This window comes from Lethenteron reissneri, chromosome 35 (genome assembly GCF_015708825.2).
Source record: "Lethenteron reissneri isolate LAM-NWPU_2019-01 chromosome 35, ASM1570882v1, whole genome shotgun sequence".
NCBI classification, from domain to species: Eukaryota; Metazoa; Chordata; class Hyperoartia; order Petromyzontiformes; family Petromyzontidae; genus Lethenteron; species Lethenteron reissneri.
In genome coordinates, this window is record NC_083813.1 from 4,246,260 (window position 1) to 4,318,348 (window position 72,089).

The 72,089-nt window shown below is 45.2% G+C and overlaps 1 protein-coding gene across 2 annotated transcripts; it reads left to right on the forward strand.

The window, feature by feature from the left end:
- Window positions 1–330: 330 nt before the first annotated feature.
- Window positions 331–58,893, forward strand: CA8 (carbonic anhydrase 8). Of its 2 annotated transcripts, XR_009756112.1 has the most exons (10): window positions 331–490; window positions 1,053–1,128; window positions 12,463–12,654; window positions 17,618–17,742; window positions 18,564–18,659; window positions 23,487–23,549; window positions 33,653–33,701; window positions 48,952–49,064; window positions 56,515–56,715; window positions 57,963–58,893. XR_009756112.1 is itself a non-coding variant. In XM_061565598.1 (9 exons), the coding sequence occupies exons 2-9, from the start codon at window positions 1,062–1,064 to the stop codon at window positions 56,647–56,649; spliced, it is 840 nt and encodes a 279-aa protein (XP_061421582.1). In that variant the 5' UTR covers window positions 331–490; window positions 1,053–1,061; the 3' UTR covers window positions 56,650–56,716. The 2 variants fall into 2 exon arrangements, 1 of the variants encoding a protein (XP_061421582.1); XM_061565598.1 differs by lacking the exon at window positions 57,963–58,893 and having other exon boundaries at window positions 56,515–56,716.
- Window positions 58,894–72,089: the final 13,196 nt, after the last annotated feature.

Consider the following 72,089-nt stretch of genomic DNA (forward strand, 5'->3'; position numbering starts at 1 on the left):
GCCGATTCGTCCGGTGCGAAAGAAGTTCAACATACATTCATAGATTTACACACACACACTTCCTCCCACCACACACAACTCCCTCCATTCCACCCAGAACAAAGTGCGACGGGTGGTTTGGCCGGCAAACACGCGCAGCCGCCTTTGTCTCCCCAGTGGCGACGTTGACTACACACCGCACACCAGGTACTCATTCGAGGCTGAGTCGACCTAGGGGAGAGCCCAGGACCGGTTCGGATAATCGTCACCGGTGCTGTAGGGGACCCCCCCCCTCAAGCCGCGTGCTTGCAACTGGCTGGCCAAGGCACCCCCCCTCCTCCTCCTCCACACCCCCAGCGGCTGGCTAAGGCACCCAGCACACACTTCCTTGAACTCTGCTTCATGTTCGTAGACCTCGGATCGGCGGCAGAGGGGTGGAAGCCGCTGCCGGACGGAGCACATGAAGCCCGTAGGATACATCTTCAGCAGCAGCAGCAGCAGCCTCTTGTCTGTAAGGAAGGAAGGCTGCTACTCTTACTATCCGACTGCCTGATTATTCACTATGAACAGAGGAACTCTCTCTCTCTCTTCAGTGTCGTTCTATACGTATCCTGCACCTTCACATACATTTTCTAGCTTACATTCATTCATACACAAGTATGGACATATATATACGCGCCCACAAAGTTTTTTGTTTCATTCATAGATGCCATAGATTTACACTCTGCATTACGTCCATGTGCAGAGGGCGCAACTTATTTGCTGCGCGCAACACGGACGCGTGCACGCGCGCAACTTCACGCAGCGCAAAGTCACAGGCGCTGCAATTAGACGACGTCTTCGTAACACGCGCACACATGGAACCACTGTCACACACTCACACGCGCACATTTTAATTCATGCAAAGACACAACAAGGACCGTCACGTACTTTAACACACGCGCACGCGCGCGTACGCACGCGCGCGTCTCGATGCAATCAACGCCTTTGGGAATGCCAGCAAATGTGAAAGCGACGCAACGCATTTCTGGCGTTGTTGTGGGGGTTTGTTTTGTCCCCTGTGGCGCGAACAGTGATGAGCCATGGACGGAGCGGTCCTCCACAAGCAGAGGAGCGAGGTGTCCGAGCTGACATGGGGCTACGACGAAGGTAACAAAGACAAAGGGTCACCGCCATAGATATAGCCTCTAGACGACTGTCGGGGCAAGTGCCGTTTGCGAGTAGCGGCAGCACCGATGCAGGAGGGCACGCCGGCACGGGCAACATCGAGAGGGTTGCGGTGGCCAAAAGGCACAGCGGCATACGGACGCATTTGTCTCAAGCAATGCTGAGATGTTTGCACACGCCACCAGGTACTTATTTGAGGCTGAGTCGACCTAGGGGAGGCCCGCGACCAGTTTTCATATAATCGTCACTGGTGTTGTTGACCGCGAGCGGGAATCGAACTTACGCTCCTCGGTGCGATGTGTGAACATCACCACTAAGGAGACAAAGGCCGTGCCATGATTCATGGGGTGCTACACGCTAAAAGCACTTGCCCCAACAGTCTGTTAAGGCTATCAGGGATGTGGAGTGGGAATCTTTGTCTCACGCGCACCTGCCTAGTGCCTAGCACTACACAAGTTTGTGATTTCACTTCTGTGTCTCCACCACCACCACCAGTAACACTTAACTCGGTCCAGGAAATTACCGCTGTGGGGAGCGGTGGCGCAGCGGTTAGCGCATTGTGCTTCTGCCTTACGGCTGACAAACTTCGGTGGCGAGGGAAATCTGAACCGGTTCCAGGGGCCACCATTCCACTAACCAACCCCGCACTGATCATCGTGGTGAAGTATGGTCGAACAAGCACTGTGACGACGCTGCGTTATTTTTTGGAAAAATCCTGAATTCTGACAATTACAGGAGCGTATCGCAATTCGGCTTTTAATCTCACGTGTGGCTGGTGAATGAGTGAAAGATGTGCGAGTTTTTTTGCAATACTGCTCAGCTGCAATTTACAAAGTGTCTAAGTGTGACTTTCATTTCAAAACGCTGTACAAGAAGACAGGCATGTTGCATTGTTCGATTAAGGAGGGCAAGAACAAATGGATTTATCGACTGACAAAAATAAATAAAAAAAAGAGAAACAGAATCAGAATATGCTTTTAATACTGGAGGAATCCGATGAGCTACAGAGCTCTTATTCACAAACATTCCTTGCGGAAAAGGAGAAACGCCGACTTGAACAGGGGATTGGCATCAGCAGCGTGGACAAATACACAGAGAGAGTTCCGGACGCTAGGAACAACAGCGGAGAAGGAGTGACCTCCCCATAAGTGGAGGTTGACTTGGGGGTGGGGGCAGGGCTCTGATAGGGGACCTAGGTTTCATATTCTTAGGTTTTTTCGGTAAAGGCACGTAGGTAAAAAATTCAAATTAATAAAAGTAAAATAAAAATAAAAATCACGACGTTTCGGAGGCAACACAAGCATCCGTCTTCAGGTGGATAGCTGTATCAAGTGATGCAGCAGTCGTGCTGTGAATGTTCCACCTGAAGACGGAAGCTTGTGTTGCCTCCGAAACGTCGTGATTTTTATTTTACTTTTATTAAGTTAAAATTTTTACCTACGTGACTTTACCGAAAAAACCTAAGAATATGAATCCTTGCAGTCACGAAAGCTTCAAATTTAGAATTAGGGACCTAGGTTGTTGGAGCAGAGACCACGTGATGATGGAGAGTAGAGGGAGATGAGAGGTGAGAGGTATGGGCTTGTCCATGGAGACGAGGAGGGTGCCCTCGTAACACGTGGATGTTATCTTGTGTTAAATACCTGCGTCGTACGTTTTGTGTCTAGTTGCGTGTGTACATTGTGTGCGTGAGCTGCCCTGTACGAATGTCACAAGGCTGGGTTGTTATGCGCTTCTTTGGCCACAGCTTTGGGTTGTATGCAACAGTTGAACAAACAAGAGGGGAGCCGAATGTGAAATAAAGCAACAGAAATCACCTCCTGTCCGCAAACACTGAACAGATTGTGAATGTTGGTACAGTGTTTTCAGAATACTTGCTCTGTGGCTTTTAATAGAAACCATGCATTTGTGTTTAACCTTACCTCAGGTTGTGCATAATTGCTACGTAGCAGTTTGCAATCAGAACAACTGTTGTTTAGGTCATCATGTTGTCAATACACCACGAATGAAATAAGTGCATGTAGCCAATAAACCTTTTGGGGGTTTTTTCACGTTTTATATGACACATATTGAATTGTACGCTTTATGCCGCCAGCTCTATTTGTTGTTTGAAACAAATATTTTTTCAATGGTTGTGAAACGTTATTAGAGGGGGGGGGGGGGGGTGAAAAAAATATCAAGTTTATTGCTGTTTACACCTATACTGCAGTATTGAATTTAATCTGTCACATTCAAGCCAGACTGGGGAAGGTTACTGGGTGTCTCTAACTGAGTTTTGCTCACGCGCATGAACTCGCACAATTACATAAATATTGACCTCAAATGAATTGCCCGTCTTGGAAACACCCAGACAACTCACGCCGCCACAGACAGCCACTGGGGCATGAAGCTGATTGGCCACAGCGGTGAAGATGCGAGCCCCTGTTTTTGGACGAGGGACATTGTCCCCTGTTTTGTGGCCATCCATAGTATTTGTATCACGGTTGAATGATGCGTATCCGTTTCGCTGGGGGAGGGGGGCGTCTGTGGTATGGGCGGGTACGTGAAAAGGTCAGATATGTGAAAATCTATAGGAAACGACTGTTCTGCCGTCATGCACGAATAGCCTACAAAGGTAAAATTAAAGAGAAATGCTTGACAAGTGAGCAGCCGTACGCAACACGAAGAACAAACATTACTGAGTGTGTGAAAAGGCTGGATTCGTGAACATCTGCAGACAATGACAGTTACACCCTGCACAAACACTGCACTGTGTGCGGCCAGTTAATTGGCTGATATGTGACAGTCAGATATGCGGGCGTTGTGCTGTATTACCTTTGTCAGGCGTGCAGAGTCCACGGAGATACCAAGCAGTAGGGTTGCAACAACTCTCCCTCCTCGCAGTTAAATAATTTCCGCAATTCAGGGTCGCAAGCTGATTAAATTCCCTTTTTTTTTTAATCATCGTGGTGAATGTAGCCACAATGATAGCCGGGCGGTGGTGACACGCGCACTGTGGAGGCGAGGGTTGGTGGTTGTGAAACTCCCTTTCCGTGTGTTTGACAGGGAAATGTGTGGTACAGCAAAGTGCGGGCTAATATCATCTGTCTTCTAATGTAGTCTGTCTGCTGTGAATGGGATAAAGCGATGTCCCCTCGTACGCGCGGGGATTCCTTTGAGAGCTCCGGCTTCCTCGAACACGTATGAACACTCATTAATTGGCTTTGAGACATTTAATACGTACAGCTCAAGTGTTTTTCGGATGGTGCAGCGTTGTGAGATGCAACTTGCACGAATGGGTTTCTGCGTTGGCGAGGTGTTAACTCCATCGCCTGGTATGCAGGAGGACGCGGGTTCGATCCCGACCCTGAAGTCTGTATATTTGGAGTTTGCATGTCTTTCTCCCCGCGGTCGTGTGGATTTTCTCCGGGTCCTCAAGTTTTCCCCCTCCATATTTTGAATCGACGCGTGGTTAGAGGATTTGGCTGCCATAAATTTCCACGTGATAAGCCACTTCGTTGAACTATCCTTCGTGGCCAGGCCACTTCTGAAAAAGATTTGCAAAACTCAGTGGGCCTTAACTAGTAACATTTTTTTAATAGTATATAATTTTTTTACAAGTAAATATGTTCGTTGCCACAGCCTCAAGTGGCTCAAGGAGTCAAGTAAATCCTTTACACAGGAGGGTGGTATGAACTTATGAACCTCGGTGCAATGTGTGAACATCACCACAAAGGAAACAAAGGCCGTGATATTTATAGGCCGTAACGAGTTTATTCAACCAACTAGGAACCCAGCATTCTCGATTGCCAATTGTTTATGCAGGTAGAGCATGGTGGGTGCTTAAAACAAATCACAAAATGAAGCATTGTGCCAGTTATTGAATGGTTGATGCTTCGATAACACTGAACAGAAGGGACATTTGTGAAGGCACGTCGAAAGCGTACGGGGACATGACAGTGTGTACCAGAAGTGGAATGACGAGAGTTACGTGCTTGCTTTATGTGTGACAATGTCTCAGCTCACCGCTGAAAAATGTTCTAGAGGTCGCTAAATCAATAAATATCACTGTGAGAGTGAAATTCACATAGCGATGGTCACCTGTTTCCCAAAATCGAAGGAGCACCTGAGCTCAAGGAAGCTGTGTAGGGGATACATGAATGGGCTAGAAGAATTATATTTTTAAAATAATTAAAAAAGCTTCAAAAACGATATGAAATAAGCATTGTTAAAGAGGGTGACCTGTATGACAAACCTTAATGGTGTGTGTATGTGCTTTGTGTACACGTTTGGCTCAGAACCTGTTTATATAACGTATACGTATCGAGAAACATTGATTTTTACAGACATGATTCAACGCCCGCATCTGGAACATAAGGACCACATTAATCTATGAATTTATTTCATCGTTACATCCCTGCCATGCAACTGTTGTAAGGTATGATGCCTTTGGTGCGATGAATAGGATCTGAAGGAAGGAAATTATTATATTATGTCAGTATGTGAGACTGTAAAACACAATTCCTTGTGCCTGCAGGTAAGTTAGCTTCTGATCCTGCACAAGTGACCAAATGTTGACAAACGTGGTCCCATTGGTACCAGAATGACTGTTGAAAGGTTAGAGGACAACGCAATTGGTTAAATTTCGATTTAAAGCTTTCGTGACTGCAGGGATTCATCTTGGTTCTTTCGGTAAAGTCACGTAGAAGGAAAATAATAAAATAATACAAATAAAACATAATAAAATAATTCTCACGACGTTTCGGCCACAACGCAAGCAGCCGTCTTCAGGTGGAAAACAGGTCTGAAGACGGCTGCTTGTGTTGTGGCCGAAACGTCGTGAGAATTATTTTATTATGTTTTATTTTTATTATTTTATTATTAGACAGAGACTCTGTCTACTTGACAGACCTGTTCTCCACCTGAAGACGGCTGCTTGCGTTATTTTCCTTCTACGTGACTTTACCGAAAGAACCAAGAAAACGCAATTGGTTGTTTCACCTTAGACCTTGTATAACATAATATAACAGCGTTGGGATAGCTGATTCTAAGCAACTTCAAAGAATACAGAAAAGTCCTTTGCACACCCTCTCATCAAAATGTTAAGTCAGTCAGAAACATGGCATGTCATAATTTAAGCTGTTTTTGTACTTGGTTTCCACAATAGCTGACTTTCCCATCATGGGACAGGCCGCTTGCTGGTGTATGCAGTCTGATGCGGTGGTTACTTAACTATGATCCAGAACGTTCGAGGCGAGGGTTGTTTGGTTTACCACGAACATTTGTTCCCAAGGCAATGCGAGGTGGTAAAACAGCAAGTGGGATTTTGAACCCATTTTTGTGCACACGTGAGTGTTATCGCCTCGTACAGGTGAGGTTTCTCCAGATACTCCGGTTTCCTTTCACGTAAAAACCCCCTTCAGTTCATTTTAAATGATAAAAAAAAAGATTTACACTCTCTGGCATAAATATAGGTGTTAAAATGTTCACATACTCAATAGACAGCTCTTAGAAGGCGTCGAGTCTGCATGAGCTACCCATGCTTGGGGTAAAACGTGCAAACAAGTTTGCTTTGATAATGTTAGCACTGTCCTTGAAACTGATTGGACAAAACCAGAGACAGCCTCTCCTGTGGTTTTGTTTCCCCAGCGTTGTAGGCCAAAGGCCGCCAAGTGGCGAACGGGACAAGGACGATGCAAACACCAAAGGATTCATAGCTCGGGCCACAAGCAGTTATGGGTCCCACAGATACTCCAGATAATAGTTTTCGAAACATGTCAATACAGGACCCTCTTTATGAAGAGTCCTGAAAGTGTTCTTGGTTCTTTCGGTAAAGTCACGTAGAAGGGAAATAATGAAATGTTTTATTTGTATAATGTTTTTTTTAAGTTTTATATCGTTTTTTTACTACTTTATTATTTCCCTTCTACGTGACTTTACCGAAAGAACCAAGAATATGAATCCCTGCAGTCACGAAAGCTTTAAATCTAAAAAAAAAGTCCTAAAAGTCTTGATATTCAGTGTTGCTTTCCTGGAAAATGAATAATATTTCTCCGATTAATAATTTGGTTGTTGCGTTTTAAATATTTTTGGGTCCGGAATATGTAAACACACAATGTCATATTCTATTCTGAACGATCAAGGTATTTACTATGCATGTAACGATTATAATTTTCCGTTCCACGGCGATTCAATTAAGTCACAATTCAGTTGCAATTAAATTTAAGAATAGATTTTTTGTATCATTGTGGTGAATGGTAGCACCTCTATTAGATATAGTGGTGATTGTAAACCTCTATCAAAATCAAAAGAACATTATTCTTGTCTACTCAGTGTTAAGCAGATATTGTTTACTTACCAATCAATAGTGATTAATCGATTCACCGTGTCGCCCCCTACTATTTAACATATTCTTCGATGCGGATAGCACACTTTTAACACCGTGATTCCATCTACGCAAATCAATCGGGTGCAGATGCAGTGAGAATTGGGTCAGTCACCTTCTGCGAGTTGTCATACAGCCACCGAACGCTGCGATTCACAGCCCGGCGTTGCCTCGCCTCGCCAAAAATGAACCTGATGTGACTCGTGCACATAAACTGCGCCGCGGTGACCACAATCAATTGACCATAACTTGACCGAAGCAACACTCCCACAACATGTAGCCAGTAGCCACGTGTCTCTAAATGTTTCTGCCAGCAAAACCACCGCTGCTTTGCGGCCAATTTGTTCAGAATTTACCGCTGTGCCTGTAAAAACACTGGAGGTAGTTGGGACAAGCCACACAAAGAGGAGTGTGGCACAACTTGCTGGGTAGGAAAGGGAGTTGCGTTAACTAGAAGTGCTGTCGCGTTAAATTAACGGGCACGCTGTGTACCCTGTATCTTTCTGAGTCTCAGACGAATGTCGCTTTCCGGCGATTGTGTTGACAAATCGTGGGAGAGTTCTCATTTTTAATTAAAACGCCCTTCCCCCTCTTCCCCGTATTTAGCGTCAAGCTGAGTTATGCTTTCTGCTAATTGTTCACTCACTTCCTCTCATTCCCATCGCAAACTGTTGAGTGCATCCGGTTAGTTGAAGCGTGGCTTTGTAGCGAAGGAATACGCATGGTGGCCCAATTAATTATTTTAAACGTAGTACTGTGCCCAGTAGACTCAATGGAGCTGCATAATAAAGTATATACCTGGTATACGTAAGTCAAAGTAATACAAATGAGCATCGAGATAGTCTTCATCTCCTGTATACAGCCGTCAGCGAGCGCTGGAAATTCCTAATTCCTATGACGAGGGCAATATTTTCTCCAATGGGCAACGTCTGTTGATTTGCCAGCAAAGTGGTTTATATTTGATTAACCCTCGTGGGATGACGAGCTGAGTCATGTATGTACGTCCGTCCGTTGATCTTGTTTCACACCGTACATAGCCAACCGTGCCAATCAGAAGTGCGGGACCGCAATCAGGATTTGAGTCGACCCACAATCAGGATTTGGTCTCGCAACCTTTTGATTTTGAGCCACTTGCTCTACCGCCGAGCCACTTGGCCGGATTGGATATATTTAATAATAATACATTCAACTCCTTCGATTTCCGAAGAGTTGTCCTGCTACCATATCTTCATTTATTAAAAACACGTACACAAGAGAATAACATTAAACGCAATAGAAAATTGGCCATTGTTTTGGCTAAATGGGAACTTATTTTCATCGTGAATTGTGGGTAATAATGTAACAAAAAGCACGATATTTTTTAACATTTCAATATTAATTAAAATAATGCTTTAATCTGCAGGACTTCTGGACTAATATTTTTCAGCTGTGCCCTGCTGAATGCATATCAGCTTAATGCTGTGTAATGTATACCATTGCAATCATAGCCTTATAATTTTATGAAACGTGAATTATCACACTGCAATTGGTAGGACGGCCCAGCAGTTTGGTGCACTTACCACTGAAGAGACTGTGGGTTACGTCGTTCGATTCTGACTGTGTCTGCGAGATAATTCTCCGGCTTCCAGTGTTATCGGAATTCGTGATCTCAGACATCGTTGAAGATGCGATTATGTGGTGGCATCATTTGACACATGTAGACCACTTTGACAATCTCATGCTGAAGTACTGTACGAACAATACCACATAATACAGCAATTACAAAGTTCTTCAGTCATCCTCGCAACAGCGGCTTTTGGCTAACCATTGAACAAAGACGGTAACTGCATTGCACACTTTCAGATGCGCTTCTGCGGTTGTCTGCAATGCTCTTCCGAGCGTATGAAGCCACGATTGAAAACTTATTTCCTTAGAACTGCTTTTTGTGTTCAGTTTGTTGTCCTTCCCCCGCACCTCTGATTAGCACGGTTGGCTACGTACGGTGCGAAAGAAGTTCAACACACATACATTGTAATAATAATATGATTGTCAGCCGTTCTAAATAGACTAATGATTGAAGGCTGCCCCACACCTTGTTGGCCATGGGTTTATTTTTTTTTTACCATACTTCACCACCCTGGTCATTGTGGGTTGGTAAATGGGTGGAGGGCAGGACCAGTCCTGATATCACTTGCCACTGTTGTTAGTTGTGGCCTGCAATCGAACTCAGATCGTCAGGTTCATAGATCAGTACGCTAATCACTTTTTACCACTGCTCCCTACCTCTCTCTATATATGCATCTTAAAGTAAAATTAGAATTTGCCGAGAAATACTTAATGATAAAACTACTACAACACAATAGCAAGCCGATAAATGATGAATGATTTATCAACAAGGCTTCCAGCATTGTAATTATGCAAGTCTCTGTTGTGACAGTCTTTGTAAAAGAGGAACTCTTTGAGGAGGCTTGGACATCATCTTCTCAAGCTCCGGCTCGTGACACAAAGAAAACAATTTGGAGAGGAACATCTCTCCCTGTAATAGCGATGGCGCAATTTCCATCACAGGCTCAGGGCCACCAATGGAAATGAAAACCAAATGGCTGGTTATAGATTTGGAGAAAGCATATGACCGTGTTCCCCACAATATCTTGTGGGAGGTATTGCGGGAGTATGATCTACCGGTGCCGCTTTTGTGTGCTATCCGGTCCCTCTGTTCCCAGAGTAAGAGCTGTGTCTGTATTGTTGGTGTTAAATCAAAGTCGTTCACTGTGCGTGTTGGACTCTGCCAAGGGTGCGTCTTGTCGCCACTCCTGTTTGTGATTTTCACAGACAGGATATCAAGGCGCAGCTGAGGTATGGAGAGTATAGAGTAAGGGGGCATGGAAGTGGCATCGCTGCTTTTTGCAGACAACATTGTCCTCTTTGCTTCGTCAGTCTGTGATCTCCAGCGTGCACTTGAGCAATTTGATGCCGAGTGTGAAGCGGCTGGGATGAGGATCAGCACCTCAACATCTGAAGTCATGGTTCACTCACGGGAGATGGTGAATTGTGCTCTACAGGTGAGGAGGGAACAGCTGCCCTTAGTGGAGGAGTTTGAGTACCTCGGGGTCTCTTTCGCGAGCGATGGCAAGTGGGAGCGGGAGATCGGCCGGCGGATCGGTGCGGCATCCGTGCTGTGCCGTCCCGTAGTAGTGAAGCGGGAGCTGAGTTCTCGAACAAAGCTCTCGGTTTACAGGTCGATCTACATTCCCACCCTCACCTATGGTCATGAGATTTTGGAAATGAACGAAAGGATGAGATCGCGGGTACAAGGGGCCGAAATGAGGTTTCTCCCGCGGGGTTGCCGGTTTCACTCTCCGTGACCGGGTGAGGAGCTCGGCAATCTGGGAGAGCCTCAGAGTCGAGCCGCTGCTCATCCGGACCGAGAGGAGCCAGTTGAGGTGGTCCAGGCACTTGGTAAGGATGTCCCCCCGATAGATTCTCCCTGGAACTCTACCGGGCAGCGCGTCCCACTGGGCGAAGATCTAGAGTCTGTTGCCTGGGAAAGGGAGGCCTGGACTGCCCTATTCAACATGCTGCCGCCGCGACCCTCAACGAATGTCGGGTTATAGTGAAGATAGATATTTGTGCCCTGGGGGTTGAGTGGTGGGCACATTTGTTAGCGATCAGAACCGGGCCTACGTCGCCCGTAACTAACCAGCACAGTGATGTGATGCATGGTCAAAACAACATGGTGTTGGGGAAGTCTTCTTCCATTGGTCATTGAAAATGGATGGATTAATAAATGTTGTTACGTATATATACCTCAACTGTGTGTACCAGGCTGTCTTAACAAACGTTTGCCGCAAGCTACGTGAATGAAAAACATATATAGTCGTGCTTTGTTTCCCCCAATTGCACTAAACTTGTGACGTCGGCTTCAGATGATGAGATGAAGAAAATAACATTTGAAAATTGTGTGGTGGCTAACTGTGCAGAACAGCCCCGAATGATGCCACCCAACTACTGTACTTCGAAAGTCCCTTCAGTAGACTTGTTTACCCATACGTGCAGGACACTTTTATATGCCCTGTACATCACATTTCAACAAAATAAGAACATTCTATTTGTCAGAGATGACATGAGCTGAATTAATTAAAAAGTCAAATGTAATATGATACCATTGATCTGCCACCATTGGTGACAAGGCTGAGACCATTCACTCCACTTGAGATCCCGGTTTAGTCACAGGTGGCTGCCCTCATTAAAACTCAAGATCTCGGTGCCTGCCGGCTTGACTGCTCTCACCCCTGCACCACGTGGCCACTTATAAATACATCCTTTAAAAGTCGGCGAGGAATGCCATGATTGCACAATAGTGACATCCGCCGCGATGCCACTCCCGTGTATTCTAATACATTAATGCAGCATTGGCTGGTGCAGCCAACCTCCCCACACCTGGGGCCAACGTGCCCACGACCCATTCTGAGGATGTGCTCAGCGACTGTTGCGTGTTGTCGACGCGTGGCCCCCTGACCGGACTTAGACGGTGGTCCGAGGGCCCTTTCTCCTGCACTCTGCAGATGGAGCGGCTGTCGTCTGACTCGGCAATTGCGAGCGTGTGATAATAACAACAAATTATAGTAAACGCAGCGTTGTGATTAGAGTGCTGTAATGGTATGCTTGATCGTATCCTTTTTTTTTTTCTTATTAGAGAACCTTTCCGGTTGTGTTGCACAGCATGGAATACACAGCCCTAGCTGCTGTTTATCTCTAAGATAAAAAAAAAAACATTTGTTTTTGGTTACCTATTTCAAAATGACTGCAGGTTTACTATTTGTAAAACAAAATTTTTGTGGTGTTATTGCTCCTGCTGGCATGAAATTTAAAGCAAATGAAACGTAACTCGTGTTATCGTTAAAACAGCACTGCGGTTTGGCGATCACAATCCCACCGTTGACTGTGCCTGACGCTCGGCTTTCTGTCGGAAGGAATGGAGTGGGGCCCGCTCTTCCCGGACGCGAATGGCGAGAACCAGTCGCCCATCAACATCAACTCCCGCGAGGCTACCTTTGACCCGAGCCTCCTGACCGCCCCGCTCTGCCTCTCCTACCTGACGTGTCGCGAGTGCGAGGTGCTCAACGATGGACACTCCCTGCACATCCACATCCGCTCCAAGTCCGGTAAGGCGAGGGGGGCTGGCCCCCACAGGGTAACCATAATGCACGAATAACATTTGCAATAGACAAAGGGTTAACACGTCTCTTGAATTAAGCAAGGTTTAACAAGTGGTAAAAGAGTAAATAAATATAATCGTGAATTTTGGCCATGATACCAGCAGAGATCATCGCTCGCTCTTTCCTTCAACGGATGTCTCCGGATTTTTCGTGTTCGTGCGGAATCACAGAAGATGGCACGGTCAATCTAAAAACGGCCAGGCGGCCTGGTAGCCATTGCGACCGCCTCTTATGAAGAATTCACGTGGTCAGTAGTGCGGCAACTTTGTAGTCTTTATCACGGTTGCTCAGCACCAGCCTCACAGGGCCAAAACAGCTGCACAACTAATTAGCATGGTTGGCTACGTACGGTGCGAAAGAAGACTTGGTAAAGAAGACGATGGGAGGGATTTCCAAATTGGATCGGTGTGAGGAAAGGAGCAGCGATAGAGAGATGTATTTTGACCTCCAGTGTGGTGAGTGAGTGGATGAGTGAGTGAGATGTTGAGACCTGCAGTGTGGTGAGTGAGTGTATGAGTGAGTGAGTGAGATGTTGAGACCTGCAGTGTGGTGAGTGAGTGGATGAGTCAGTGAGATGTTGAGACCTGCAGTGTGGTGGGTGAGTGAGTGAGTGAGTTTGTTGAGAACTGTAATTTGGTGAGTGAGTGGGTGAGTGAGTGAGTTTAGTGAGTTTTTGAGACCTGCAGTATGGTGAGTGAGTGTGTGAGTGAGTGGGTTTCCAGAGACCTGCGGTGTGGTGGTTGAACACAGTGTGGAGAAGGCGAAATGGTCAGCTTGATAGGCCGAGCTCCTTGGCATGGGCGGAGTCATCAATTAGTAAACCCAAAGCAGGGATTGGTAAAATCGTGCTGTCATCTGCCAAAGTTGATGTGTTTGGTCGGTAATCTTTATTTTCAGCCATATCGCACATAATGCGTCATGATCTCATCAGATCAGAAGTCAGAATCTCTATTTATCATGGAAAAATCTGATGAGCTATGAAGCTTTGTTTCACCGATGTCCAGTAGGGGCAGGTCAAAAAGTTACAACAACAAACAATACAAAACACGACAGGAGTGCAAAGTACAGGAAAGGTAAGCAAATAACTAAAAAGAAATACGTAAAATAGATGAGTTAAAATTCCACAACTACATCAATTCCAAAGCTTCGGTCAGGCAGCAAAACAACAGCACGAACAGTCCCAGATCACTCCAAGACAACGCACAGTCCCTCAATAAAATTGCACATTAACCCCCGTTCCGAGACGTGTGCAAGTTTAAGAGAGATATAGCGCCGTTGTTTTTAAAGACATTGTACTCATCGCAGAGAACTGAAGTGACACGACCGCACTCTATGATAGCTGGCGCCAAACTGTGCCACACGCCCTCCCGCATGGCCTTGTGGGAGCTTCGGTACGTCTTCCGATTTGAAGGCGTACCAATAAAGTTAATTTATTTCAGTTCTTTTTCCAAATTGGACGAAAAACGTCATCGGAATGGAATCGGAAGAAAAACAATGATGTACACATACGTCATCGGAATGGGAAGGGGTTAGGATATCAGAACCTGGGGGGGAATGTTGCATGTGCTGACAGCCTGGCTGCCTTCCCGCTTGTGTCTGGTTTCTCGGGCCTTTGAGCTGCGTTCTGTCTTCGAGAGCGATTGAATACCGTTTGCTTTTAAAGTTGAAATTAGCATTATTATAAGCTTCGAAATGAAAGCACGTAAAAAAAAAACTATTCACAGAGGTGAAAACATTTCCACTAAACGAATAAATATGATATACAGGCTAGATGAGGCAGAACACTGATAAACAGCATTTTGCACTCATTTATTTCAATCAGTGAATCATTGTACAAGAACAATTAAGTGGGAACACACATATAACGTGACCCAAAATTGTACCAAGTTCATGACGTTCAGGATGTGTAATGGACTTAATAAGAGACTGTTGGGTATGCCAATGTAGTGGTCCTGTTGGTGGCCCTGAGCCAGTGGTTGAAATATTCAGGCATCCCACATGCATCGTGAATCTCTCAAGGAAAGCTTCACTGAGCCTCAATACCCTGTGAGATATCCTTGGCCAATTTAACGTCGAAGAAGATTGTGTTGCGTGTTGGTGTAAACCAGAGTAGCCAGAGAAAACGTCACTCAGTGAGGTGATAACACGCAAGGGTCCACATATATGGATTCTCTAAAACAATTTTATGTAACTGTACTCACTTCTGGCCGCCTCGCATCCCATTGGCTTTGGAAATGTGATCCACAACCCCTTGCCTAGAATGTGCTGGATTGTAGGTGAGTGCCCACTACGTGACATTCAGAAAGTATTTTTTTTCCACTGGAACATCCGAGCCGTGCCATGGCCATGGCGAGCCAAGCCGGCAGTGCAGGTCAGACATCACGGGGTTTATGTCTACGACAGAAGCCGAGCCATGCTGCTGACGTCACACTCAATGATTGAGATGTGTGTAGATGACGCAGTGATGTGCATGCACATACTCACGCAACACTTCATCAGCGTGTCAAGTCTCCGACTTGCTGAATGTAATTGTATTGATCTCCTGTTTGTGGGATGACGTCACACACAATGCATGCGTTTTATTAGCTCTGCCACTCGTCCGGTTTTGGTCCCGAGCAGGATTTAGACACGTTGTGGGCTGTACTGTAAGGGCCCCACACTGACACGGCTCAGATGTGCCAGTGGAAATGGGCTATATGTGGCTCCCTTCTCAAATAAGCAGTGGGGTAGCCCCAATGCGAGTTGGTAACCATTGAGCCTGGGTTGGAAATTCCACATTATTTTATGGGAACCACTCGACTGGAAATCTGTGAAAAAGAGCTTCATAGCTCATCGAATGCCTCCAGTCTTAACACATTCCTGCGGAGGGAGCTGGTAGGAAACGTCGGGTTGCTCGGTCAATGGCCAGGGTCAACGGCGGCGTGGTGTGTTCCGCAAATATGGCCGACTGTGAGGGCGGGCACAAGCCGGCGTGAGTAGGTTAAACGTTGAGTTTTATAAGGGCACCACGGGGTGACCAGCCCCTCCCCACCCAGCCCCACCCTCCCCTCCCCACCCAGCCCCACCCTCTCCACCCAGCCCCTCCCTACCCTCCCCACCCAGCCCCTCCCCACCCTCCCCTCTGCACCCAGCCACACCCCTCCCATTTTTGGATGCATGACGGACGGACACAATAATCCCCTGTGGGCTGGTGTAACCAGGAGGTTCCTACCAGTATAAAGATTCTGATTCAAAGGTTGACGACTGTTAGTTTATCATCAAAGTGGTATCAATTTGATGTACCTGGTGGGGATAATGTACTGATTCAAGCCTCAAACGGGATTTGAACTTACTGCTTTTACACAAGCGGCACTCAGCCATATTCACAATCTTAGAATGTTGCAATTAACACCCGTTCGGTTTTGCAGTCAACAAATCTCAGACGTTGCCTGTGTACAGGTGCAACGATTCACCCACCGCCCCAACTCCTGGTGCCGAAATGAAATGCCACAAGATTGGGTCGCGATGACATTTTTTTCTAACATTACCGTGAATGGTTTGAGCCTCTAAATAGCCACAGTGATCACACAAACTGATTGCGTACAACATGCACAAATGTAAAAACATTGATTCTTACAATTGTGATTCAATACGTGTGGCACGAGATGAAGAATCTGTATTCATCTGTGTATGGAGGCATCGTTAAACCCCAATTGACTATGCCAAATTGGTATCCCTGTATATTTTATGAGATAAGCCAATGGCACAATGTTCCATATCAGCCCGTGTTGGATCAAGTGTTGGGTACATTCTAATAAATGCTTTTGCTTAAACGAAGGACCCGATTTAGCACATGTTATCAATTCATGGTCGAATATATTACCCCAAAAAAGTGCAATAAATAAAAGTGCATTTCAGCATTTAGAAATGACCTCAAAGCTCACGTAAGCGCTTCTTTCCATTCAGGAAACCTGCTAAATTATTTAGCCAGCAGCCTTGCTGCTTCCCGTATTTACAGGCGACTACAGACTTTGCTTTGGCAGACTGTCGTAGAATTAATTTACCATGACATGTCTCCTTTAATGCTGGGTGGCCTGCTGGTCAGTGCAGTCACCCCGAGGTCCAGGGTTCTCTGGTTCGACTCTAACCTTGGCCGGCTGATAATAATGAATGCCTTCTTAAAACGCTATTAAATTGACTCTGCTGTCTGCTGTGATCTTGCACGCATGCGAAAGATCCGGAGACATCCGTTGGAGGAAGGAGCGAGCGATGGTCTCTGCTGGTGTCATGGCCAAACCGTGATAGTTACTCAATTATTTTTACCCTTTTACCAATCGTACAACCTTGCTCAATTCAAGAAACGTGTTAAATCCTTGTCCATTGCAAACATTAATGGTGCGGTTTGTTGATGGCCGATTGGCATTTTGGGCCTTTGCTCGGCAACCGCGACTTAAAGACGAACAAAACTCAACTGTGAGATTTCCCATTCATTAATCCTTGTCGAGGCCAAATGCCTGCGCGCTGACCTAACGTGAGATTCGTCTGTACAAAAACTCTCAAAAAGTTCAGAAGATTTTGATGACAATGATGAATGAAAAATGGTCGTTTAATTACTTAAGTGAGTCTCAAATTTTTTTTTTAAGTCTTACCAGTCAGGGTATATTTATCTTATTTTATTTACATCGAGTGTTGCTAGAAAACCCCCATGCACGCAAGGCAACTGGACACACATTACACACAGATTTGTCAGCAACCCACTTTCTGATACAGGTATCCACAGACCACCTCGTGTGCTGCTGGCAGCTTGGATGTCGCGAACACACTCGGTTAAGTCTGCGAGATCCACCTTCAAGGTGCTCGAGTACAGGCTTGGTGACGACGGCGATGGTGACACTGATGTCCGTTCTCCCCCCCCCCCACCTTGTGTTAGTGACGACAGGGGGACCCTTTCCCATTGGCCAGGAGTTTGAACTGTCCCACGTTTGCTTCCACTGGGGTAAAGAAGACCAGCGAGGCTCCGAGCACACCGTGAACTTCAAAGCCTTCCCCATGGAGGTGAGAAGGCCGTTGTTGTTGTTACATTTTCAAGCCCAGTCTTTTGCAAAACACTCATTGTCAAGCCACACACAGATGATCGAATGTTATATTCAATGCATTCGACAATATCAGTCCAGAAGGGCCATTACTATAGTTGATGAACTTACATTTGTATCATTGTTGTTATTATTATCATCATTATCATATATTGGTAATCAAAGAGGCCATCTCTTGATTATTATTATTATTTATTGTGTACATGGCGCACTGCACTATAAACTCCTGCAACCTGAGATCAGTTCCTGGTCATGGCATGAAAGCAGTGGTGATATCTCAAACATCGTAATCTTTATATTTATTTATACTGGAGGAATCCGATGAGCTATAAAGCTCATTTTCACAAATCTGAACTGGTCCTGAGCACTTCCTTTACAATGAACATAGTTGTGAGAGTATCTAAATGATATTCTTGGTTCTTTCGGTAAAGTCACGTAGAAGGGAAATAATAAAATAATAAAAATAAAACATAATAAAATAAAATTCTCACGACGTTTAGGCCACAACGTACGCAGCCAAAAACGTCGTGAGAATTTTATTTTATTATGTTTCATTTTTATTATTTTATTATGTTTTATTTTTATTATTTTATGACGTTGTATTTTTATTATTTTATTATTTCCCTTCTACGTGACTTTACCGAAAGAACCAAGAATATGAATCCCCGCAGTCACGAAGCTTTAAATCTAAATCTAAATGATAATTGTTCGAGTATTACTACTACTCGCATACAATCACCGTGATGAGTTTTGGAACATTCTCGTGGCTCTTCTGCTTTTCAGTGCCACCTTATTCACTGGAATGCCACTTTGTACAAAAACATAGAGGACGCAATGGGCAAAGAAAATGGGATTGCAATCATCGCTTTGTTTGTCCAGGTAAGATTGCACTGCTCCTAACACCACTCTCATTTAAAGCCCTTTTGTCGCTCAGCGCTCAAACAGGGCGACCGTTTAACAAAACTTTGCCCTGTAATCGATCCGTCTTAGAGGGAGAATCAGCATCTCTGCGTGCACGCATAGTGTAGTACAAAGAAAGTTCACACCAAGTGCACGTGTCGTGTACACATAGATGTATATCGTTAAATGTTGGACAGTAGACAAATATTGAGGCAGCATTGCACTTTGTCACAATATCATGACTGTCCTCACACTTCAACTCGAATCAGTGTCTCTGTGCTCGCATCGTGTGCGGTGGAGCTCATCTCCATGGTAACACTGCACCACAGTACTGAACATTCCACACTCGGAGAGTGTCAGACAATATTTCAAAGACGAGCATTTGCCTTTAAAGGGTAAGTGCTCTATAATCGAGGGGACTGATTGGTTTAGTTTGCTGGTGGGTCAACTGGTTACGCTGCGGGGAGCGGTGGGGCGGTGGTTAGCGCACTGCGTTACGAAGTCGACGAACAGAGTTCGATCCTCACTCACTGCCAACATCAGTGATGAATGTCTGTGCCTGTTCTAGGCCTCCCTTAGGTTGACTCACCCTTCAATGAGTACCCGATTCAGCAGTTGCACCCGATTCAAGAGCCGAATGGCTCACAGGGCTATACCTAATAAATGAACTTTGAACCTGGAATGGTGTGTAAACATCAGTATGGGATGAAAAGGTGGCAGGGTGTGGTGGTGCCCCCCCCCACACCCGTGCTCCACGTTGACATTCATTGAGGCTATATGGGGGATCTTTGTCTTTGCATGTTGTAAAAGCAAAAAAAGTTCGCGACAGCAAATTAGTCATGTTCTTAGGTTTTTTCGGTAAAGTCACGTAGGTAAAAAATAAAATTAATAAAAGTAAAATAAAAATAAAAATATATTTTCTTATTTTTATTTTTTTTAATTTACTTTTATAAATTTTAATTTTTTACCTACGTGACTTTACCGAAAAAACCTAAGAATATGAATCCTTGCAGTCACGAAAGCTTCAAATCTAAAATTAGTCATGGTAAAGGATAAAGGCACATCAGTGTTTCTATCCCAGTCCATCCTCAATAATTCGTCTAAGGTACACGTGTTACTTCCAATTGTGGCTCTCCAACAGATATCTCCATTGTTAAGTGCACTTGTGCATTACGTGACTATTGTTTTGCGAATATATTTACATTCAAGCATAAACTTTGCAGTCCTGTTTATTAAATTATCCAATCAGGTTCCATAATCGGTTTCGGAATATTTTCATCCAGCAGTGGAGAGATCATGGTGGACGATGACAATTGATGATGAGAGATTTGAAACGCGCAGTAATTTTTTTTCTTCCCATCTTGAGTTCATCAATTCATTCAAATCAGAATGCTCTATTGAAGTGCATACTGTATGTGATTTAAAATCATATTCTGGCGTTCCCAGCCAGGCCAGCACTGAAGAGGGAGACCGCATTTAATAGACTCGGCTGAATTATTGAGCAGGCAACGCTTGTGTGTTGGATTGGTAATAAGCCTGTTAAAAATTCACTTTGACACTTGCTACAATCATCCTGAAATGACAGGTCAGAATTTAATAGAAAAATGAAAACACCCTTCAGAATAATACATCTCACGGTAGTATGAATACATGCTTTGAAATGGTGACCATAAAACCATTTTTTTTAATGAACTCTAATTTTTCATTCCCAGTTCCACTTTTCAGTTTTCTAACACAGCCGCCTCATTCATGTCTGTTTGTGAAATTCAATGCTGGGCTTGCTTGTTTGGAGAATATAACCAAAGCATTATATTACAGCCTGTTTGGGTTTTTTTTGCTGTACAGTGCCCCCATTCACACCGGGTGCCGTACAGCTGAAGCAAGTCGCTATAGCACGGCCAGTATCTGGTCTCTGGTGGCGCAGCTCCAAAACAAAATGTACAATCCACATTTAAACCTTGCCGCGACTGAGATACAGCACCGTTAAGCACGGAAGCAAAACGTACAAAAACGATTACGGAGCAAACTACTTTTACGTAAAAAAAGAAGTCTTTAGTGATTTGCCTTCTGAGGCAGTGTTCGACATCCTGTTTAGGATACTGAGCCAGTGGTGGGAATGAAACAGTAATAATAATGCTATTTATAAAGCATCTTTCATCAAGAATCTCAAATCACTGTACAAGACACAGTAGACACTCAGCACGACAATAACTCGTGGAACGAAAAACTAAGAACTGACAAAATATTAAAAAAATACTAAACTCCATTTTCTGAATTGAAAAAAAGTTTAAACACATTCCTGCGGAGGGAGCTGGTAGTAACGTTGGGTTGCTCGGTCAATGGCCAGGGTCAACGGCGGCGTGGTGTATTCCGCAAATATGCCCGACTGTGAGGGCGGGCACAAGCCGGCGTGAGTAAGTTAAACGTTGAGTTTTATAAGGGCACCACGGGGTGACCAGCCCCTCCCCACCCAGCCCCACCCCACCCTCCCCACCCAGCCCCTCCCCACCCTCCCCACCCAGCCCCTCCCCACCAGCCCCTCCCCACCCTCCCCTCCCCACCCAGCCCCACACTCCCCACCCAGCCCCTCCTTGCACGACGGACGGACACAATAATCCCCTGTGGGCTGGTGTAACCAGGAGGTTCCTACCAGTATAAACGGAAGTGTATCGATAAGGTTTAAAATGAGCGTTAAAAATGTCCACAGACTTTAGAGATTGTGATGTCTCATGGGACAGAGTTCCAGAGTATGGCGGCCAACACGCTTGCAGGGGCGAGTTTTACGCGAGATACCCGCAGCTGACGTCCCCACAATGTGATACTCATTTTATCGACCCCGAAAAATAGCAGGATGAATACGATAAAATCGCAAAGGCAAATTGCAAATGTATGAAATAAAAAAAACATTATTGAGCAAGTAGCCTTATAATGCATGCAGTGTCCCTTCACTGAAAACGTAGCCCTGCGAATACGTGTGTGTGCAGGCATTAGGTGAATAGATTTCTCTATTTGTGCTTGGCTCTGAAAGTGTGCTATCAATAAGCTCTCTGTGTCCTGTGCACTGAGTGCCTCGTGTGCTTTGTACTCGATATTGTATCATCTGGTATGAATTTAATTTCACAGTTATTGACATGCCCGTGCTGTTTGGCATGCGCGTGACGTTGCTGATGTTTACGGGCGATTGTTTTTCGACAGTGGACTCGTTCACCTCGTGTTTAATTGGCGTGCGATGAGAGGCTTTCGTCTGCAAATTGGAAGTGAAAAGTCAAGCCGCCAATCGTCCCTTACAAGTAGATACAAAATAAACACACCAGCGGACGGTGGCCAGGATTTGAACATTTTCAATGATGACGGATCACAATGATGACATCATTTATAATGATTACATTATTTATAATGAAAATATCGTATTACATCAATTCACATTACATGTTGCATTATCAATAGATAAATATGGGCTTTGAATAAGCTTAACATTTCCACAATGGGCTCAGGGCCACCAACGGAGCTGACCACTGCCCTCTTGATGATTGGAGTAAGGGATTCAGTAACATGATGTACTTTCCATTGATGCAGTCTTAATGTAGCTGCATCCACTTAATGTGACTTTGTACATAAAATCATTATATTGTTTCATTGACTTAAGGACACCACGTTAAGTCGAATTACTTATTCTGTCGGGAATTTGCACATCTTGCCACGGTGGCGAGATGTTAACTATCTCGCCTGGTATGCAGGAGGTCATAGGTTCAATCCCGACCCTGACGCTTATATATTTGGAGTTTGCACGTTCTCCCTGTGGTCACGTAGATTTTTCTCTGGCTTGTCCGGTTTTTCCCTAAACATTTAGAAACATGCGTGTAGATTATTTGGGTGCTAGAAATTTCCACATGATAAGCCACTTCGTTAAGCTATCATTTGTGGCCAGGTCGCTTCTGGAACAGAGCTATATAGCCCAGTGGGCCTTACCTGGTAAAATGAAAAGTTTACACCATTGGAACCTCATTTGCCAGTAAAAAATATGATCATTGGTTTTTTACCCTTCTATCTGGCAACAAAACGGACACCTTTTTTACAAGGAGTCATGTTTGCATAGACCACAATACCTGCAGCCATAATGCAAGCAAAAAACATAACTCTGATAATATATGCACTGTCATTGAAGTTGATTGGTCCACACCCGAGACAGCTTTCCTTAGAGCCTAGTCTCACATGGGTTGGACCAGATGACGTGCCTTTTGGCATCATTTGGACCAGATGACGCGCCTTTTGGCGTCATCTGGTCCAAACCATGTGAGACTAGGCTCTAAGGAAAGCTGTCTCGGGTGTGGACCAATCAACTTCAATGACAGTGCATATATTATCAGAGTTATGTTTTTTGCTTGCATTATGGCTGCAGGTATTGTGGTCTATGCAAACATGACTCCTTGTAAAAAAGGTGTCAGTTTTGTTGCCAGATAGAAGGGTAAAAAAACAATTATCATGAAAAGTTTAGTTCAGTTAAGTGCCTTAAAAAATAGTTTCCTTTGTGTTTGACTTGTATTTGTCAGTGTTTAAGTTATTATAACACATGCAACCATTAGTACTTGATAAATATCATCTCCGATTAGGACGATTGGCTACATATGGTGCGAAAGTTCAACATACATACATACTTAGTGGCAGCAAGGATAACATTTTTTGAGTCGAGATGAGAGTCAGATTGGAGGTGATACTCCGTACGTTGTTTTTTTTACCATACTGTTATTCTAAAGACAATTTGCTGATGGGAGTACAATGAATGCCTGCTATTGATATGCTTTACAGATAGGTCGAGAGCACCTGGGACTCAAAGGGTTGACCGACATTCTTCAGGAAATCCAATACAAGGTAGGTTGGCTGCCACAACAAGTGTCCATTTACACGGATGGGGAATCATGTGTACACGACGGATGGCCCCAAGCGTGAAAGCATATTCAGCAAATGACTTTACCGAAAAAAACAAAGAGTACGAGTCGCCATTAACCACGCGACTGGTGTACAAGTCCCGTTAATCAACAATCCTGCCAGCCACCCACAGGCCCAACTAAGTCATCAAATGCTGGTGGACACACGTGCATAGATGTACTGCACAGCACATAAGGACTTTCACAAAACCACACTTTACTCCCTTGTTGCACGAGGAAATCATTAAAGGAGTAGTCCATTCCTAATGTGCCACACATTGCTGACATAAAATGCAATATGTGTACGTATGTGTGTCCTGGGTCACCATATATTCTTAATTTATACAAAAATACACATGTAGCCTCTTTGAGAGAATGATATCATTAAATAGTTGCCATGGTGATATGGAAATGTCATGCGCTATTTAAGTACCATATTCACATTTCACATATGCACTTTTGATCTTTATATTGTATGCGCGCACACAGACTTTAAATTGGTGACAGAGCCTTCAAATATAATACGTGGCTATTTGTGAAATTAAAATGAGATTGACGTCAGATATTATATTTTCTTTCTTTTCTGCAGTGAACACTGGTTAGTGTAGTTCCATGACATCAGTCCTCTTTGGTGCTCAATTGCATGACAAATGTTAACAAAGGCCCATTTTTACTATCAACTGCAACTTAGATTTAGAAAATACAGGGATTATAATTATGCTGAGTCTTCTCTTCAGAGTCTGTAGTCTTATCACACGTGTATGTTTTTAAATAGCTTACATGAAAAATTTCTTACGGATGAGGAACAATCAAAAAGTACTGAGAAGAATAAATTGACAATTTTAGGCTCATAATGACTTCCATATGAATCAACTATATTCATATCATAGCATACGTTGAAATGTACAATAAGGTACAAAGATTCAGCAAATAAAGATTTAACAACAAGCATTACAAATATATACATTTCACAATTGGGTCAAACCGTCCCCTCTTCTCTTAAGCAGTTACATACTTTTACAGCAGTTAAAGTCCTTCGAACTTTAGAGATCTGGGTTGGCAGGGAAACTGGCGTTTCCGCTGTTACTGATGGCAATTGACTTTGATCTAATTTCTTTCTTTCTTTCTGTTACTTCTATTTAAACGTCTCTGACTTTATCTCACGAATGTTATCTTTCATTTATGGATTTATGTTTGCCGTTAGCTCAATTACCTCACCTTTTGTAAGACCTTCCCTTTCGCCCCCCACCATAGGCCCACCTTTTGTCAGCTCTCGGGGGTCTGTGGGTGTGTGTGCATGAATGTGTGGGGTGTGGTGGTGGGTGTACACCCAGAACCCCATTCAAACCTATAGTGGCCTGGTCTCAGCTAGCTGATGAAAGTTGCAAGCGAGAAAGCCATCATTGCTTGCAGCTGGGGTTGGCATCGCCTCCCACTCCTCCTGATGTCGAGGGGAAATGGGCTGCCTTTGGTACACGTTCCAGACCTCCCCAGAGACACTGGCTGGCAGAGGAGGTGTTCAGGCTGGCTGAGAAAAAGCGACAGGCCCACTCTCATCGTCTACAGCATCCCACATTAGAGAATGAGGAGGCCTACTGCAGCCTTCGCTTGAATTTCGGAGAGCCGTGAGGCGCTGCAAGGATGGGTGGTGGTCGCGGGTTGCTGAGGAGATGGAATCTGCCTCAGTGGCCTGCGATCACAAATCACTCTTTAATTCCATAAAAAAGTAACTTGGAGTGCCACACCTATCACCATTATTAGAGAAAAGAACGGTGATCCAATCCCCAACTCCCAGGAAGAGGTTTGCAGATTTGCTGAGAATTTCTGTGAGGTCTTGGGGGAGAGGAAATCCCTCAGTCTGGAAAACATCATGGGGCAAAGTGGGGATGACCCTGCTGAGGCTGCGGTGCCTCAAATATTGGAAGAAGTAGTCACCTCCTCTGAGTGGCTGGCTGAGGTGCCATCTGTTGAGGAAGTATTGAAGGCAATCTAGAGTCTGAGACCAGGAAAGGCACCAGGCAGAGATGATCTCCCAAGTGAAATGTCTAGACCACTCAATGTGTTCCGCAGGATTAGAAGGATACCCTGGTGGTCCCCCTCTTTAAGAAGGTGGACTGCACAGACTGTAACAACTACAGGGGCATCTCACTCCTCATTGTGCCGGGAAAGGTCCTGGAAAGGATTATTCAACATTGCCTTGCCAGGCATTCTGAGGACAGGCTTGCAGAGCCCCAATGTGGTTTCAGGAAAGGGTGGTCCTGCGCAGATGCCATATTTTGTGTCCGTCTGCTACAGCAGAAGTGTAGGGAATTCCAACAAAACCTACATCTCTGCTTTATTGATCTGGTCAATGCCTATGATACCATCAGTAGACCTGGGCTCTGGGTTGTTCTTCATGCTTTCGGAGTTCCTGACTCTTTGCTCATGATCATTAAGGACCTTCGTGATGGTGAGCGAGCCCGGGTAAATCCAATGTGGCCGGGAGTCGGAGCCATTCCCTGTTCACCGTGGGGTGCAACAGGGATGTCCTCTGGCTCCCACATTATTTAATATATATTTAGACCACATGGTTCATGAAGCCTTCGATGGCTGTACTGGAGGAATTTCCATCGGTACAGAAACAATAAGAGGCTGATCAGTGCCCAGGTGCGGTCAAGGGATGGCTCCCTATTGGTCAACCATGTTATGTATGCTTATGATCTGGTTATTGCTGCTCAATCAGAGGAGGAGTTGGAGGCACTGCTGCTGAACCTGGGACCTTACCATCAGCCCCACAAAAACGAAGTACCTGCCTGGGTATTTTGCACCATCAGACACTCTCACCACACAACTACCAATTGGAGATAGGGCAGTTGTAGAGAGAGTGTAGAGTCTCCCATACCTGAGCAGTGTGCTCATGACCGGCTCTGGTTTGACAGCAGAGGTCTCACTCCGAATCAGTTGAGCGGCATTATTTTTTCATTGGTTGCATAACGCTGTATAGAAGCTACCTGGTCTGTGGCTCCACACAAAGCTTCAGGTCTCCTTAGCCTCGGGCATGCCCTCCCTTCTCTACTCTTGCAAAACGTGGACCCCCCTAATGGAACATCTTCACTGGTTAGAAACATTTAGGCTGGCCTGCCTACGATCCATTCTGGGTTTAACCAGGCTGGATTGTGTGAGGAGTTCACAAACCCTTGAAAGATCTGGACAACGTCCCATCGGTGAGCTCCTCCGGCAGGCCCGGCTGCATTGGCTGGGTCATCTAACCTGTATGCCCAGCACTGCATGCCTAAACAGCTTTTGTTCGGCCAGATAACGGGGGCTAAATGGGCGCGGCACGGGCTGGAGAAGAGATGGAGTGATGTGGTACAAGAGAATTTGGAGCTGAGTGGACTCGCCAATGACTGGTACCAGCAGTGTCAAGATCGACCTCTGTGGTGGAGGCTCGTGAAGGACGTTACTGGGCAGTTGGAGGCAGTCGTCCTCCAACAACAACGGAGGGCAGAAGAGCGATGCTCACAACAACGAGCAGAGTGCCGGGCGGCTAAAACATAGCAAGTTGGCAAAGTAGGGAGCACAGGTGGTGCATTGGCCAGTCATCTCACTCAGTCGACCCATGACACCTGGGTCTACCCCGTGACCTCCCGCAGGCGGGCGTTCGACACTTCACGTGGCCTCAACGTGCACATAGCTTGGCACGGGCGCCATGGTGATGTCGCCACCACTTAGTGGCGAATGGCGGTTGTTGTTGTTGGGAAGCGGTAGTGTGGTGGCTAATGTGCTGCACTATGAACCCGGCGACCCGAGATTGATTCTCGCTCACGGCCAACACCAGTGACGATTATTTGAACCGGTTCTGGGCCTCCCCTAGGTTGACTCAGCCTCAAATGATTACCAGGTGTGGTGTGTAAACATCGCCACTAGGGAGACAAAGGCAGTCGGGCGTGGTGCTGACCACCCACCCCCTCGTGTACCGTTCTGGCCTTCATAGGTGCTCGCTACCAGCACTTGCCCCAACAATCTGTTGAGGCTATACAGGGTATCTTTGTACGAATGTGTGCGGAGCGCTAGTGTAGCGGTTAGTGCTGTGCTGCGATATGAACCCAGCAAACCGAGTTAGATTCCCGCTCAAGGCCACCACCAGTGACAGGTTATCTGAACCGGTCTTGGGCGTCCTCTAGATTCACTCAGTCACAAATAAGTACCTAGTGCAATGTGTAAACATCGCCACTAGGGAGACAAAGGCGGCCGGGCGTGGTGCTGGCCACCCATCCCCTCGTGTGCCATGTCAGACTTCATAGGTTCTCGCTAACAGCACTTGCCCTAACAGTCTGTTAAGCCTTTAAGGGGTGGGGGGGGACTTTGTATTTATCTTTGTTGTGTATGAATGTGTTTATGTTTCTACATAGTCGCATGCACAGATGTGTAAGTCGAAATACGAGGACTGCGCTTTTCTGAATTAGAATATTTATATGGGAGGAATCCCGATGGGCTATACAGCTCTTTTTTTTACAGATGTCCAGTTTGGGCGGGTCAAAAAGTATAGGGAGGGTAAGCAAATCTACAATTTTTATTTAATTTATCTTACCAGGTAAGGCCCACTGAGCTATTAGCTTCTTTTTCAAAAGCGACCTGGCCACAAATAATAGCTCAACGAAGCGGCTTATCATGTGGACATTTGAAGCAGCCAAATCATTTTAATAATATTAACACCAACGTTCCACTGCTCCTGTGCCCAATCTGTATCACTTTCCCCTCTCTATCTACCTTCCTCAATTCATAATCAACGTTTTTGGTTTAGATCGCATTATTTTTAAATGTGTCGTCATCCTCCACCACCCGACACGGCCAATCAGCAAAAAAAGCGTCACGTTGACAAAAGACACATAATTCACTACTTTAGCCCACCGGTGTGTTGAAGCGTGAAACCACATCACGTTGAATATGAATAATATTGGTCGCGAAAGCCTACGTATTAAACTACCTTTCTCAAGGCGGGACCCACACATTTGACTAGAAGTATCCTTGATGTCGTCTGTGAATGTGCTGCGACCATTCGTGACATTGTACAATGATGGATTTTCTGATATAACAGGCAATCGCAGCGGCTTTTGGCTAACCATCAAACAAAGACGGTCACTGCAATTCGCGCTTTCGGGTGCGCTTATGCGGCTATCTGGAACGCTCTTTCTTGCGATATTAGGAAGCCACTGGAGCTATGCACATTTAAATCTTGATTGAAAACTAATTTCTTTAGAACTGCTTTTAGTGTTTAGTTTGTTGGTCTTCCCCCGCGCCTCCAATTATCACGGTTGGCTACGTATGGAGTGACAGAAGTTCAACATAATACAATGCATTTCTAATAAAGGGAGTGGTGGCGCAGTGGTTACCACCGCACTATGTGTGTTTGAGTGATATGAATGGACTATGTCGGATAAAGGAGGGTTTACGATATCCATTTTTAAACGACCTAACCCCCCAAAAAACCTAATTGTGAATCATAATATTGGTCAAGAAAGCCTACGCATAAAGTTACTATATTTATTAAGAAAACTAAAGGAGGATACACGTATACAGTATACATGAATGTGCATTCAATTTTCACATTGTCTACCAGTGTGTGGTATTTGCATGGGGTCATTTCAAAGTGTAATGTGGAAGTGAGATTAGCCTGGGATGCAGTACAGTGACATTGGTTAAAAAGCAAACTTACTTAGCTATGTATCAGGCCCTGTGCAATAGTCTAATAAAGGTAGTATATAAAAATTAGGCTCGCTTAATCTCTTGGTGCCCAAAGAAAAAGCTAAATTGGAAACAGGGATAAAAACCGAACTAATGAATCCTGGCGAGATTAGTTGTGACTTATGAGCTACTTAGTGGAGCTTTGTTTTTGAACACTGGATGCATTCATTGCAAAAGGAGTCACCATTCATCCCTTAATTAATTGGCACACAACGAGAGCCCCGACGCTCAGAAGGCGAAACAATAAAACTGCTGACTTGCCTGCATGCCATAAACCAAATATAGCTCCAGCACGTGAGTAATAATGTTACACTCACCTCTAGCACTGCAAGCAATGCGATGACTTTGCCTGTCCATTGATTTCTTAAGCATTCAAGTGCACCTTCATAATGCCTCTGGACATTGGTGAAGGGTTTTCTCTGGGCTATTAAAATGACATTGCACTTTAAAACTTGTCCATGCAGTAGAAGCTGAATCTAAGCAAACCTTCTCTAAGGGGCTCTTCGGTGGCGAGATGTTAACTACCTCACCTGGTTTATAGGAGGTCATGGGTTTGATCACAACCCTGACGCCTGTATATTTGAAGTTTGCCTGTTCCTCCCGTGGTCGCAGAGATTTTTTTCTCCAGGTCATCTGTTTTTCCCCTCCACATTTAGAGCCATGCGGTGAGAGTATTTAGTTGCAAAATTTGTGGATAACTCCGTGTATATAAGAATAGGTTTTGCAAGGAATCATAATCTGCATTAACCACATATAATGGCAAGGGAGGTCCCATTGATGCAGCTGTTCACCCCGAGCTCTCAATGTCCTTATAGTGGCATTGTCTTTGTGCTGTTCGCCTTTTGGCGTCCTCTGGTCAAACACGGTTTGAGACTAGGCTCTAAAGAAAGCTGTTACTGGTGTGCACCAATCAGTTTCAAAGACAATGCTTATACTACCAGAGCATGTTTTTTTGTTTGTATGTATGTTCACCACAAGTATATGAGGTTAATGAAGACATGATTCCTTGCAAAAGGTTTCAGTTTGGTGTTTTAACATCTTATCACAGCTGTTTTATTGCCAGAAAGGGTAAAACCTTTTGTTATATTTTGATACTAGCAAAGAAGGTCCAATGATGTAACTCTGTGTATAATATGATCCGTGATCTGGTCCCCCATATCGTATACTGGTGGAAATAAGCTAAGGGTAAATTGGATAGAAGGGCACTTTGAATATAAGCACAGATGGTCTTGCCCTCCAACGTTTGTGCTTAAATCACGCCTTTTCCGAATAATACAGTTTCCTAATTTACCCCTAATTAAGGCACTGCGGACTTGTGATGAACTAATGCACAACGATGGCATTTCAAAGCTAAGTTGAACGTGAGGGCAACGTGACCTTTCGTTGTGGTGGTTGTTTTCTTAAAACTTCAGTCATAACACCCGCTAATAATGGAACTCTATTGATACCATCAGCGAAAATTGTCGGCTCTAACAAGATCTGCCCGTGCTGTGTGCAGAAGTAAAATCATCACAATGTACCCTGACCATTCTTTACGTGTTATCCGGTGACTGTCAGTTGCACAAGCCACTGTTAATTTGAGACTCACGAGGATATGTCTGTGTGCTAGTCACAGTGATGCCACTGCATTATTGGCTCCTAAATATCCCCTCCGAGTTTAATGGAATTCATTTGCCATTTTCTCATAATGTAGAAGTTTGGATTCAGAGTTGTACAGCTTCTTTCTCTTCACCTCATTCATTATACCGAGGTTGTTCCATGCAGCATTACTTTTGCTGTTGCAAATATAAAGCAGCAGCAGCAGCAAGGGTTCACAAAGGTCAACGTTTTGCGCACACACAAGTGCCGGTTAGTGAGCCCGCGTGAAGACTCCTTGCGCAAGATGCCGCCAGTTGTTGCTGTTGTGTTTCCGCGTGTCGGGCTGTTTACGCCAATTCAAAGCCCAGGACACCACAAAGGTCAAGCAAGCATTAGCCAGTCAGCGACCGATCCCCGCTGCATCGCTTTAACCTTTCCGCACGGGTCGCGGGGACCCTGGCTGCAGCGTGTCCGCCCACGCATTCACGCGCGCGTTTCTCCCGCCCTTCTGCCCTTGATAAGAGATCTGAAATGTCTGGCCGTTTTTGGCCTCTTGCACCTGCAGCGGCGGGGAGAATGAATGGCTGGGCAAAACACGGCGCAGAGTCGCCTCGGTTTGCTGACAGCAGCACCGAGCGTGCGATATGTGCCCACGGACCCCTTGATTTACAGAAATCGGGAGTAACGAGACCCTTTAAACGGCGGAGTGCTGAAATACGGCGTTAACGTGGGGCCCCATTAAGTCGCACATCAATTAGCACGTCAAGTGGCACATCAAGCGCGGTAACCAGATGAGCTGTGCGTCGCATTAAGCGGAGAGGGCGACTTAAAACGCATTTAATGATGGCACGGTTGAACTTGATATAACCGCCGTCAGGCTGAACGAATTATGCCGCCGCAGTGAAATTCATCACAAATAGAGTCGTTCGGACGTGCTGATTAAATTCTACTATGCTCCGGTTTGATGGCTAATAAAATGCTATATATATGCCATTAATTTGCGTTACGTCACACATATTCGGCCCCGATTTGAGGACACGTTAACTTGTTATTCAACTACCGGCTTGCTCCTTCATGTCTCTCTCTCCTTCTCTGGCTCCACCAGAACTTCTGATTGGTTAACTTGCGTTGACCTATCAGCATGGTGGCTTGTGAATTTAACCACACGAGTTGGTGATGCACAAGCAAAATGAACAATAACTCAACACATTTGTCAATAACACTGTGGTGGGCAGGGGGGGGGCTTTCAAGGACATATGTCATAAGCGACGTTTTTGGGAAATGGCCCTTCTTCATAGGAATAAGGGCCACTAGTCGAAATGTCTCCTAATAAATAGTGTTTTTTTCATGGCCAGCGTGTTATTCTGTTGAGTTTTTTCATTCACTGGATTGTGAGGCTGGGATGAGGTTACAATGGGTGTTATAGTTGAGGACGCAATGTACTTGCTCATATATATATTCCGTAAATCTTTGAGACTTTTAGCAATGATTAAAGCTTAAATTGGTATCCCATTTATAGTAACTTATCCAAGGTTAGAAACATACAATGCTCTCTGTGCTGTGGTTTGTTGAATAAAGTCAAATTTGTGGTGTGATTTGGTATTATGTTTCCTTCAAAAATGTTCTTCTGTATACCGAACAGCAAGGGCAAAATAACAACTCCTTTAAAATAGTTTCACTCAGATTAAAAAAAAAATTGGTAAATATAAACATCAAATTGGTAGACGTTCCAACTAGGGCAGCCTGCACGATTTTGGTTGCCAAGTTCAGCTGAAACAGAGTGTAGTGCAGCAGTGGAATTAAGCAGTCTTCGAATACAACATTCTGTTGAGTGTCTCAGCACCTTAGTCCATGGGCCAGAGAGCAGAAATCGCTACCACCTAATGAAGCAAAACGTTAGTCGGACGGATTTAAGCAAATGAGGATAATGAGAGTCCATTTTGTTAAAACTCACCGTGTCAAATTGTTATCGCGTAACACAATGTCACTGACCACGTAAAGAAATCGTAACCACCGAAGTTATGCCACCTTCGGGTAGTGTCGACAAATCAAATATCTGACACCCATGAACCAAATATCTGCTGTTGGTTCATGTGTGACCTGTGTCACCCTCACCTTGAATCTCTGCTCCAACCCTCTCAATCGCTTGTGCACCATTCAATAAACCTCATGCTCCTACACGACTCTATCCTTTTATGCTTGCTTGGTCATTTAATTGATGGCGGTATCAGTGTGTGGGATAAGTTTTCGAGGTCAGTGGGCTGGGAGTGATGGTGTTGCATCTTTGTACCCGCATTGCTATTATTTAGCCTGTTCTTCATATTATAGGTTGAATTAAATGATGACGTCACCCTGCTGCTGCTGCTCTATTTAAGACTGGAAGAAACAGGAGAGCTTCACCGTTCTTGCCCGACGAAGCTGATTGTAGTTATCAGCGAAACGTCGTACTCAAATTTTAAAATGCTGTTGATTCTCTCTTTAACACACCGGTGGGCTAGAGAAGTGAATTATTTTGTCCTTTGAAAAACGTGACACATTTTTTACTGTTTGGCCGTGTCGGGTGGTGGAGGGTTACGACACATTTATAAATAACGCGATCTGACCCCAAAAAAAAAACTATATCATGAATAATATTGGTCGCGAAAGCCTACATGTTAAATGAGCCTGTTCTATAAAAGGAGCTTTTGAATGAATCGCTCAAGCAGCAGTTGCTAACACGGTGTTTTGGTTTTTAATTCATTGCAGGGAAAAGCAAAGACAATACCTTCATTCAATCCAAATACTCTATTACCAGGTAAGACATTGAATTGACCGTTTTCATTTAATTTTGCTTTCAATTAGTCCTAATGCTGAAACTCCAATCCGTTTGAATGAAGAATGTAAATCCGCTGGTTGTAAAACCCTCTATGAACAAAGACGAGCAGTGCAATAAGCAGAGCTAATCCTCATTCAAAATACATTAAAGTTCATATAAAACATATTAAAAACAGCTTCATTAAATGCATCGCCACTGATGATTGACCGTAATGAACGTACGATTTCACTATGAAACACACACAAAAGACGTCAGCCTCAAAATAAACATTGCCAAATGGGATTTAAAATAAAATTAAGCCACACACCGAGGCTTTTGCATGTTTCGTGATGTTTACGAACCTTGTGGAGTTTTGGTGTCTTATGTAATTATTTTTCTCTTTCAAATTAAAGTTGCCTCTTCTGTTTCCCTACACTGTCTCAGATCTCTATAAATGCCGACGCTTCTCACTTTAGACGCTTCCCTTGAGCTTTCGAGTTTTCCTCATTAGTCTCCATTAATCCCCCCCTCCCTTTCCTCTGGGCTGCGAGAGTATTTCATTTATGGAGTTCATATGTGATCAGTCAATGCTTTATCGAGGTGATGAGACAATGCGTGTTTTTGTGCTGTTGTTGTTGCTGCTGCTGCAAAGAGAAAATTAACCCAAGGATGTAAGGGTACGAGACGAGAGGTGGATCGTACGTGGAAGACGACATCAAAAGTGACTGCCATACTCTAACGAGCATTAGGAAGCACTCGTCTCTGTTGACGGCCCTGAACCAGGACCGGCAATTCCACATTGCTGTGATGGGGGACAGTCCATCCACAAGACAACCAATGTTACATTCAAGCAGTGTGACCCCTACAGGAATGATAACCTCAGTTGATACCCAAACTGAACTCATACACAACAGAATGTGCTTTTAAATCATTACTTCGATGTTTATTTTTTATCACACTGTAGGTAAATCCACTTCTGGATGAAGGCCTCCCCATACCATGTCAGTTGTGTGCGATATGAAACGTTGCATCTGACTTGCAGGCCAAAATACCATATAGAGGGGCTCTCTGGAGCTGACTCGAGTGAAGGCTCTTCCACCAGCAGTCGCACGAGCAAGCAATTGCAGGGCTGTGCCCCTACATGTTGCCAATAATCAAAACAACATCGAGTTATAACACACAATCATCACGAGGGGCGTTGTGTAGAATAGAAATAATTTAATAGATTACCAGACGATGTCTCCTTCACCTAAAACAATCATAACTGATGGTTAACACCTTTGTTGATTTGCCTGTATATATAAATATATAAGCTCCTTTTGTAATTTCATTCTGTTTGTGTTTGCCAAACAGCGATTCAGTCCGCGATATGGATATTTTATTTATTTACAAACTTTTATAGTGCAGCTAATTAACGAAATAATATTGCAGGTTCATTTATGTATTATTATAATTATAATTTTTTCTACATTGTCGCATTCAAAAGAGGTGCCAAGATCAGAGACACACGAGCTATGCAGTTCTATCCACAACATTTTCCCATTCCAGTTGAAAAACTAAATCCGGAGGTCACAAACGTCAAAGCGTCTCCATTCGTGGCCCAGTCAGTGGTGTAAATCCTACATTCTGATATTACTTGCAGGAAATAATACATGTATATATTGCATCAAGGTCCTTAAGGTATTCTGATCTCCAACCACTCAGCACTCCCAGGTCTAGGTTGCGTTTCTTTTGGCGATCGAGCTTTTGTTAGCGTGACACCCAAGCTATGGAACGCCTTGCCGCTTGAAATCAGAAAATCAGAGTCAGTAGATATATTTAAGTCTGCTTTGAAAACCCATCTCTTTAAAGTGGCCTTACCTCTTGAGTTTGATCGGTTGCCCTGGTTCTGTTTTGGTTTACTGCTTTCAATGCATTGCCCATTGGGGTCCTAGGATGGAATGCGTATTATACATTTGAAATATTATTAAAAAGGGGGTGGGGTTTATAAATGATGATAAAAAAAAACACCAATTGTCTTAATGAGCGATTACCTACGAAAAGAAGGTAAACTTTACGCAATGTCCCGCTGGAGTGTGTATTTGTCAGTGGGAGCGAGCGGTACTGCAATGGTTAGCACACTGCACTCCAAACCCAGCAAACCCAGTTCGATAATAATCAAGGAAACTGATTGGTTTAGTTTTGTTGGTGGGTCAGTTGGTAATGCTGTGGGGAGCAGTGGTGCAGTTGTTAGCACACTGCATTACAAACCCGGCAAACCTGAGTTCAATACCCACTCACGACCAATATCGGTGATGAATATCTGAACAGGTCTTGAGCCTCCCCTAGATTGACTCAGCCTTAAACGGGTACCTGGTGCGGTGTGTAAACATTTGCATTTAGGAGACATAGGCAACCCGGTGTGGTGTTGGTCACCCGCCCCCTCGTGTGCCGTGCCGGCCTTCATAAGTGCTCGCTAACAGCACTTGCCCCAACAGTGTGTTGAAGGCTATATGGGGGATCTTTGTCTGGTTTGGTGAGTGTGATGTTTACCGTGAAAACACTTGATTGTAAAAGCACACATTCATAGCAGACATTGCTAAGACTCAATTTATATATTAAGCGTGGGAGAGAAAAATCAACACTATACATTATGTAGAAGTCATTGCAAGCAAATACAATTTGGATAAAAAATCAAATTCTTCAAATAAAATGACATTCCTTCCATTTTTTTGCTTGGAATATTTAGTTAAACGTATGTGGCTCTCTCTGCAAAGCACGTGTGCTTTCCTCAAATTGTATGCTACCAACAGAAGCTATTTACGAAGCCAACGGGACGTTGAACAAAACACATTTCTTTATAATGCAATCTCTTTTTAATGGGAAAGTGCAACTCTCATTACATTTAAAACCTCACGAAATTAATTTTTCCAGGCGCTTAAGATTGTTCAAATATTGTTATATCCAGCCGATTCTTTATTTATTTTTTGCAAATACATATTTAGGGTTCTTAGAAAATCACAGCATTATTTAATTTTACAAACACCATATGCATTACAGGTTTTTGTTTTGAGTTGTCCGTTTTCTACTCAATTTTCAGTGGACAAACATTTAACATACTACCGACAGTGCCCCTTGTCAACATCCCATGTGTCAGAGGAACTATTATACATGTGACAACATGAGGTGTTGGCTGAGGTTATGGAGCAGGTGCCTCTTTCTTTGCACATATTTTCGTTCGAAGATAATTCCTTTAATGCATTAAATATTTGAGTGCTTCAATTTGCACTTACATTCAGTAATAGCTCAACTAAGCCATCTCACAGATCAGCAAAGTTACATTTACAGTATTTCTTGATTTTTTTGTCGGCGACATAACTTGCAAATGTTATGCTACGTACATGTCTGGAAAACGCAACTGCACATTCTGTATTAATACACTGCAATACGCTGGACTTCTTGCTGTAGGTAAGTAAGTGGGTAGGTCAATTGGTGGACAGATTGATTGTTAGATTGGTATGAAGGCAGATAGATAGATAGGTGTGAAGGTCGGGAGGTAGGTACAGGTAGGTGGGTGGATTGGTTTGAAGGTAGATACGTAGGTGCGTGTGTAGGCAGGTATGCTATGTATAAACGTAGGTGTGTAGGCTGGTATGATGGTAGATAGGCAGATGCGTGGGTAGGTCGGTGTGAAGGTAGGTGTCAATGTAGGTTGGTGAGTTGGTATGAAATTAATTCGGAATGAAATGTAGGAAGGAATGATATGTAGGTATTAATTCTAGATTTGAAGTTTTCGTGACTGCAAGGATTCATATCCTTTGTTTTTTTCGGTAAAGTCACGTAGGCAAAAAAATAAAATAAATTAAATCACGACGTTTCGGACGCAACACAAGCGTCCTTCTTCAGGTGGGACAACTTAGCGAAAGCACACCGCTTAAATGGTGAAATAACACCGCTTAAGTGGTGGAAGTACACCGCTTAAGTGTGTCTCAGAGGTGGCTGTGACGAGTAATTACTCGTCGCTAAGTTGTCCCCACCTGAAGAAGGACGCTTGTGTTGCGCCCGAAACGTCGTGATTTAATTTATTTTATTTTTTTACCTTCGTGACTTTACCGAATAAAACAAAGGATATGTAGGTACAGGAGTAGGTAGGTAGGAGCGTAGGGCAGGTAGGTGTGAAGGCGAGTAGGTAGGGAGTTAGGTATATCTTTGATCCCATCACTGATGAAAGATGTACTGTATCGTGATTGCTTTTGTAATGTGGCTTGAATAATGTATATACCTACACGTACTCACTCGCCGCGTATGTATGCACCACCATTTGAAGCCAAAAAGAGCTAAAGCTCTTTGCGCTCCGCACATTGAACTGTAGGCTTGTCTGTTTTCTGCTTGATAATAGGGTTTTCCCCTTTTTTCTGGCAAAAAAACAGGTGTTAAGATGTTAAAACACCAAACTGAAACCTTTTACAAGGAATCGTGTTTGCATTAACCACAATGCTTGTGGTCAGAATGCAAGTAAAATACATACACTGATAATATATGCATTGTCCTTGAAACTGATTGGTCCACACCAGACACAGCTTTCTTTTAAGCCTCGTCTAAGACGCCAAAAGGCATCCTCTGGCCTAACGCCGTTTGTAATTTTTTGTATAATTGTAACATGTTGCCATCGTGAAATATACTGCTTTGAAATTGGGTCCATCTTTTTTAAACACCCCACTATGGCGTTTGTTCGTAAGAGCAAAGCTCACCATCTCACACCCTCTCATTTTTAAGACCCACATGAGGGGGGGGGGGGGGGGGAGATGTGTAGCTCTGCGGTGCATTGGTTTACACTCTCTCGTGCCATGAACCAGGCGACATGCTCGTACCAACCGTCCCGGCCATAATAGGCGCTCACTAACAGCGCTTGTCCCAACAATCCGCAGGACTAAACGTTCGATCGTTTTTCCATTTTGTATGTGTAGTAAGTATATATGGAGGCTTGACGACAGGATCGGAGGCACACTTATTTATTACACCAACACAGTTAGTACAGGTCACTTGGCTACAGGGATTCTCGACAGCTAACCCCTCTAGCCTATACCAACTCCTCCACTACGGGACTAGGGGAGGCTATCTGTCCCAGCTTAGTTAAGCTGGGATCCCGGCTCCCTGAGTCACCAGACCAGCTTCGTCTGGGCTCTCGGGGCCACGCCACCGGCTTGCCCTGGTCGGCCCTTAGAAGGACAGCGAGCCAGGGGAGCTCCGGGGCCTACACTAGCAGGTCTTCCGTCTTCTCTGGTTATAGCTGAGTCCCGACCTCGAGCCCTCGAGCTCATCACCTTTTATAGGACTCGCCCCCGAGGGGGGGGCCCGTGGGGGATACACATGCGGACGTCGGTGCGAGCGCCACCCTTGTGTACGGCCGTAACCCCGCCCCTTGTGTTTGTTGGCCATCCGTGGCCATGCATAATCACACCTCAACATTCGTAGCCATGCGCAATTACACCTCTACATCACCCCCCCCTGTACAGCTCGCAGCCGTCCCCGGCTGCAAAAAAATCAGAATAAAGGTGCATCCCTCACGAAAACCCCGTGTGTGTGCCTCGCGTAATTTTTTTCTTTAACAAGAACAAGAAAACCTCAATAAGAACAACAAGAGGAAGAGAGAGAGAGAGAAAAAAAATAACCCGACGCACCCTCCCCGGATAAATACCCCAAAACCAACATATATATACACTCCGGACGCCACCTTTCCCATTGTCTGCAAGGCCCCCCAACGGCCGACCTCACAACACCCCTTCCCGTTTGTCCGCAAGGCCCCCCAACGGCCGACCTCACAAAAGTCTGCGCGTTTTGGCGCGCGTTCTCGCGGCGGGCCCGTCACAAGGGCCCGTCCCGGCACGCTCAGTGACGGTTGTAGACGGTCCGGGTGCAAGAGGGTCAGGTGTCGCTGCCGAGTGACCCCCGACCCCTCCGGGAGGGGTTGGTGGGCGTGGGCCCGTCACTCCCGTTTCACCTGGGGACGGAACAGTTGGCGTCAGGTCAGGCGAGTGCAGCGACGACGGGGAGTCGGCAACACCCTCACACGTTTGGCCATGCGTGTGTGTGTGTGAACCACGGGGCGGCGTGACGAATGGTTTTAACCTTGAGGGGTGCACATACCACCGGCGCCTCCCCCATTTGACGCGAACACATTGCGGCCGCAAAACCTGCACGACCTCCACTGGCCCCCGCCACGGCCGTACCAATTTCGACGAGGTTGCCAGCGGCACCTGAGGACAGTGCAACCACGCCCTGTCCCCTGGTTTCCATTTGACCACCTGCACCCGCCCCAACCGAAGCCTCTCGTTCGCCTTCTGGCGGAGTTCAGAATTTTGCACGGCCGCTTCCCGCGCCTCAGACAATTGAGCGATGTTAAATTTAACGTGTTCGGACAAATTAGACTTCGCCTGGAGCGCCGAGAGCTTCAGCTGGGTCGCCACAGGGGGGTTAACTTCGCGCCCATACATTAAAAAGAAAGGGGAAAATCCGGTGGCCGCATGGGGAGCCATTCTGTAGGCCTGCAACACACCGGCTATGCGGAGGTCCCAATCCGTCTGGGATACCGACACCTGCTGGGACAGCATGGACGTGATGGTCCGATGCAGCCGTTCCACCATCCCGTCAGTTTGTGGGTGATACGGAGAGGTCCGAACCTTCTCCGTACCCAAGAGGTCGCACACCTCACGTAGGAGTTTACCAGAAAAATTCCTACCCTGGTCAGTAAGCAGCCGTTCCGGAGCACCCTTGTCGAGGACATAGCCCTGGACAAAGGCCTCCGCGATGGCTGCTGCCGACTGGTTCGCCAGGGGCCAGGCCATAGGCCATCTCGTGAAGTATTCAACCCCCGTTAGTAAATACCTATTGCCCCTGGGTGTAGCGGGAAATGGGCCAAGTATGTCCAGAGCGACGAGCTCGTTAACCCTGGAAACCTTTATGGACTGCAGCGGAGGGTTGGACCCCCTAGCAGGTGGCTTCCTCTGCGCGCATTGCGTGCATGACCCCAAGAGATCCCCCACGTCCTTTTCCATGCCCGGCCAGAAGAAATCTAGCTGGAGCGTGGCAAAGGTCTTATGAACCCCCAAGTGCAGAAGCCGCTCATGAACAGCCCATACCACCTTACCCCTTAAAGCAGCAGGCACCACGAGCCGCTGGCGCCGGGTTTTACCATCCCAGTGCATTAAAAGTCCCTGGAACAACCCCCACGAGTCAACGTTTTCCACCCCCTGGCCAACCCCCCCGGCGCGACGGCGCAGAGCGAGGAGGGAGGTGTCCTCCATTTGGAGGCGACCCCATTCCGCGACCGACAACCCCAGCAACGAATCCCTCCCTTCTTGCTCGATAGGACCCGAAACCGAAGGCGCATCGGCAGCGGCCACGAGGACCGAATCGGTGGTGACGTTCGGAGACCTACAACGCCCCGAACCCAAGAGGCACGCGCACTCCGAAGTGGGTGGCAATCGCGACAGGGCGTCAGCGTTCGTGTGGCGGAGACCCTTACGATATGTGGTGACAAAGTCATAGTCTTGGAGAATCTCCAACCATCGAGACAACTGGCCCGATGGTTGTTGAACCCGCAGGGCGTATTGTAGGGCCGCATGATCTGTACGGACGGTGAACCGCCGACCGTACAGATACGGGCGGTACTGCTGAATGAAATAAACAATCGCCAATAATTCCCGACGGGTAACGCAGTACCGCTGTTCGGCTGGAGACAGTACCCGACTACCGTAAGCCACCACATGCTCTACGCCCCCAATGAGCTGGGACAGCACGCCCCCGATGCCCGTGTTACTTGCATCTGTATCGAGCAAGAAGGGTTGTGAAAAATCGGGGTAATTCAACGGCGGAGCCCCCACCAAAGCATTCCGGAGGGCGCGAAAAGAAGCCTCCTCCTCCGGCCCCCAATGAAACCTGACTCCCTTGGACGTCAAGGCATGCAATGGTTTCGCAATCGTAGCGAAGTCAGCCACAAATCGCCGATAATACGACGCGAACCCAATGAAACTCCTGACCTCTCCCACAGAGGTGGGAGTCGGCCAGGAGCTGACGCATTCCGTTTTGGCGGGATCAGTGGATATCCCCGAGCGCCCAACAATGTGACCCAAATATCGCACCGATTCGCGGAGTAAATGGCACTTCTGTGGTTTAAATTTCAAATTGGCAGCCCGCATTTTGAGAAAAACAGCACGCAACCTCTGGAGGTGTTCCTCGAAGGATTTGCTAAAGACGATGACATCGTCTAAGTAAATCAAACACGAATCCCATTGCAAACCTGCCAAGACCAATTCCATTAACCGCTGAAAAGTTGCCGGCGCAGAATGTAAACCCATCGGCAAGCGGTTAAATTGGAAGAGACCTTGCGGTGTCCGAAAAGCAGTCTTAGGTTTTGATTCGTCATCCAGAGGAAGCTGCCAGAATCCAGATAGCAAATCGAGGGTGGAAAAGAATCGCGCCCCCGCCAAGGCATCGAGCGACTCATCCATTCGAGGAAGCGGGTACGCATCTGCCACAGAGATTTTGTTCAGACGCCGAAAGTCGACACAAAACCGCAGTGAGCCGTCGTGTTTTTTCACCAAAACGATCGGCGCGCCCCACGGGCTGTTGGAAGGGGAAATGATATCGGCGGCTAGCATGTCATCAACAGCCGATTTGACATGATCCTTTTCGGCGGGACTCAACCGAAAGGGATTTTGGCGGATTGGCGCGCTGTCACCCGTGTCAATATGGTGTCGCAGCAATTTAGTACAACCAATATCAAATTTGTGTTGACTAAAAACGTCAGCAAATTCGCTCAGGAGGACTCGCAGCTGCGCGCGCTGCGAGTCGGACAGGTCCACTGAACCCGCGCAAAGCGCATCCAGCCATCCGTCATCACAGTCCGAATGCGGTCGCGACGGAGGATCGGTGGATACCTGACCCACGAGTGGTTCCTCATAGGGTACCGGCGTTGCGTGTGCAAGCACGGTCCCTTGAGGAACCACGGCCGTTCGCGATCCCACATTAAGGACCGCAATGAAGGGGTCCCCATCCCCTCTCACCATGGTCTGAGCCGCGAGCAAATCGGGTCCATTTACCCCGGCCCGAGATGGTCCCAACAAGACCCCCCGATCCGCAACCCCTTCATTAAACGGCCGACGCAACCTAAGAGGGACGAGCATCTGAGCCCCCGGAGGTACGCGCACAGTTTTTGTCACGAGCGCCTGCACGGTGGCAAACGCCCGGCGCTCCGTGGTGGGGGAAGACAAAAATGTAACGCGTCGGCCCGATGGGAGCTCAATGCACCCCTGGTCAATCAGGATACGGATGGGCATTTTGGCCAAGAAATCCGTCCCCAACAGGCACGGAACCGCGAGTGAGGAGGAAACCAAAACAGGCCCGGATAATTTAATGTCTCCAATGCAGATAGTGGCGCGGATTTGCCCAATAATGCCCAGCGAGCCCCCGTTAGCAGCATAGCATGGCACGTCAACAGGGAGCAAGGGACGACTTTGAACGGGAAGGATGTTATAAATCAAATCAGATATAATGGTCGCCGATGCCCCTGTGTCAATTAAAATCCGCACCTCTACCCCATCAATATGACCGACCACAACCGATGATCCCGCCGACGCAGCAACGACACGATGGGCGAGCTCCGACCACTGACCCGGTTGGAGCGCTCGCCGCATTATAGAACAATCGCGCGCGACGGACGGGGAATTTGGAGCCCTGTTTGGTTGAGCGCGTGAGTGTGTGTCGGATGTGTGCGTGGGCCAAACGTGTGAGGTGCCGCGACTCGCCGTATTTCTCTGCTGGAGCTTGGGAGGAGACGGCGTGGCGTCCTGACGAGGTGTCGCCCCGCGCTGACGGGGAGCCCGGCATCCTGACGCAACGTGGCCTTGCAGGCCACAGTTGTAGCAGCGTGTGAGCGCCCCCGATGTCCTGGGCTGCTCCTGGCGGCTCGGTCCATTCCGAGCCTGTGGTGCCGCCGCTCTCCATTCCCCTCGCCGCTCCACCCCGCAGACCTCCTCCGATGGGAGGGCGGTAGCCGCCATGGCATGGCTGGCCGCCCCCTTTGCCGCCTTTCGACGCAGGGACCGCAAGCCCCCGTGGATGTGGCGCGCGACCAGCAGGGACGACATCTCCGCGTCGTCCTGAGCCAGGACGTTGACGTCCAGCTCGTCAGCGAGTAGCAGCAGCTTCTCGGCCACCATGGCATCCACTCCTTCCTCGTCCATCCTTGGGAAAGCAGCCTTCGCCAGAGCCAGGAGGGCCGTCCGGAAGGCCAGGGGTGACTCGTTGGCGCCCCGACTCCGATCGTGGAACAGCTGCCTGCAGTCCGAAGGCGGCCCATAGACGGCTGACAGCAGCTGCAACGCCAGGTGTAGAGTGGCGCGCTTTTCCCTCGGCGCCGAGGTGAGGGTAGCCAGGGCGTCGTTGTCCAGCATCGCTGGCAGCGCGCGTAGGGCCTCGGCGTCCGACCAGTTCGCCATCTCTTGATGAGCGATGAACCGCCTCTTGAAGCCGCCCCAATCTCCGTCAGCGCCGACAAATTCTTTAAGAGGCGGCAGACGCTGTTGTAAGGCGGCGTCCGTGGCCGCAGAACGCTCTCCGTCGCTCCCCGCCGATGATACAGTGTGGGCGGGCCGTGCACATGGCATCGCCGGTCGCTCCGATGTTGACGCGCCGGCCGGCGTTGATGATGTCACGGCTTGTGCTTGGCGCTCAGCAGACACGTGACGCGGGCCGGCCCCGCCCTCCGCTCGTACTGTAGATATGGCGGGAAATTTGACCGCGAGCCGCGTCGGGGTGGCGGGAAACGTCGCCCCGCGCCGGCTGCCTCCGTCGACCCGCGCTGCTCCTCCAGCCCCCAGCCGCGTGATCTCCTCCAACGCGGCGGCCGCGGCGTAGAGCAGGTCCGCCAGGCGGGAGTGGGCCAGCCGGAGTCCTTCGGCCGACGCATCCCCCTCCTCCTGTCGTAGCGGCGCGGGCGTACTCGGCCCCGGCTGCTCCGAATCGACCCCGGCCATCTCTGGTGGTGATTCGGCCGCGGCGTCTTCCATCTCCGACTCCCTGGTACGTGTCGTCCCTCGTGTGTCCATCGTTGGACGTTTACTTCTGACCCCAGATGTAGTAAGTATATATGGAGGCTTGACGACAGGATCGGAGGCACACTTATTTATTACACCAACACAGTTAGTACAGGTCACTTGGCTACAGGGATTCTCGACAGCTAACCCCTCTAGCCTATACCAACTCCTCCACTACGGGACTAGGGGAGGCTATCTGTCCCAGCTTAGTTAAGCTGGGATCCCGGCTCCCTGAGTCACCAGACCAGCTTCGTCTGGGCTCTCGGGGCCACGCCACCGGCTTGCCCTGGTCGGCCCTTAGAAGGACAGCGAGCCAGGGGAGCTCCGGGGCCTACACTAGCAGGTCTTCCGTCTTCTCTGGTTATAGCTGAGTCCCGACCTCGAGCCCTCGAGCTCATCACCTTTTATAGGACTCGCCCCCGAGGGGGGGGCCCGTGGGGGATACACATGCGGACGTCGGTGCGAGCGCAACCCTTGTGTACGGCCGTAACCCCGCCCCTTGTGTTTGTTGGCCATCCGTGGCCATGCATAATCACACCTCAACATTCGTAGCCATGCGCAATTACACCTCTACATATGTAATGCGTGCGTGCGTGTTTCTGTTTGTGTGCTGCGTTCACCCTTGGCTCCAGTATTTCTTATTATTTCTGCAACAACCCCCCCCGCCCCGGCATGTGTGTGTGCCACAATATGAAGGGCACCAGCACCATTCAATATTTGTTGACCCAAAGCAGAGTTTAAGTTGACAGTGCCTGTGATGAAATGGCCTAATATATTATATATGACGAGGTATTTGTTTTCCAGAGATGCCCCCCCAGAGACAGACTACGGCCTAACCCGATCAGCCCTGCGCTAGTGAGCCCCCCACCAACAACAGTGATAAAAACAAACACACACTCGAAATGTATGTTACAGAACGGCTCAAATTTAAACGATGAAAGTTTCATTGCAATCATCTTCTGTTGGGACTTCTTTGAAAAGTGCCATGTTTTAAAGATTACCCATACGATTCATGAGATGGATGAAGGTAGCATCGGAAGACGAGAGTGACACAGAGGAAACAACTGTGCCCCGGACCTGTCCATAGACAGAATACTTGATGATGATGATTTGATTTGGAAAGGTCAATATCATACTACTTAAAACAATCTAGCGGTGGGTTCTTGTTTAAATAAGCTTCTCCTGGTGTCTGACAAAAATACCAGCATTGTTACACCCTTGCCTTATAAAAATTAAAGAAATCTCCTGTCATTACCGCGTCTTTAGTAGGTGCGCAAATTAATTGTCACATACGAAAATAAGATCAAGGGGTCGTCTTGTGTTGTTAAACACAAGCGTACAGACCTTGAGCAGGTCACATCACTGATATTCTAATGTATTATTACTAATGATGTGACTGGTTCCCCCCCAGTCACGTCAAATCGGTCACATCACTGCCATGTAGTCACTGCATTTTCTGATGGAAAATCCAGCCATGAACAATAGAAAAGGACAACGCAGTTAAATCGGGTAGAAAATTAAAAATGCGATATGGATTGTAGCTACGCAGGTCTAGGAGCAATGGCACCTACAACGTACGGACAGGCCTGTCACGTAGCAGCAGATAGAGAAGGGATAACGTTGACGGTTATGATAAAGACTTTGAAGATACATGATGATGTTGTTGAAGATGCGATGTGTGATATAATTGCTTGGCAACGTGACTCATGTTCTGTGCATCCGTGGGAATGACCTGGGATTTTTTGTTGCATTCATCCCAAAAGCCCTCATTTTATATGCGTAACAAATGCAGTTACTCACTGTACCCGCAAAGGCCATGCCCGGGTCAAGTCAGCCTTAGATAACCAGCGAATGCTGCCATTTCATTTGCAGAGATGCTGGAAAATTTAATGCAACAGGTGCAACGCTGATTAATGAGTAGTGACATTTTATTTTGTCAAATTGGCAGCACAAATTCATGTATATATTCATTCAGAGTTAGTCGGGGGAAAAAATGCATCCCAACAAGCTCCAATGTGACTAAAAGGGGCTTCCGTTTTGTGTGTTTGTTGAATAGACCTGATAGATTAGACCTGATAGATTAGACCTGATAGTTTTAAAAATCTTTTTTAATCATTCAATAATAGTGTGGCCTTAAAAGGAAAAATATTTAACAGGCGACGTTTTAGCAATTACCCTTCTTCATAGCACGTATGCTTTTCTTCATATATATTGGTTGGCCGAAATCACTCACAAACTATATTCGCTATTTTGGCCATCAGTAGAGTGTTATTGTGTGAAGGCCTCAGGAAAACAACCTTTGATGAACACAAATAATGTCGGGATGAGGGCCGCAAGCAATAATCTAGCACGTGTGGAGAATAGGTCAAATGGATGAATTTGAAGAACAGCAGCACTTCCTAAAGCTGTGGCACCACTTCATCAGGAACAAACATTGATCTGCCTGTTTCAATGTGGGTATTTCTTCACAGAAGGGGTTAATCCAGTCCCAGCCTTCTTGCTACTAATTTCGTCGCTGCGTTACCTTTTCTTGTTATGCTTTTACTACATCTATCAGTGACCCTTTAAACACATCTACATATAAATGTATCTTAGTGGTATTTGTGTATGGTGGGGCTATGTGGTGGGCATTAGAGGGCAGTGCAGCACAATCATTGTGGTACTATACTTCTATGCTTCCATGTCTATGCTGCCCAATTTAATGATCCCGCACTGACCAAGGGAGGATGACCAATCACAGAGATGGATTGATGAGATTGTCCTTTTGTGCCGAAGCGACATGGATCGTGGCATTGCAAGACTGTGGAATTATCGTGCTTGTTTGTGGTGATGACGGGTAGCATATATGCATGAGCGTATCGTTATCACGCTATTATATACTCTGGCGTTAATTCTGTTGACTCGTTTTGCAATCTTGTCTGTATGATTTTGTTTGTTCATCTCGTTCGCTTGGTCCTACACGGCATACAGTGTAACTAGGCCTCGGCAAGGTAAGGTAAAAGTGTAAAAACAACGAGCCTACCTTTACCCTACCTTTTACCTTACCACAATACAATCACTCTACCCTACCTTTTACCCTTTAGCAGGTAAGGTAAAATGCAACGAGCCTACCTTTTACCCTACCCTTTACCCTTACCCCATGGCATGTTGACACCTTTACCTTTACCCTTTTACCCGGTAAAAACGGTACAATTACCTTACCTTGCTGAGGCCTATGTGTAACATTATCATGCAATGTGCATGTGGTTTGCGTAAACCAATTCTCACACGCAATTTCCCATGCATGCATCATGAGCGGAATAATCGATTTTAATCAATGAATTTGATGCAGGCCTAGTATTTGACGATGGCCATATGGATAGACTGGTGCCCACCATAGGAATGTGGAATTTTCACAATGGGCTCAGGGCTATCAACACAGATAAGCACCCCCAGATCTACTATAGTCCAAGTCTGAATTCCCAAATGTTTTATTTTTATGTTATATTTTGGTTCTGCCCAATGGCGACAAATTATAATACTTTCTAAATATTATGAGAAACTCATCCTGCATGCTGGAGCCATTGTACATGCAAAAGGCGATTTTTCAGCAACTAAAGGCCCAATTGTGACCACTGGAATGGGCCTCCCATGAGGCAGTTTATGTCACACGACAGCGCGCCTGTGTAATGCACACAGCCTTATTTTAGACCACCGACTCAACAGAGTTAAAACTGTGGGCCATATTATTTTCTAACTGTTTACCGGTTTCATCCTTCTTGGAAATCATCAGTACAGTATCGACATTTTGGACTTATATAATGAGCGATTTATTTATATTTAGTGACTTTCTTACCGTTTTCTCTATTTTGCACTCCTATCGTTGTTTGTATTATTTACTGCTGTAACTTGCTGTCAAGCCAATATGTAAACGAGCCTCATAGCTCATCAGATTCGTCCAGTCTAAATAGAGATTCTGATTTCCTGCTACTGCTGCTGCGGACTTGTGCCTCAGGGCGGCACCCTGACAGTGGCTTTACATAGACTGGCCCTCTGTGACAAGCCGTGGGGACAGCCAGCCCACTGCGTAAACGGCGAGAAGCACATCAAGACTCACTAAGCACCCTGCCCTAACGGTTTGAATGTGGGATTCCGTGGCTTTTCTTGTTGTTGTTGTGTGTTCCGACGTGTCGCAGACCCCCTGCTGCGCGACTACTGGGTGTACGAAGGTTCCCTGACGACGCCTCCGTGTTGCGAGCACGTGCTGTGGCTTCTCTTTCGATACCCGCTCACCCTCTCCCACGCCCAGGTAAATCTCTCGTCCCTGCCACCGCCGTCGTCATCGGCGTCTCGGCAGGCCGGCGTTTGCTTTGAGGGCGGCCCTCACCTCTGGGGTTCTCCTCCCATCGGCACCTCACAAAGCAGAAGGGCGACGCATGACCCCCCCACACACACACACACTCTCTCTGACGGGGACTCTGAGCGCAGCAGGGGACGCGTTACTCAAGGCGCAGATTATCGCAGAGGCGTGTCGGCGAGCGGCTACTGAAAGCGAGGAGCAAAAAGGTCACATTTGCTGAGGAATAAAAGGAAAATGTTATCAGCATTCTCCGATCGCAAAAACACAACTTAAGCCAAGGGCTGTCGTCAATATTGTTGGGCTGGAATCTCGGGGGGGCGGGAATGCTCTGCCCTGGGATTACTCTCGAAAAGCGTTTAAACAAACGCGCTGACACTGAGGAAACCCCAACGCGTTGGCATCTCCATCGCACCACTGGGCCTGTGGCTTACTGGGAGCTTATTCTACGAGTAATATTGTCATAACAGCTATTAGAGGACCATCTGCATTATATATTTCCGCATATACACATGGCAAGTAAAATCCGAAACCTAATTCTACGTGTTATTTTAATGACAGGTTACTTTAATTGCCCTCTCGATGTATTTTGAGGCCCAAGTCCCACATTTGTACAGTTAGATCCTTTGTTAAAACCAACATTTTTGTAATTGGACGTTCAAAAACAATACCTGTTAGGTGTTATTTTCGAAGCTCAAGCTGAATTCGTGTTGCCACGTTCAATATTTAAAATATACAATAATATAAAGTGAAAATCACGTATTGATATTCTTGGTTCTTTCGGTAAAGTCACGTAGAAGGGAAATAATACGTGACTTTACCGAAAGAACCAAGAATATGAATCCCTGCAGTCACGAAAGCTTTAAATCAAAATCACGTATTGAGTAACGGTTTTGGATATGACCCTTGCTTTTTATTCTGTATGCACAAGAAATGTCACTGCCAGAATCCACAACTTCAATTCAGAATGCAGTGTTTGTTAATGACAATGTGGTGACACGATAAAAGTGCCCATGTCCTTAAATCAGAAACCCCTCAGTTCTTGTAACCCATCCGCCCCAGTCTTAGCCGTGTGTATTTCACGAGATGACACAGAAATACAACAGACCATCATTATAATGACTGAGAGAAAGGAAAGAGTTGTCTGCGGTATATTCAAATGCCTCTTTTAACCAGGCATCTCTGTTTTCCAAAGCCCTTTGTACAAAGTCTCTTTATGTAGAGGCTTTGAAAGGTACTGCAGTTAGATGTACGGCCGTGTCATCATGACTGTGGAAACCGCGAACACTGGGGGCCGGTTTTAAGTGGCTTGTGCTTGAGGCTGTTGATTTAAACAACAGTTGTAGTAAGAACGCCTCAGTATGACCACACACAGAAGAGGTTACGGTAACACAAAGGGGGAAGAGGTAAGCATGACCGCACCAACCTTCATGTGCTGAGTTTGATCGTCACGTCCATCTCCTCACTTTGCTGGAAATATTTGAAACCTACCCAGTGTTATGTTATCGATGTTTTCATGCACATGCATGCATTAAATGGGAATGAAGGAAAAGCCATTCTGGGAAAAGTGGGTGTTGAGCACTGGATTTAAAGTAATTGCTGATCCCGGTTACGATCAGAGGCATCATTTATAGGGTTTGAGAGAGACTGAAGCCCTTGTCATGATCAAAGCCATCTGCAGATATTTATTTAGCTGGGCCAGTAAGCACAAAATGTAATAATATATCGAGTCAGCCACCCAAACTTTCCAAAGGGAGAACGTTCATCAAAAGGTAAAGTGTGCTGGTTGTTTTAAATGAAAATAGAAATTACATTTGTCAGGAAGTTGTAGAGGAAAAGTTTCAATGTCTTTATTCATTTGGTATTGGCTCCCTCTCCCTGCTACTCACACCCCTATGAGCACGGTGGAATGGTCCCTCGGTTGGCAAACCTGAAAAGGTGCACCTACTGAGGGCATCACAAGAACCATACATCTTATATTGTTCAATCTTAATTTTGGAGCTTTCGTGACTGCAGGAAGTATTCTTTGTTTTTTTCGGTAAAGTCTCGTATGCTATTATTCAACTTATTTAATTATTTAATTTATTATTTTATTTTTATACGTGACTTTACCGAAAAAAAACAAAGAATCTTATATTGTCTACATGTTATTCTTGAGTACGTGATGTGTTATTGCTTTGTTATTTTCAAATGAAAATTTCGGCGTTTTTTTTTTACATTTCCTCAATTTTGTTCTCCTCGTGCTATTGGCACCATCATCATCATCGTGTCATGAGCACCTCCGATGGCTACGTACGGTGCGAAAGAAGTTCAACATACACGCATCTGCACTTCCCCAACGTGTGGCACCCTCACACTGTGGTGCAACGCGCCGTGTTATGGAACGGTCTGCCGAAGATTTCACGGCACTGCTTCTGGGACTCATTCGAATGACCATTTGTCTGCACATGCTCATCCGTGCAATTTATTACATGCACTACTACGGGTAGTCATTGGCGATAGGGCTGAGACCCATCTACTCTCTGCACTTGAGAATCCGATTCAACCACGGGTTGATGCCTGGATTAAAACCCGGCATCTCAGCGGCGTTGGCCCTGTGCTCTGAGCCGTGAGTCACCCGACCAAGCTAATAGAGGTTCGGACTTTACTGTGCACATACTGGAATGTGAATCCAGTTTTCATCTGAATGCTGTCAATGCCAATAATGCACTCGGGTTACGGTCTAGACTTTCATTTGAGAGATTTGTCTCCAGATTGAACAAAAAGATATAGAGTTTCAAATACATTAAATCGCTCCTGCATCTCAGCTTTGCCTTATTTATCCAGCTATGTATGTATATATGTCTTTTCTGGCATCAATGTAATCTTCCCATAGCCATAACATACTTAGAGTTAATGCTCATTTCAAGGAAAAGGTCTCATGACTTGTGTTGCGAATCATGTTGCATGTCTTCTTGGCAACTTTTGCTGAGCCCGTGAGTAGCAGGTCATGAAAGGTAGATTATAAGATTGTGGCTTCATGAGATACCTTGAATTTAAAATGTCAGAATGTGAAGTTGTCTCTTGTCTCAAGGGATAATGGCTGCGTCAAGGTATTAAGTTTGCTACTCTGAGATCCGAGGTTAAAGCCTCTGCGTTTCTCGCAAGGGTGGAACAAATGGTGATTGACATAACTTGTGGCATGAAAAAAATCTAGCACGACCTTTTTAAATATCCATCTTTACAACTTTCTTTATATTTATATGTTGGTGAAACGGCAATTAGGCTCACTCAGCAAGAGATTTGTGAATTAATGTACTGTAGTTTTCATAAGTTTACTGCGGCGAATACTTTTGCGTGACGCAGATGGACGATGACCAAAGAAATGCACGCACAGGAAGACACGGTGACATTTACGCCTTTTGTCAGCAGTTTCAGTTGAACGATACAAATCAAAGTCCCTTGGAGAGTAAAGACAGATTCCTCCGTGGGGAGAGGTTCACGTGTGGCAGGGACGGGAGTAGAGGGGGGGGGGCAGTTTAAGGTGCCTGTTTCATCTGGCTTTCTGTCCTGAGCTCTAATGCGTTACAAAAGTAAGTTTGTGAAGTTTGTAGTAACGCAGCTCGCCCAGTAGCTTATGTGGGTCAACAATTTGGTGATCGCTTGCAGCCTGACAGCTACTGCTTCACACCGCTAACTGGTTGATGCATCTGATGATGATATGCCTAGTGCTGCTACTACTATCACTGATGATGATAATAATAGTGTACACTTCTAAAGTGCCTTTCACCCAGTAGTCACAACGTAATGTACAGAGAAAAAAAAACGTGCAGACTTACACCAATCAAATCCAATGTGACGATGGTCCTTTTGCTGCTGCTGCTCCTGCTGCTGCAGTAGTCTTGCTCGTTTTTGTTACAGCTCTCTTTGATGCTCCTCTCAAACGAATGTTGCTTAATCCAGGATATTAGTTATATAATGTTGTTGTCTAGCGAGAAATATCTTGGCCCGAGTGCCAGTGAGTTTGTATTTTTAGAACGTTTTGTGTGCGCAAGGAAACCGGTGTACCTTCGGATGGCCGAGGCACACGAGGCGAGGTCACTTAAATTCCACACAGCTCACGAGCTTACTTCGCTAAACGTCTTCGCACGTGCATCACGTGACACGTGCCCATCGCACACAACATCTGTGCGAGTCCAACAACCCTGCTCCCATAACGATCGCATGCAGGCATGTGCCACGGTACCCAGCCCACATGCATCATCTTTGTCGTCCTCGTCGCCGTCATTCACCCAGGGTCGGTTAAAAGCCTTACCACACCCATAATGAAGGTTTTTGGGAGTAGTGAATATAAATGTGTCGTGAACCCACCACCACCCGGCACAGCCGATTAGTAATATTTGTCACGTGAACAAAACGTGCCAATTAGATATAACTTCAGCACATCGGTGTGATGGCGAGTAAACCGACAACATTTACAATCGAGTACGACGTTTCGCTGGTGATTACAACCAGATCCATATATTTATGCGATCTAACCCAAAAAAAACCTTCATGAAGAATAGTATCGTTCGCGAAAGCCTAAACCTTGCCACGCCACCACCGTTCCTAGCGGTTCAGCGATGCCACACACCGTCTCGCTCCTGCGTGTGACACGACCTCATTGCTCCATCTACCCAGTGGTTTGTCTTCCTGGGCGCATTCTCTCCTTTAGCTGCCATTCTTCCACCAGTCTCGACCAGCAGCTGCATCCCGGCCGAGTCCAATTACGTTCCTTGACAGTCAATGTGATGCCCCTTACTTGGTGATGATTCCCTGATCCGTGTTATTATTCTTCCTCTGTCAGTGTAATTGTGAGTTTCGATCAATCCATGCTTTTTTGCCCACTTTTTAGCTCTTCAGCCTTCGTTTTTTTTTGTCGTCAGTGTGTGCGTATCTCGTCCACATGTGACAGATGGCAACATCCCTACTGATTGTTTTCTTAATGAGCATTTAAAAAAGAAGTGAAGTTTTACAAAAGCACTCTATGCTGTAATTGTTCACCTCTCATTTAATAATTCTGATGTCGATCCACATAAACAAATTTGCCGAGATATGCATGTTCTCCTACATACATAGCAGTCACTGACAATTATTTATACACACGCGCTGTGAGTATTTGCCGCAAATCATACATAATGAATGCACGTTTATGTCAGAATACTTGTTAACTCTGATCTGCAACAAATCTAGTGCCGTTTTTAATTGAACGACGAACATTTGCGATCAATATCAATGCCTCCAAACATCCCCAAATCCATGAATTTTGTTGAAACTACATTTTTAAGCCAACCATCTGTGCAGTGTGTAATTCTATCCGGTTCACTGCTGTGGAATAAATCTGCCGCTCTGCTATGTAAATGCATTGCTTTGAAACGCATGCAAAATAGCTGCAGTTATTATTTGAGCAAATTGACATTCATAGAAACTCGTTCGTTCGTTTCTCAATCCGCGTGTCCAGGTGAGGGTCGCGGATGCAACGTGTTGAGTATAGAGCAGTGCAGACCTCCTTTTCCCAGGCGACGGACTCTAGTTTTTCCTAGGGAATTCCCAGGCGTTCCAGGACCAGCCGAGCGACATCGTCCCGCCAGCTCAAACGATGAAAATGAAAAAAAAAGTGACTGCCGTGGTGGTGAGCGGCAGGGGGTGGGTTGGATTGGTGGCGGCAATCCGAATTAAGTGCTCGTGCTTAATGGTAATAGAGCAATGTGGAGGCTGAGCGGTTATCAGCCAGCGATGCAGTGCAGCTGTGGATTTCATGAGACTACGATGGTGCCAATACCGTCGTGTTGTTAATAGTTCTGGTGATAGTGGAGCCGTGTGTGTAACTACATGGCAGGCAGCGAAGAGCCATCAATGTGCTCTGGCTGTAGATTAATTACACACCATAGTGGTGATTATGGTTCTCGCGGCCATAATAAATGGTGGTGTCGGCGTGGTGCCGGGCAGCGATGGTCAGTAAATGGTGAACTGTTGCAGTGGATTAATTGGACCACAAAAGTGTGAATAGTGTTGATAGGACAAATAGTGGCAAGTCAGCTGGTGACCAGTAATGCCACTGTAGCTGTAGATTAATTGCACTGCAATAGTGTTAACGTACTTATGATACCCGAGCAGCATTACACCGCAAGGCAGCGTGCAGGCCAGCGGTTACGTACCGCAGGCTTGGATTAATTACGCCGTGATTGTGCTTACGGTGTTAAATGTGATGTTGGGCAGAAGTGGCTTTGTGATGACATACTGCTCTGATTAATCGTGCTCTGGCAGTGTTAATAATGCTTGATGGGTGTAGAAGGCAAATGGACCAAACGTTATCTAATTTTTATGTTGGGATATGCCATGGAAGATGATTAATCTGTTACTGATGGCTCATTTTGTCGAGGCGAGGGCACTCACCAATAACATTCAGTAAACAGTCAGCATATTTTTTTTGCTGAGCTTCCTTCTTGCCGACGAACTCTAAATTTGACAAAACTGGTCCTGAGTTGTACGTATGTTGAACTTCTTTCACACTGCACATAGCCAACAGTGATAATCACAAGGCTTGAATGTCCATAGGCCAATGGATGGAAATGTATTTTATTTGGATGTGGAGGTACGTAATGGAAGGTGATTTATTTAGAACTCTATAGTTCTAATGGTTCTGCATCGTACGGCTGGGGTGGCTATCTCCGATATCCACGGACAATTAATGACAGCCGATAGTGCGACATCGGTCACCAATCCCGAACCACGGAGCATATACCACTGCGCGTTTCGATAATTCGCCCGCAGCATTTAAGATATTCGCCATGTGGCCACTCCTAAAAGCCATCCACTGGCTCGCTCACCAACCTCGACATGAACTTATATAATCGTGGTTGATCAACGCCTCGCTATATGAAAGAAGTAGATCGGATCTGTTTGTGGATCAGTCTGGCGCTGAGCGGCAGTGAACAGTGGTGATGCGCTGTAGCTGTTGATTAATTACAGGATAGTGGCCGTCCATAAATGACGTCACGCACCTAAAGGTGGTCAGACATTGTGGGGGGGGGGGGGGGGGTTGAGAAATGTGACGTTAAATCAAAATGCGCAACTTTGAATAAATATCGACAACACGTTCTACTTAATTAAATCGACTTTTTAATAAATGTTTTCTCCTACAACATCAGAGTGCAGCGCCACATTAAATACGCACTACAATAACAATAGTTTAAAGCGATTTGAAGCATGTTTTATATTTTTTTGGGGGGGGGGGCAGAGCTTTGTGACGATGGGGGGGGAGTCAAAAATCGCCCAAAATCGCGTGACGTCACTTATGAACGGTCCCCTGATGTCAACGGCGGTGGAGCGGTGGCGGGCTGCGGTGATTTGCGGGTTGTTTCTCTGTGATCATCGCGGGCAGATCGAGGAGTTTCGGAGGCTGCGCACGCACAGCAAGGGAGTGGCGCCTTCCGACGGCTGCGACGGTCAACTTGGCGACAACTTCAGACCGACTCAGCAGCTCAACGACCGTGTCATCCGCGCTTCCTTCCCCTGACTGACGCACGCTCACACTTTTATCAGCCACGGCCGCTTACGAGATCCACCCCCTAACCCGATTTACGTGAGTAAACGCGCGCTCAATATCCGGCGAGGTTGCATCACACACAGTTACACTATGAGACATCTTCTTTAGCAGTGGAAAAATATAGTAATAGGGTTTTACCCTTTCAACTGGTACAAAAACTGACACCTTTATACAAGGCATCATGTTTGCAATAACCACAACACAAGCAGTCAAAATGCAAACAAAAAGAAACAACTCTGATAATGATATACACTGTCCTTGAAGTTGATTGGTCCACACCCGAGACAGCTTTTCTGGTGTTAGACCAGATGACGCCTTTTTCAACACCAATGGAGACTAGGATCTAAGAAAAGCTGTCTTGGGTGTGGACCAATCAACTTCAAGGACAGTGCCTATCATTATCAGAGTTGTTTCTTTTTGTTTGCATGTTGACTGCTTGTGTTGTGGTTATTGCAAACATGATGCCTTGTATAAAGGTGTCAGTTTTTGTACCAGTTGAAAGGGTAAAAACCTATTACTATCACACACTGTGTTCAGTGTTGAGATTGACTCGCTGTTGTTATCGAAAGGTTGCGATTTCAAATTTCTGATCGGGGGTGGGTGGAGGTCGACCCAGCCGATCACGCGTGCGGGGTTTACGATGACACGAGTACCATTTAGTGGGAGGCGTTCATCCTCACGAGAAACTGGACTCCACCGGGGGAAATATGGAATTGTTGCCACCGATTCTGAGCCGCCTACACAGATGAGTGCCCTCCCACGCTCGTATTAACAGAGATACTCCGACACGACTTTTCCATTAATTCACGGCTCGTTGTCAATGTGTTGCTGCGTGAAGACTTATACCATTGTCGGTCATGGGGAGTTGTTTGACCTGACCTGAACCATGCTATTCAGTGCGGGTTTGTTGAACGCTGGACCCAGAGAACCAATTCGGACATTGCCCGCCAATGATCCGGAATCGATGTTCAGGCAGCCGGGTTCACAGTCCACTTTGCAAACCACTGCGCCACCGCTCCTCTCTGCCACTAGATTATTTGCACGTAATTAGACTCTGCCTGTGGAAATTCACGTTTCTACTGTATGTGTCCACGAAGATGAATGTGTAATAAAAGAAAAACGTGAAATATATTGTTCGTTCAACGATATATATATCAGTACAGATGGGTGTGCGAACGTGTGTGTGTTATAAATCACGAGCGATATATTTGGTTTGTGTATATGCAAGTTGGTCGAGTGAAACATTAATAAAAACAGGAATGATTGTTTTATCTCACCAACAGGAAAAGAAAACATCAGTGGCGTTCCAGCCTGCTGGTCTTCTATAACAAGCGTGCATATACACGTTTCTGTATATACATACCAAACATAGCATACGTATATGTTGATATGCTCTGCATACTATTTTCTCATGGATGATGAATTGTACAGTGTATGTTAAAAACAGCTCTGATATATCGTGTACAGCTGTTTAAAGATCACGAATCGGATTAAAGGCGGTCACCAAGGTAACATCGGATAATGAACACATAACCAGAAGAGGCTACAAGAAGCATTTCCAGGAGGGAGACGTAAAGATGTCCCTTGGCGTCTCGCACATTTGTTTCGTGTAAAAGTTCTCATTGTAACTGATGTAATAAAAAAAAACCCAAATGGTTTTAAATTTGGTCTCGAGAAATTGCATGGCTCATTTTGCGAATAAAAACGTCCAATTTGTAATGTGCTATAAGGAATCGGTTTTATGCATTTGCAATAAATACACTGCCGGCCATTAAACTTCACAACATATTTATTGCTGCGTTGTGCAATTTGTCCAAAACAATGTTTGGTGTTCGTTACGATATCCCAAATCCTTTATTCTGTGTTCAATGTACGAGAAATATGAGCACGTGTGACTCTGTTTCTGCCGGTGCCCAAACGTTGCCAATATGGCATTCATTAAAATAATACCTGCCATGAAATATCAAAGCTATATTTATAAAGACTATATATTCTTCAAAAATATGTACTCAACTCTGTAATGGGGGGGGGGGGGGGGGGGGGGTGAGGCATAAGCATGCTTGAGCAACAAAGTTAATTAAATTTGATTTACCGTGGCAGGTACGTGAGCAGGGTGTTTCCTGCAATGCGGTTTTTGGCAGCAAAGCCAGTGGCGCCTTTGCTTGAGTACCAGTGCCCGTACTGTATGTTCATTAAAATGTTACATCAATCAGGCCTTATATGTGTTGCCAATTCCTCATACAAAGGAGGTCGTTTCGTTTTTTTATGAAAACAATGACAACGTATCTCTAAATTTCGATTTAAAGCTTTCGTGACTGCAGGGATTCATCTTCTTGGTTCTTTCGGTAAAGTCACGTAAAAGGGAAGTAATAAAATAATAAAAATAAAACATAATAATCAGTTGAATGAAGTTTCCTGTTTCAAGACGATCAGTGGCGCGCTGTCCAATAATTTAATTGACGTACCGAGGAGAATGGGATGATTCTAAGGGGGCGATAATGCCACGCGTGTGATGTCGTGGTTGAGCATCGCACTGCTTCTGGCAAGGCGGTGAGCACGATCGGTAAAAATTGGCACAGGAAAGAATGGCACAAGTGGTAAGTAGGAAAACATGGCACAATACTGTACTAACAGTTATATACAGATCTGAATGAAAGAGATGATTAACCCTAACCAGTTCACTCTGCCATTTTTTTTATAGTTTTCACTTGTGCCCTTTTTCCTGTGCCATTTTTGTTTTACCGGCCACCCAGTGAGCACGCTTCACCATTGCTCGCAAAGAATTGGCACAAGAGCCCTTGCAGGGCAGCTGCTAATGGCGGTCATGAATTGTTGTTTTGTTAGTTACGGAGCGTCATTCATCGCAATGCGCTGTAAGGGTTTGTGAAGTGAACGGTTGTCTGCACAGAGCACCGGGCAACCGCAGGCCAGCGGGAAGGCAGCCAGAATCGGCGACGGCAATTGCCCAAGGTCTGTGGTCCTACGGTTGGCATGTATTTGGCCAACTCGATTTGTGAGTATAGATGTGGAAGGAGACCGGTGTACAAAGAGAAAGCCCATGTGTGCGAGGGGTATCACACTCAATCCCCGACACGTGAAAATGAACTCACTTGCTGTACTGCCGACACCTGCCTGGCAAGGCAGGAAATGGTTGACCATCGATGCCTTAGCGTAGGGAGGGCATTTTCGCAAAATTTGTCATCCGTAAGACCTCGCCTCCAAAGTGCTGGTCTATAGGTGTACGCCACCAGCGCCTGGCTAACGAATCGTTCTGGTTAACATTTAAAACATTTGCTAAAAGTGCCAAATTTGGTACGGATGAAGTTACAGAATGTCAGCCATTAAAACAAGCTGCATTCGAGGCCCTAGGTTGGAGGGTGTTCACCATGCCTCGACTATGATTCACCGTTATACTTTAGACTGATACCTGAAATGTTGTCTTGTATTTTGCCAAGTATATGATGTCATCACAGTTGAACAATTGTTATGTAACTGGTTTACCCAGGAGAAGCTCAGTGAGTGTTACGACTTTTACAGGAGGGTCCTGCCAAGTTTTCACAGAATGGTGCAATGTTGCTATGCATTTTCTTAATTGGGTAATTTATAGTTAGTTTTTCAACAGTCAGATGTCTGGCCATTTCCAGTTACATCGTGTGCATTGTCCTAGCTATGGGAAGAAACAAGAGAACCCAGAGGAAACCCATGAAGAGCAAACTCCACGCAGAAAAACGTCCGAGTCGGGGATTGAACCCAGGCTGTTCTTGCTGTGAGGCGCACGTTTTACCACTGCGCCACCCTGTCACTCAGTCATATCTTACTTTAATGTTTTAAGATAATTTGTACAGCATATCGATATGTATATTTTTATTTATTTCACAGGACTATTAAAATTAAGCACATGAGTACGTATCAGGTGAAGTTGCCACTTGTATTTTTTTTTTTTAAGTTAGACATTGTAAAAGCTACATTTGATGCCATCTTTCATGGAAATGGGCTGAGAAATCAAGTTAATGAAAGTTTAACCTAAATATCATTTAAACCTTGACCCCAGCCCCCTATGTCTTGTAAAAGGGCTTTGGCTGAAAAAAGTAAGAGTTTTTAAACGGCTCCCCCCATGCTGTCGTCAAAAACTCTATGTTGTCCTCGGTGTGTTCCAAATATGTGATGCTTGTATCCACCACACTCTGAACGATCCTCGTGTCACGCTGACCTTAACAACTGCACTGTGCATTCTACGATCTGGGAATTATTTACACATGCTCCCATCCTGTAATCAAATAATACATTGTAAGCTACGTCTCCACCAAGCCTGCGGCTTTGATCAAGTTTCAAACAATATTTTCCCCTTAACAGCCACACTGCCACTGTAAAACGACGTGCCATTGTGTACTCTTAGGTTTTTTTCGGTAAAGTCACGTAGGTAAAAATTTTAAATTAATAAAAGTAAAATAAAACAAATTAAAAAATTCACGACGTTTCGGAAGCAACACAAGCCTCCGTCTTCAGGTGGAACCGTCACAGCCACGACAGCTGTATCAAGTAAATGAGAGATCACAAGAAATACTTTTATTAATTAAATTTTTTTACCTACGTGACTTTACCGAAAAAACCTAAGAGTATGAATCCTTGCAGTCACGAAAGCTTCAAATCTAGAATTAGTGCCATTGTGTGTTCATGGCCCTCATTTATGAATGTGCTTGCCTAGATTGCTTGAAAAAAAACATCGTAACAACTGGATATCAATCGCCGACTGTCAAAGCAACACGCATCGGGGTTTCATAACGGTGAGAAAGGCACTTAAGCGTTAATGATTTTTAGCAAAATTATTTAGTCATAATTGTAAAGAGCCTCCATGTCAGGATGTAATTTGGAGTGTAATTTACTAAACCTGTTATGCGCGCACTCGTGTGCGTTCTCTGGACACACTTTGGCCTTAATGACGGCCGCTGTAAATGTGTCAAATTAGCATAGAAATTGTTTGCTCCAATTACACCTCGCGTATTTGCTCCACGCATGACGACCGTGGTGTGATATCAATATAGATTGTAGAACCTCGGCAAAGTGGATTAAAAAGAAAAAAAATCAATGTGTTCCTGTAAAAATGTGTCATTGCGACTCAAAATTTTGCACCATTTCAGGCATTAATAATAACAATTTAAATGTATAAATCGTTCTCAGGGCGCTATGCATGGAAAGGCAAAAATAGTTTAACATCAATCAAGGAAAGAAGAAATGAGAAAGACGTTTGAAAATTACTAAAGAGAGAAAGTAATTTAAAACAGATAACGTTTTTTAGTCGAGATTTGAAGATTTGTAAGTGTCTGGGAAGTCCCCTTGACTTCGAAGGTAAACGAGTTCCAGAGTGTAGGTGGCCGCAATTTCAAAGGCACCGTCACCCCCAAGTGTGGAGCCTCGAGACCGTGGCACAGTGAGCAATGCACAATCTGATGATCTCAATGATCTCGATGGAATATATGGCTGAAGGAAGCCATTAGTGTAGGGAGGAGCAAGTCCATTTAGTTGAAATAAATATTTCGATTTAAAGCTTTCGTGACTGCAGGGATTCATCTTCTTGGTTCTTTCGGTAAATTCTAGATTTGAAGCTTTCGTGACTGCAAGGATTCATACTCTTAGTTTTTTCGGTAAAGTCACGTATGTGACGTCACGTATGTGACTTTACCGAAAAAAGTCACGTATGTCACGTATGTGACTTTACCGAAAGAACCAAAAAGTTGAAATAAATAGTTAAAACTTTTAATGAAATGTTTTAATGAAATGCTTTAACTATTTGTTTTTAATATTTGCCCTTGACTACACATGTAAGTTCACAATATTTCATTTCCTTATAGATTTTCACTGCTTGCGTGGTTTACTTTAACCCACAACGATCGTTTGATGAGATTAAAAACAGGGCACTGTTCGCAATTTCTGAAGTTAAACTCTTTTCTTCACCTTGTGTGGTGCAGTGGGATTGGCTTTTGTGGCTGGGAATGGAACCAATGTTTTGTGTAACAGAGGTTTTGCGAGATAAGCCCATGTGCAACGCAGTGGCCAAACAGATTGGTCATTGTGATATTTGATTTAAATTAAACGTAGTAAACTGAAAATGAAAAAATTAGGCTGAAAACTAAACTTTAAAATAATGTAATGAACACATAATTGAAGTTGAAACTGAATAATGAAATGTAAATGCCAGTGCCCCCCCCCCCTCCCCCCCACTCTGTTTCACGGACTTATTTCTACTCCGGTGGTTTCATTAAAACCAGGTTGCACAATTATCCAAAGGTTCAGCTCCTTAAACACAGCCAATTTTCTCTCTCATGCTGACCACCACGAAATTCACTAGCCACGTGGTTTCTCACTCCAGAAAGCCATAAGGGGCGGGGAGGGGGCATCTACTGTTCATATCCCTGAACCAGTGGTGGAAATTCACACATTCCTATAGAAGAGTGAGTAAATAGATAGGACAGCCACTGCTGACTTCCCATAAAGTTGGTTCTTATTTAATAGACCCCAGAGCGATGAAACGCTGAGTTGCCACCTGGCTGCCATTTGTATCACAAGGACCTGGTGGCAAGAATAACTATAATGCCAATGTCGAGAAGTAAAATGGGGACGTGACGTCATGTGTGCCGTTCAGTGCGATGACGTCACGTCTCCTAGGGTACTTAAGGGAGAGCCCGTGACGTAAGCGGGGTCACTGTGGGAACGGGTAGAGTGAGAAGGGTGAAGAGGGAACCAGTGGGTAGAGAGAGGGATCGAATAGGGAGTCTGGGGAGCAGCCGGTGGTAGCCGTAGAGGTGCTTCTCTCTCCGCTCGGTGGAGTCGGCAGAGTCCACGATCCGACACGAGAGAGAGAGACCGGAGCGAGCCGGCAGGGACCCGGACTCAGAGTAGGACCCCTAGCCCCTGGGAGCTGTGTACCCTGCTGTGTAGTATTGTAACAGCTTTAATAAACCCTGGCGAAAGCCCTTAATTTACCTCCGTCTACGAGTACGTCCGTCGGAACTACTCAACACCAGTATGCATCTATTAAGTGGTAACGAAGGAGAACCGTACGTGAAATGTTGGTGGGTAGTGAAGTCTTCACTTTTAAAAAACACACCCGAGTATGGAACCATATGGCTTTGAAAACCGCCAATGGCAGCTGTTGGATAACATCGCCCCCACAGTAATGGAGCCGGCGGCCGTTCAATGTTGATACACGAACAGCTTTCCAGTCGTTGTCACTTGTGCACGGACTTGCGGGCAACGGTTACGCAGTTAATCTTCGCGGGTTAGACTGGGATCCACCCCCAACTGCACAGGGCATTAGATAATGTGCAGCGTTTTACTTCATATAGCTCGAGGGCGAGAGGTAAGCTTGGCACTAAGCCCTGCCGGGTTGGTTCTGTTGAATGTCAATGCTACTCTAATGCACGTTTGAGCCCCCTATCATCAGCGCAGTGCTGATGATAACGACAGTTGCTGTATCGCTGTGCACGTGACCTCTGGCACTTCATTGGGGTTTGTGCGGCATGGCGCTCCTTGCCAGCACGTAATGTAGCAACGTGGAGTCGCCGTGTGAGTGATTCATGCGGAGACGATTTATCTGGGTGTGTTTGCCTGTGTCTGCGACACCCCAAACTGCACTCTTGTGAGGTGGACTGTGGAAGGCAGTGGAACAACGACCCCTTCAATCTATCGGTGTTGATGTTTTGAGTGTTATTCCTACGTATGCGATTTGGTCAAACATCCCAAGCATGACCCTCCAATAGTCTTGTGACCGGTATTAATGTATTATAATTCAGTAATATAATAGAGTAAAACATGTGATATATTTAAAAATCAATAAACCAGATGTCATTATCTTGTAATTTGCTCAAACAATATAGTAATGTGCGGTGCGGGGCACATATTGAATACAAATATATGACGTGTATATTTGATACAATTTAGTTATATTTCTCTGTTGAATCTACTGATTTTGCAAAAATCAGATTTAACACATAACGAATGTCCTGTGTAAGACTGGGTCGACCATAAGAATGTGGAATATCCATTACTGGCTAAGGGTTTCTAAATGAGAGCTGCGATTGTTAATTAAAACAAATACATATATACATAGTAAAATCAAACACCGCAAATATAATAATTCCACAATACAGCCTCACCGTGGGTCTACCTTCGCCTCTTCATTTTGTGCTCAATTTAAAGAAAAAATCACAACAATTTAGAAAATCACCTTCATGTCAGACACACGCATGGGCAGTCGCAATAATGCGCGCTGTGCGCTCATTCATAGGGCGGTAAATTTATTCGCGTTGTAATTACGCATGATTTTGCGAAACACTACTACGGCCCATCGTGAGTCTGTGTAGAGACGTGGACAGTAGCCGCGTGGTGTAAAGCCGGCTTGTCAGCCTGTTCCGGAGCATTTTGCTTCCTTTGTTTGTTTTGTGGCCATGACCTCGTGTTGCTAAACTTGCGACACCAGCATCCTGATCGCACGGGGCCATTGTGTTATGAGACCAGCCCACGCGCACTGTATGCTCCCATAGAGCCCACTTGCGCTCACCATGGCTCACGTGCGTGTGTATGTGTGTGTCGAACTTCTTTCGCACCGTACGTAGCCAACCGTGCTAATTGGAGAGGGGGTAACAAACTAAACGCAAACAGCAGTTCTAAAGAAATTAGTATTTCAATCGAGATTTAAAAGTGCATAGCTTCAGTGGCTCCCTAATATCGGAAGGAAGAACGTTCCAGACGGCCGCAGGAGCGCATCTGAAAGCGCGCTATGCAGTGTTCGATGGCCAGCTAAAAGCCGCTGCGAGGATGTGCGCTTAAAAACTCACACCATTCCAATACCAGCTTCTTGTTTAAATAGAACACTGCGCGCATGTTTCGATTTAAAGCTTTCGTGACTGCAGGGATTCATTTTCTTGGTTATTTCGGTAAAGTCACGTAGAAGGGAAATAAGAAAATAATAAAAATAAAACATAATAAAATAATTGTCACGACGTTTCGGCCACAACGCAAGCAGACGTTGTCTTTCCGACAGACCTGTTCTTCACCTGAGGACGGCTGCTTGCGTTGTGGCCGAAACGTCGTGAGAATTATTTTATTATGTTTTATTTTTATTATTTTATTATTTTCCTTCTACGTGACTTTACCGAGAGAACCAAGAAGACTGCTCGCAAAGCTTTGATGGAGTTAGCTGCACGGGTTGTTCCGCGGTCAGAGCTGGCACAACTGAGATCCTGAGTTGGAATTCAGATATTTAGCCCTTCGTGGTTAAACCAGACTCTCAACTTTAGCGAGATGATCAAGTTCAGCTTTCAAGTTTACTTTGTTTAACCGGGTGAGAAGTCAAGCGACCTGTAGAGCACAATATGCAAGAGTGACCCGGTGCATTGGGCTTCCAGTAAGGGCGATGATTGTATAATCCCACCTGAGTTGGCCGGCACCTCCTCTCACCAATGAGGTCCAGGGATCTTTAATGTCCGTTGTGCCACAAACAGTAATTACACTCGCAGTGATAATCAGGGCGGCCGCTGGAATTCGAACCGTGAACCTCTCTAACAGGCAGCAGCAACAAGAGGCTACCGCTACGCCGCTGTGCCATGTTCTCAGCCGGGTCATCATGCAGAAGAAAAGCCATCGCATTATATAGCGGTTGTCACTCAACTTGGCTAAATTCCAGCTACGAGGATACAAAAAATATATATGTACTGCATTATCGTTTTGATTGTCATAGCAGAGCGTGTTCGAAAGTGCGCCCCCTAGTGAGTACGTTGTGTGGGCCATTTTAAAGCACGTTGAGGAGTTGCACTGCTCTGTAAGTTATGAACTAAACTATTCATTTATTTTACCAGGTAAGGTCCACTGAGCTATGTAGCTCTTTTTTCAGAAGCGACCTGGGCACAAATGATAGCTCAATGAAGTGGCTTATCGCGTTGAAATTAATATCAGTCGCCAAATACTCTAAACCAGGGGTCGGGAACCTTTTTGACTGGGAGAGCCATAAAAGCCAAATATTTTTAAATAAATTTCATTGAGAGCCATATAGTATTTTGAACGTATAATAAATGAAATGTCTTACTTTTAATGCGACTTCTGGTGCTGCATGGTTTTGCTGATGGCCTTGTAGTCTGGTTCATACGTGGTGAGGTTGAGCTTTATGCAGGCGTGACCCGTGAAATTTATCTTCAAAACTAATTTCTGTTTACTTTAAAATGACAGTATTATTAAACAATATCACAAGTATTTTAAAATCAGTTCCAAACTGATTTTTTTATTATTATTATTATTATTTTCAACTAAAAATTGTCTGGGAGCCATATGCCGTCACCGGAAGAGCCATATATAGCTCGCGAGCCATAGGTTCCCGACCGCTGCTCTAAACGCACGTTTCTAAATGTGGAGGGAAAAACCGGAGGACCTGGAGAAAAATCCACGCCACCACGGGTGGAACATCTAAACTCCAAATATACAGGTGTCAGGGTCAGGATCGAAGCCACGACCTCCTGTCTTCCAGGCGAATCACATATCACTGACGAAATACAACTGGGGGAAAGGCCAAGTTGGGATTACACGTGGCAACACCGCCCGCACTACTGTGACTAACTTGGCGGTAGGGGGCGATCAAAAATAGTCTCGAGACTCAGTGAGGCTTTCCTGGGTAAATAAGTTAAATAATTTCGATTTAAAGCTTTCGTGACTGCAGGGATTCATCTTCTTGGTTCTTTCGGTAAAGTCACGTAGAAGGGCAATAATAAAATAATAAAAATAAAACATAATAAAATAATTCTCACAACGTTTCGGCCACAACGCAAGCAGCCGTTCTCTTTCAGACGCTGTCTTCCCGACAGACCTGTTCTTCACCTGAGGACGGCTGCTTGCGTTGTGGCCGAAACGTCGTGAGAATTATTTTATACAGTTTAATTTTTATTATTTTATTATTTCCCTTCTACGTGACTTTACCGAAAGAACCAAGAAGAAGTTAAATAATAATAATAATAATTAAATAATGTGTTATCGTGATGAACCTCTCTTCACATACAAAAAAACACATGCTCAACCGAGTGTTAGGTTGGTAGGTTGGCGACACTGAACCAAGTTGTCAAAATTCCACATGACCATAAAGGTGCCACTGTGTTCACAAGACAACCACGCTTCTCTTCCCACCTCCGAGGCTCTGGCTTACAGGCAGCGTTTCCATATCAAGCTCAACGAAAACACCTGTAACGGTTCAAAGTCTAGAGGCGATGAATTGCTCATGAATGCGACCACTCTTCTCTGGTCCAGTAATGGTCATTCTAATGTACGGCCATGACTAATTGTGCTAATTTATCACGAATGTCGTCCAGTGATTTTCAATGCATTACTGTTGTTAGATTTATTGAGCTGAAGTCACAGCTAAAAACACTATGATCAAGCTAAACACCGTCATCAGCCGATCGTAAATCACTATTTATGCACCTAATCTTTTCCAATCTTGGAAGCTCAGCAGGTTGGAGCCGAAATGGTGATTGCCCCGGAAAAGCAGGTGTTGTAGCCTTGGGCAAGAAGATGCGGCAGGACAGCAATTGATTATTGAATCCATCTGTGTGGATCTTTGAGCGTTACCTCCTTTACTGCATTAGTTTTCTCTGGTACCCTGGGTTCTTGTCACATAAATAAAACTCGTTGATAGAAATGGCCAAACAGCCCAACTCGGGACATTTACACAGGGATGTCTCAATGGGGTTTGGTAAGGCTCTGTTATATAATTCTTGACTTAAAGCTTTCGTGACTGCAGGAATTCATATTCTTGGTTCTTTCGGTAAAGTCACGTAGAAGGGAAATAATAAAAATGAAACATAATACAAATTCTCACGACGTTTCGGCCACAACGCAAGCAGCCGTCCTCAGGTGAAGAACCGAGCTGTCAGAAAGACAGCGTCCTCTCTCAGCTCTGTTCTTCACCTGAGGACGGCTGCTTGCGTTGTGGCCGAAACGTCGTGAGAATTTGTATTATGTTGTATTATTTTATTATTTCCCTTCTACGTGACTTTACCGAAAGAACCAAGAATATGAATCCTTGCAGTCACGAAAGCTTTAAATCGAAACATCACATTAGTTTCACAACTCATTGTTTATCACTGGCCACATCTCAGATATTCCTCATTCAAGAATGAGTCTCGGGTCAGCGGTACTGGGTGATGATAACTTGGAGCTGCTAATTAAACGCTGGTGTGTCAGGGTTGTGGTGCAATCTACTATCCAGCGGTCATCGCTCCCAATCAAAACACACACATGCACATTGACACACATATTTACATACACATATTCTCTGGATGATAAGATCCTCCGGAATATAAACTTGTACAAATATGATCGCTCACACACACACACGTACACACCGATCGGATTATATGTCGCGCTGGCATATTTTGCTTTAAAATTACATGGGTAAACAAGTGCATCCTATAATCTGGAGAATACGGCACCGATATGCCCTGTTCATGCTTGGAAAGACGAGAGGGGTAAAAAAAAAGTCACAAAAACCTCCTGAAAGATGCGACGAAGATCCTTGGCTTCTAATTTCTAGGCCACAAACCGTGATAGCAGATGCGGACATCTGATGATGGTGATTATGACGACGCACATGTGGAAAATATCAAATTTTCCAATGTGGCAACTGTGGTCACTCAAAACAGAATCGTGTAACATATAACGACCCAATGTCCAATTCACAAATATTAAGGAGGCATCACAGGGATAATGCACCACGCTACTCCTGACGCAATGATCTGGCTCAACCACCTCAATGTAAAATGCCACTTGTTGTTCTACGTCAACATCAGCCACACGGAATAGACGAACAATTTCAGAGATACACAAATGAATGGGAGATTTTGGTTCACAGTGAGGTCATGATAATGGCATGTTCATTTATGCCATTACAGATATCCTTTATGATCGCTATATTAAAAAAGGTCACTGTATAATACGTAGCATATTATGTGCATGCCAGCGTATTGCAGTATTTGTCTGGTAAACCGAATGCACCCCCACAGCGCCAGACTTCTCAAGCTCTTGGCTAAGAAACAAGCATTCACTTCAGAACCGCATGAACATATGGACCCTAGAGGTCTATGAAAGGGCATCCTTTGTCCTTGTAATATGTGAGAACATATATCAAATAACAAATGTCATTGCACTAGCCTTGACACAAGCTCATGCTTCGAAGGTTGTAATTATCTCATTGGACTGAAGCAGTTGTCCCACTGCAGTATTACATTTGGACGCCTGGGATATTATCTCATCATCAACAGCATCATCATCATCACTATCGTAGCCATCATCCAGTGAAATAAACATCTCCTGGTAAAGTAATAGGTTTTTACCCTTTCAACTGGTACAAAAACTGACACCTCTATACAAGGGATCATTTTTGCAATAACCACAACACAAGCAGTCAGAATGCAAACAAAAAGAAACAACTCTGATAATGATAATAATATGCACTGTCTTTAAGTTGATTGGTCCACACCCGAGACAGCTTTTCTTAGAGCCTTTTCTTAGAGCCTAGTCTGGACTGCCTTTTGGCGTCATCTGGTCCAACACCAATGGAGACTAGGCTCTAAGAAAAGCTGTCTCGGGTGTGGACCAATCAAATTCAAGGACAGTGCATATCATTATCATTATCAGAGTTGTTTCTTTTTGTTTGCATTCTGACTGCTTGTGTTGTGGTTATTGCAAACATGATCCCTTGTATAAAGGTGTCAGTTTTTGTACCAGTTGAAAGGGTAAAAACCTATTACTATATTTTGCCACTGGTAAAGGAGGTCTCATAGTGTAAATCTCCTGGTAAGTTGAACAACTTGGTGGAAGCTCAACAGCAGTTGCAACATATCTGACCGTCACGTATCCACCCTGGCCAATTATCCATCCACACCCAGTGTAATACTTATACACATCGGACCTTTTCATATACTATATGTGCCTATACCTCAGTACCTAGGGAGTCGAATTTGCGACGTTGGACTGGACGTAAAAAGAGTCCGGTCCAACCACCCCAAGGTGGAATCTCCACCACTGGCTCAGAACCACCACTCGGCATTGAGCAGAGAGGCCTTTTCCCATTTTGATACTGCGACACAATAAATTTTTTTTTGCTTTCCTTGACAATTATGGGGTGGTTTTATGGATTTTATTATGAAACCTCTCCACTGCGTTTTATTGGTTTCTAAATGTGCAAGGTTTTGAATTTTCTGCACATTTAACTACGTCTGGAACGTGTTTTGTAACCTAGAAATCTGGATTTGGAACGTTTAAGCGAAATGCCTCCAAAACTATGCACATGACAAGGGCACGTGTTCACAATTTGTAGTTTAAATTGAACCTCGGGATTTAAATTGAAAACTTACATTTCAACTTACGAATATATTGGCACTAATCTCATTCCTGACATTTGTCTTGCATTAGCTCAAATCCATGCACATCTGATTTTCCTTAAAATTATTGAACGAGCTTCAGTTATACATTTCACATAACTCCCAGTAATTGGGGATCTGACATCGTGGGTTTCTGATGGATACCCCTTCCTATGAAATCAATTGTTTTAAAATTGTATCCTCGTAAAGAAATTTTGCCATGGTATCAAAATGTCCTGCCAAGAATGTTTTAGATTCTTACATTGCTCCAAGTGCTGGCTTTGCCTCCATGTCTGAGAGAGAAAAACAAAATCTCCATTGGCTTTACAATTCCCGAAAAAAGAAAACACATCAAACCATCAATCACATTGTACTACACTGCTCTCTAGACTCTGTAAACTCAGCTGCAGTTGATTATTTGCTGAGCACACATGTTAAGATGGATGAAAAACATTTGTAAATCTGCTTTAAACTATTTCACTTGCAAAAAAATATTACGTGTATCTGTTATACTTACGTTTTGAGAAACTAATTTTAACCCAAAAAGTTTGTGGAAGATTTATTGCTGTTTCTTAACCTGGAAGGCAATGTCCTTTTTGCTCCAAGACGTTTCGTGTTGTAGCTGTTTTACAGCCATTAAGGAAAATGAGATGCAATTCAGAGACGCCAAAGTGTAAGTACATTCTGTAAGTTTCCTCCCAAGACCACGGGCCATGATGCATGATGCATCAAAAGATGGCCAATGGCTGTAATATAATGTAATCAACACTTCAAATATATGCCATTTGAATGATTGGATCTGGAAATGTAAGACATCTTCAATTTATGTTGGGAAATATGAGCTTCATGGAGTGCCTCGGACAGCCAAAGTGCGTGCCGGTAAATCTGAAGGTGATGAATCATCTGAGTACGATGCGCGAATATGTTTGCGAGTTAAAGAGCAAAGTGGAGAGATAATTAAGTTATCTGGAAACATGCAGCGTTTATCTCTGAAACTAAAGAGCTAAACTT

What these genes read in the sequence shown, in the direction of transcription:
- CA8 (XM_061565598.1), top strand. Translation starts at nt 1,062, where the DNA reads ATGGACGGAGCGGTCCTCCACAAGCAGAGGAGCGAGGTGTCCGAGCTG. An exon ending in TCAAAGCCTTCCCCATGGAG is followed by an intron (nt 17,743 to 18,563) that starts GTGAGAAGGCCG and finishes TCTGCTTTTCAG; the next exon opens with TGCCACCTTATTCACTGGAA. An exon ending in TCCAAATACTCTATTACCAG is followed by an intron (nt 33,702 to 48,951) that starts GTAAGACATTGA and finishes GACGTGTCGCAG; the next exon opens with ACCCCCTGCTGCGCGACTAC.